The 54,571-nt window shown below is 38.7% G+C and overlaps 3 protein-coding genes, 11 non-coding genes and 1 pseudogene across 14 annotated transcripts; 13 read left to right on the top strand and 2 right to left on the bottom strand.

Annotated features, from left to right (window-relative positions):
- Nucleotides 1–1,061: 1,061 nt before the first annotated feature.
- On the top strand, nt 1,062–2,885 carry LOC121766720. Its single transcript, XM_042162980.1, has 2 exons — nt 1,062–1,955; nt 2,212–2,885. The coding sequence occupies exons 1-2, from the start codon at nt 1,062–1,064 to the stop codon at nt 2,749–2,751; spliced, it is 1,434 nt and encodes a 477-aa protein (XP_042018914.1). The 3' UTR covers nt 2,752–2,885.
- A 16,961-nt stretch (nt 2,886–19,846) lies between these two features.
- On the top strand, nt 19,847–24,533 carry LOC121767240 (ribose-phosphate pyrophosphokinase 1-like). Its single transcript, XM_042163466.1, has 8 exons — nt 19,847–20,007; nt 20,305–20,475; nt 20,933–21,181; nt 21,331–21,474; nt 21,568–21,735; nt 21,889–21,958; nt 22,868–22,949; nt 23,965–24,533. The coding sequence occupies exons 1-8, from the start codon at nt 19,906–19,908 to the stop codon at nt 24,143–24,145; spliced, it is 1,167 nt and encodes a 388-aa protein (XP_042019400.1). The 5' UTR covers nt 19,847–19,905; the 3' UTR covers nt 24,146–24,533.
- Nucleotides 24,534–27,673: 3,140 nt separating this feature from the next.
- Nucleotides 27,674–27,758, top strand: LOC121769588. Its single transcript, XR_006043617.1, has one exon. It is a non-coding gene; the product is annotated as a small nucleolar RNA snoR14 (small nucleolar RNA).
- A 55-nt stretch (nt 27,759–27,813) lies between these two features.
- On the top strand, nt 27,814–27,904 carry LOC121769576. Its single transcript, XR_006043606.1, has one exon. It is a non-coding gene; the product is annotated as a small nucleolar RNA Z101 (small nucleolar RNA).
- Nucleotides 27,905–28,042: 138 nt separating this feature from the next.
- Nucleotides 28,043–28,123, top strand: LOC121769580. Its single transcript, XR_006043610.1, has one exon. It is a non-coding gene; the product is annotated as a small nucleolar RNA U61 (small nucleolar RNA).
- Nucleotides 28,124–28,173: 50 nt separating this feature from the next.
- Nucleotides 28,174–28,255, top strand: LOC121769591. Its single transcript, XR_006043620.1, has one exon. It is a non-coding gene; the product is annotated as a small nucleolar RNA snoR14 (small nucleolar RNA).
- A 50-nt stretch (nt 28,256–28,305) lies between these two features.
- Nucleotides 28,306–28,395, top strand: LOC121769574. Its single transcript, XR_006043604.1, has one exon. It is a non-coding gene; the product is annotated as a small nucleolar RNA Z101 (small nucleolar RNA).
- Nucleotides 28,396–28,485: 90 nt separating this feature from the next.
- LOC121769597 lies at nt 28,486–28,640 on the top strand. Its single transcript, XR_006043626.1, has one exon. It is a non-coding gene; the product is annotated as a small nucleolar RNA snoR135 (small nucleolar RNA).
- A 389-nt stretch (nt 28,641–29,029) lies between these two features.
- LOC121769590 lies at nt 29,030–29,108 on the top strand. The gene has a single exon (XR_006043619.1). It is a non-coding gene; the product is annotated as a small nucleolar RNA snoR14 (small nucleolar RNA).
- A 49-nt stretch (nt 29,109–29,157) lies between these two features.
- On the top strand, nt 29,158–29,247 carry LOC121769575. Its single transcript, XR_006043605.1, has one exon. It is a non-coding gene; the product is annotated as a small nucleolar RNA Z101 (small nucleolar RNA).
- A 106-nt stretch (nt 29,248–29,353) lies between these two features.
- On the top strand, nt 29,354–29,504 carry LOC121769598. Its single transcript, XR_006043627.1, has one exon. It is a non-coding gene; the product is annotated as a small nucleolar RNA snoR135 (small nucleolar RNA).
- Nucleotides 29,505–29,883: 379 nt separating this feature from the next.
- On the top strand, nt 29,884–29,966 carry LOC121769581. The gene has a single exon (XR_006043611.1). It is a non-coding gene; the product is annotated as a small nucleolar RNA U61 (small nucleolar RNA).
- Nucleotides 29,967–30,032: 66 nt separating this feature from the next.
- Nucleotides 30,033–30,112, top strand: LOC121769589. Its single transcript, XR_006043618.1, has one exon. It is a non-coding gene; the product is annotated as a small nucleolar RNA snoR14 (small nucleolar RNA).
- A 1,127-nt stretch (nt 30,113–31,239) lies between these two features.
- LOC121767149 lies at nt 31,240–35,112 on the bottom strand (annotated as a pseudogene).
- Nucleotides 35,113–38,564: 3,452 nt separating this feature from the next.
- LOC121769396 (AP-2 complex subunit mu) lies at nt 38,565–46,161 on the bottom strand. The gene is made up of 13 exons (XM_042166194.1): nt 45,921–46,161; nt 44,123–44,300; nt 43,687–43,777; nt 43,113–43,207; nt 42,875–42,964; nt 42,748–42,796; nt 42,474–42,612; nt 41,181–41,297; nt 40,538–40,628; nt 40,301–40,443; nt 39,891–40,005; nt 39,022–39,066; nt 38,565–38,945 (listed from the first exon to the last, which is right to left on the bottom strand). Exons 1-13 carry the CDS (start codon nt 46,001–46,003, stop codon nt 38,865–38,867), a joined length of 1,317 nt encoding a protein of 438 aa, XP_042022128.1. The 5' UTR covers nt 46,004–46,161; the 3' UTR covers nt 38,565–38,864.
- Nucleotides 46,162–54,571: the final 8,410 nt, after the last annotated feature.

Below are 54,571 nucleotides of genomic sequence, written 5' to 3'. Positions count from 1 at the left end.
ACGCCGCTCTCTCAATCCAGAGACCCTAGGAAGAATTCTCCAATTAATCGGCGCTCTTCCACCAGTTCTCTCCGCCACCAGTTCTCGATTCCAGCGTCGCCGCCGGTTCTCGATTCCACCAGTTTTCTCTGTCGATTGCAGCAATTAACAGCCTCTATCTCATTGTTTCTCATTGCGTCTTGTGAAGGGTGGTGATGTCTGCTATTCATAGCACCTCCTCCGACGCTCTTGATTCCTGCTCCGGCGCGACAGATTGGGTAATTCTTTTGATTTGGTTTTGCTACTGAGTGTAATTGTTGTGTATTTTGCACATTGTTTAGTTTGGTATATATTGATTCCGAGTTTGATTACTATATTGATTTGAGTTTGGCTTTGTTTGGGTTCGTTTTGAATAGATTCGAATTGCTTGTTACAAGTTGGATAAATACTTGTGTGTGACCATATATCTGCTTGCCACTACAATTGCTTCTATTTTAGTATATTTGCTTATTACTCCCTCCGTCCCACATTTAGAGTAACAATTAGTTATGGCACGAGTTTTAAGAAATTAGTAGAGTGTGTATTTAATGAAGTGAGAAGGTAGAGTGTGTAATAAATGAAGTGAGTAGGTGGAAAGTGAGATAGGTTGACTTTTTTTAGTTAAAAATTGTTTCTTCTTTCACTTTATTTAATTTTGGTTGTTTAAATAAGTTAGACTTATTATTTTTAATTTTACACCTTGGTTACTCTATTTCCTTTACATAAAATTAAGATAGGACAAAATTAAATTTTAAACTAAAATTTGAACAAGGAGCAATCACCTAATTTTCAGCTATCACATCAACACAAATTTGAAGAGGGAATTCATTCCATTTTCATTTACTCAAACCTCCAAATTAAGGAGGGAAAAATAATTTACAATCCCATGGAGGGAAAAATCCAAAATCAAAATAAAGGTAATCTACCTCTATAAATACATTCACTCCACATTTACACCAACAATTGCCAATTCCACCTACCTACACACCAACCAAAAGGTATTTATATGTAAATTCCCCTCAGAGCAATTTCATCATAGGGGAATGGAAATGGATCAAGATATGGAGCAACAGATGGAGCAACAGATGGAGCAGGAGAATATTCAGGATGCAGAACTGGAGCCAGGGCCGAGACAAGGCCTGAAGTTGAGCAGCCAAATGAAGAACCATATTGTACAGTTCCTACAACAGCAATGCCAAGCTGGAGCACTGCCACATGGTTCATTTCAAGAGGCAGCCAATAGATTCAAAGTGCACAGAATTACAGTGAGCCGATTATGGGGGATAGCCAAGCAGCAAATGTCAGATGGGCAGCCTGTTATCATGAGGGGCAGAGCATCAGGATATAAAAAGAAAACAGGTACAGTACATTTTGATGATGAAAAGTTCAAACAATTGTCTTTTCTTGAGAGATCTTGCTATAGAAAGCTTGCATGTAAAATGGGTGTTAGCAAGACAACAGTTGGTAGATGGGCAAAGAGTCACCTGATAAGGCCACATACAAATGCCATAAAACCAGCACTCACTGAAGCAAACAAAATCAGTAGAATGAGATGGTGTCTTACTCATATTCAGCCAGCTTTGGATGAAGGAAAGCTTCTTTATCATGCTATGCACAATACAGTTCATATTGATGAGAAATGGTTTTACATGACAAAAGCTTCAGACAGATACTACCTGTTGCCGGATGAGGATGAGCCTTACAGGTCTTGCAAGTCAAAAAGATTTATCACAAAGGTGATGTTCATGTGTGATGTAAGTAGGCCACAGTTTGGCACAGATGGTCAGACCATCTTTGATGGTAAAATAGGCATATTCCCATTCACAGAACAAGTTCCAGCCAAAAGGAAGTCCAAGAATAGGCCAAGAGGGACATTAGAGACTAAACCTATACCATCAGTTAACAAGGAAGCAATGAGAGAATGTCTCTTGAATCAGGTATGGATATTTTTATCCCCTCACCTGCCTATTAGACATTGATAATGTCATCATTTAGCATTTTTTACATTGATTCATTCATCAAAGGCTGCAATTTTGCAAATCAGATCCAACAAACCAATAAAAGGCTGCATTGTTGCAAATCAGAGCCTCCAAACCTTCAAAGGGGTGGCTAGGTTCACAAAAACACAACCTATCAGACATTGATACTGTCATCATTTAGGATTTTTTACATTGATTCATTCATAATGCACAGATTATTCCAGCAATCAAGGCAAAGTGGCCAGCCAATGCAAGCAAGGATATCTATATCCAACAAGATAATGCCAAACCTCACCTAAGATCTTTTGACTCACAATTTGATGAGCTTGCAAGTTCAGATGGATTTAAGTTCCATCTAATCAGCCAACCAGCTAACTCCCCAGACACCAATGTATTGGACCTAGGCTTTTTTAGGGCCATTCAATCACTACAAGATGATAAAGTAGCAACCAACATAGATGAATTACTGGGTAATGTCTGGAGTTCTTTTGAGGAACTCACACCACAAACTCTGAACAATGTTTTTTTAACATTGCAAAGCTGCCTCAGTAAGATCCTTGAAGTGCATGGAGGCAACAACTACAAAATACCCCACTTGAACAAGGAAAGGCTGAGAAGAACAGTGGGGCTTCCTACATCCCTAGAAGTTGGGGAGAATTTGGTCAAAGAGAGCTTGGAGTATCTGCTACTACCTCAGAATGATGTGGGTGCCTCATATGACATAGGGCATTTAATGAATGTTTTACAGCTCTAAATAATCTACTTGGATGTTAGGGTTTACAGTATAAGCATCAAAGTAGTTTGGTGTTTAGGATGTAAACTTGTTTTTTTGGTTATAGCCTACATTTTGGGTTAGGTTTAATAGGCTGATTTCTGTGGAATGGTAACTAAGCCTGCTTGTAAATCTATAGACTACATTTTGTATGTATTCAAAGGCTGTAATTTTGCAAATCAGAGCCTCCAAACCATCAAAGGGTGGCTAGGTTCACAAAAAAACAACAAATACAGAGACATCATAGCTGAGCATGCATAACTCTCAGAAAAATATCATCACAGAGGAGCAACATTGCAAATCAGACCCAACAAACCAATCAAAGGCTGCAATTTTGCAAATCAGAGCCTCCAAACCTTCAAAGGGGTGGCTAGGTTCACAAAAAAACAACAAATACAGAGACATCATAGCTGAGCATGCATAACTCTCAGAAAAATATCATCTCAGAGGAGCAAATCAGACCCAACAAACCAATCAAAGGCTGCAATTTTGCAAATCAGAGCCTCCAAACCTTCAAAGGGGTGGCTAGGTTCACAAAAACACAACCAATCCAGTCAATAAACAGATAATCAGATGTTATTCATCACAAAAACTTCATCATATGACATCAAACAAGATCAATTCATGCCAAAACAGCCTCCAAACCAAGCAAAGGGGTGGCTCAGAATTGAGAAAATACCCACAGTTTAGATGAGATCTTTCATGCCAGGCAACAAAATAAGCAGCATAGCTTTCTCATTCTCGGTGTACTCCACCTTTGATGAAGAAGCTGGTTGAGGTCCAGATTCGTCACAGGAGAGGGACGGTTCAGACCCGTCGAAGCCCTCAGCCGGCGGTTGGCGTTCAGACCCGTCAAAGCCGTCAGACGGTGGCTGGATTTCAGATCCGTCGAAGAAACAAGCCGGTGGGGGAAGCTCAGATTCATGGACGACCTCAGACCCATCAACGCCCGCAAACCATCTCCGATGTCCAGATCGGTGGTAACAATCGACCACACGGTCGATTTCCCACCGTTCAATCACTTTCGGTGGTGTATCAGGGACTATTAGGGTTTCACACTCCGACAATGGATCCCAACCTTCCGCCATGAGAAGCGAATAGAGAGAGACGGGAATGGTGGAGTGATAATAGTAGGAGCCGATTAGGGGTCCAACAATTTAGATCGGCGATTGGAGTAGGAGGCGATTAGGGTTCGGGAATGGGGGAGACGGGAAATGGTGGAGAGCGAGAGTAGATGAAAGTCAAATGAGGGGGGTTGGGGGGTTGGGGGTGGGGTGGGGGGGTTATGTTTTTTGTTTTTTATTTTGGGTTTATTTTTGTGTTTATAATGGCATTTGAGTGTAATTTTGTTGAATAATAGGGTAAATTTCTATGTCAAAATGGAAAATTCTAAATGTAACTCTAAAACTGGGACGGACTTTTTTGGCAAAATGTCACTCTAAAACTGGGACGGAGGGAGTACATTGCAATAGTTTTGGTCGTTGAATACGGGACTTGCGGATTAGAATGGTTAAAAAAACTACGTCGAATTGCTTGATACAAGTTTGAAAAATGCTTGTTTATTACAATATATATTTGCTTGCTACTTCAATTGCTTATGTTGAACTGTATATCAGCTTACTACATATCTACTTGTTGCTTAACATACTTGATGAATGGGCGAATTTCTGATGTTAGTAAATGCTGGTAGAGAAAAACAGATCACGACACAGAGATTTACGTGGTTCGATTTACTGAAGTAAATCTACGTCCACGGGAAGAAGGGAGGGCAAGATTGTATTGCTTGATCTGGGATTACAGCTTACAACACAGACTTGCTATATGATGTTTTATCTCTAGAGAGCTTAACCTTTTTCTATCTGATCTAAGTTCTATTTATACATTGAACTAAGATCGTGGCTTGCATCACCACTAATGATGGTTGTGGATGTCGTGGAGGTCATGGAGGTCCTGCATGTAGCGTAGGTCATGGCCTACGATCGTGGCCTGAGTTGACACCACGTGGTAGTGGGTGTGTTGGAAGTTGTGGAAATCCTGTATGGGTCCACTAACTCCTTGTTCGGTCGAATACTGAGACCGAACTGCTTTGGTTGCCGATCTGAGAGTAGAGCTTGATGCCGACCTAAGAGCAGAGCTTGATTGGTTGGCTTTTACCGAGCTGTAGGCTGAGGCCGAACTCTTACTGAGACCGAACTGCTTTGGTTGCCGATCTGAGAGTAGAGCTTGATGCCGACCTGAGAGCAGAGTTTGATTGGTTGGCTTTTACCGAGCTGTAGGCTGGGGCCGAACTCTTTGGTAATGCCGAACTCATACTCTTCCTTGGGCTTTGGGCTGATGGGCCGTCACTGCTGTTGGGCTTGTTTAGTCCGTACCCCATCAATACTCAAGAATGAGCATTCAGTCCAATAGTTTTGGTCGTTGAACATAGGATTCACTAATTAGAATGGTTAGAAAAAGGATTTCAGATTGCTTGCCACTAGTATGAAAAATGCTTATGTAATTCCATATATATGCTTGCTGGTCCAATTGCTTGTGTTATTATCTTATATCTGCTTACTACGTATATGCGTGTTGCTTGTCGAATGAGCAGACATACTAATAGTTTCGATCATTCAATACAGGACTTGCGCTTATTAAGATGGTTAGAAAAAGGAAGGCAAACGAAGATCCTGCAGAAAAAGGACTATAGAAATCGAGTTATGTTTATCATTAGCACATTGAGATTTAGACATTAATCACACATAAGGGATCAATAATTAATATAAGCAAGTGCGGACGCACACACAAGCAAATCATCAAATGTAACCAAGCGAAATTGTAGTTTCAAAATCTGTTGCGGATATTACCCGAAATCACTCACAAGTCGAAGTTCACTATAGAAATCAAGCAAAATGCGATGCAAAATTATTGTTGAATATTACACCACAACAAGCACAAATCAATATCTAATAATATCAAGCACTAAAGTATATAAAGTCATGCAATATAGCATATATTATTTTTTTGGAAAAATAATGACGAATAACGAATCATTAACACTGACATGCAATTTCATACTCATAAGCAAGCAATATAATATATCTAATCAAAACATACACAATCTATAATACAAACAATCAATCACCAAGCAATATAATATATTTAATCAAGCAATCTGACATATGAAATCGGTAATACAAACAATCAATCACTAAATTAAAGTAAGTCACTGAATATAAAGTCCACCAATAAGATACTTGATGTATAAATTTCGAGTTCAATTATCAAGTGTAAGATCAGACAAGTTTAATAAAAAAGCTCTAATATTACAGCAATACTGCAAGAATACATCGTCGAATGTAATACTTCGAGTGTCGATCCACAGGGAATGAATTGATTATTTAATTCTAAGACGTAGAAAACACATACTAAAAAGTGATTTGTTTTGAAGCGCGGGAGAAATAAACATCTACTATAATCACCTCCTTAACCCACTATCAAATTATCCTCTAAACAATTCTAATTCAATAGTATACCAACAATCAATCAATCATAAACTATGTTAAAGAGACAATAGCAAAGGAAATAACAACACTGCATTATTAGCCAAAAACATAGTGTATAAACATTAATCACATTGATGGTATCAAATCACATGAATTCAATGGTGTAGAAACATCCATACAAAGCCTAGATTATAACTTGGAGCAACATAGATAGCTTAGCCTAAACACATGGTTATATTTGCAATTAAAACCATAGGAAGCATGCTCTCGTTGAGTGGAATTGGGATTTGAAGACGGATCGTCAGAATGTTGGCCGGAACTCTTCCTTTTTTTTCTTCTTCCTTTCTTTCTCCCTCTTCTCCCTCCTTTCCTTCTCTTTTCTGCCAAAACTGCCGAGAAACTGCTGAAATGCAGTTGAAATTGATCCATCCGGCCGGGTGGAATTTGCAACTGAAAATATCACCCGGTCGGGTGAATGCCTCTGGACTCTTTATGCTTTAAAGTTTTCACTCGGCCGGGTGATTTATTGGTACAAAAATCACCCGGTCGGGTGATTTGCTCTGGACTCCGCCTTCATTAAAAAAGTCACCCGGCCGGGTGGAATTAGTATGCCACAAAACACACCCGACCGGGTGCCTCATTTTGAGAGGTTTCTGGGCAGTCCGGGGAATTTAGCACAACTTTTTCACCATCCGAGCTTCATTCCTACATCATAAAACATACTTTTGCCAGCATCAATCTATATAAATCATGTAAAGTTAGGGGAATAAAAATGTACAATTTGATTCCCATCAATAATACTACAAAAATGTTAAATAAAATAAATAATATCATGCATATAAATAAATAAATTAAGGAAAACGATATATAATAATTAAGGAAATCATATAATTGGCATTAATTCAGAAATAAATACATTGTGTACAAAACAAATCGCACATGCCATAATAATAGGATGAATAATAACTTACCTTATCTACCACGCTTTTAATTGCTTGAAATTAGGGAAGAATAAAAACCGTTTAGTGGCATACCTTTATTACCCTCCACGCCTAATCCCATATTTTTTTATATATTTATGATGCCATGTGGCAGTTTGTATACCATAGGATGTCTATATCTAACGGTCATAATTAGTGGTATGTTATCATTTGAATTTGATTTGTTATCTTAACACATCCCTAAGGTTTATTCTTATGGAGATCCAAAACGAATCTTCAACCTCCCATTCCTTTCCCACTTCTCCACCTCCACCACCCACCCCTCCGACCTCTCCCTTTCTCTCTCCACCAACTTCCCCTCTTTCCCCTCTCTCAAACTCTCTCACGCCACCGCCGGCGCCCCACCTCTCACTCTCACCCTCAAATCCGGCACGGGCCTCTTCGGCTCCCCCAAAAACTCCCCTTTCGTCATCTCCGCTCACTTCTCCTTCGACCCTTCCAACCCCGCCCACCCTAACCCTACATTATCTCTCTTCCTCAAACCCAGCTCGGGTCTCTCTCTCCGGAAATCCAGCGTCTCCCACCCTAAACCCTGAACCCTCGCCGCCGAATCGATCAATCCGGACGCGGTATGCGATTCCAGCTCCTTCGCGTTCGTGCCGCTGGAGACGCCCGCGGCAGTGAAGGAGCTCCCGCCGCAGAAAATTTCTAGGGCTTCGATTTTGAAGGGGACGCAGCTGGCGGCGGAGACGCAGATGCCGCTGGCGAAGAGGCTGGCGCTGAGCTTCAGATGGCGGGTGAATTTGGCGGAGGATCAATTGCCGATTTTGAGAATCAACAAGATCGGAATTCAAAGAATTGATGATGCGGTTAGGGCTGATGAGAAGAGTGAGCCGAAATCGGGCGAATTGGAGGTGATGAAGAGCATGTTATTCTGGATGAAGAGGGAGGTGGATGATTTAACAAGAGCTAATCAACAAATGAAGAGTGAGTTTGAGGAATTGAGGCGGCGGAGCAGGGGCGGCGTTGGTGGTGGAGATGTTATCAGAGAGGGCGTGAGAAAAAAGGCAGTGGCTCCGATGAAGCAGTGGAAAGTGGAAGAGAGAGGCAACGGCAGTGAGAAACGGGAAGAAAAGAAGAATGGGAATGTGGGCATGGATGTGGAGAGTGAGTTGCAGAGAGCTATAAGAGCATCCTATATAAAACAAATAATTAACAATCACCCAAATACGCAATTTAATTTACGAGACATATATGAGAAAATTCAATAATATTATTAAAATTTAAAAAGTACATTACTTAAAAAAAATTACATAATTAACAAAAAAATTATTGTCGTGCCGCAAAGTAGGCATTCCTCTCATCTGATGCGCATCGGATCGTCTTCACAAAGACGGGCCACCTAGGGTATATCCCATCCGCCAAGTAGTAGCCCATATCATGCCGTTCATGAAACGCTCGTACTCCTCAACATCCCCACCACTACTACCACCGGCGTTACTCATTTCTAGGTGTTGATCTTGTACAGAAATTAAGATAGAGAGAGTACTCGTTAAAACAAGTGGTGCGAATGAAAATGACATGCAAAGCGCGTAAATATAGTGTTTCAAAAAAAAATCGCGCTAGGCGGTGCGCTAGGCGATCCGGACGCTGCAATAGCGCAGAGCGGATCGCCCAGCGCACTGCCTAGCGCCACGGAACCGCCGAGCGCTAGGCGTTTTTTAAATCCGGAAATGGCTAGGCGGTTGGCGCTCTGCTAGGCGGTGCGCTAGGCGCTATTGTGGATGCTCTAATGGCTGCTTCTGCTGCTTCTACGTGAGGTTTTATCTTTTCAGAACTTTTGAGTTTGTATATAAGATGTAGAATGTGCTTTTGTTTCTCTTGGATTGAATTGGATTGTAATGAGACGATCGAGCTTTATGAGCAAATTTACAAATGATAATGTGCTCTTGGAGAGCTTAGTTTGGATCCTAATTTCATCTTTTGTGTCATTGATTTTCAATTAATATTACAAAGAATTAGGCCATCCACAACGCTGTTCCTATACCGTTCCTAAACCGTTCCTTAAACCACTATTTGAGGGCCCCACTGTACTTATTTACTCCATTCCTTAACTAAGGAACGGAACCTGCAACCCTCCGTTTCTTATCCGTTCCTTAACCGTTCCTTAAATTATTATTCATTCAATTTCATTTTTTATTTTTATTTCCAACCCAATTCAATTTAAATAAACACACTTTAATAAAAAACAAACACACTTTATTAAAAAACACACAACATTAAAAAAATTACAACTTAAACTTAAAAAAAATAAAAAACACACAATAATAAACACACAATTAAACGTGGGAAAATAAAAAACTACTCCGCCGGCTAATCATCCTCCGGAGGCGGTCGAGGTTGAGGGGGAGTCGGAAGGCCAAGTTGTGCTGCCATATGCACAATTCCGTTCCACCAGGCCGCGAATTGGGCGTACGAGAAGCGGGAAGTGTCCGCCATTGTGGCGGTCATGTACGCCACCATAAGTGTGTCCGAGCCTCCCCGCGAGCCCGATCCCGAGGCCGACTGGCTTGATTCGCCTCGGCCCTTCCTCGCTCTAGCCGTCTTCGCCGCCTTCGTCCCTTGCGGCCGACGGCGCCCACGGCTGGATCCCCCGTATTCGTCGGGCGTTGGATCCCCCGTACCCCCAAACACCTGCGGTTCACCCTCGCTGGCCTCACCGGTGTCACGTGACGAGTAGTTGTCGGTCGTCGTGTGCTTCGTGCGCTTTGAGGTTGAGCCCGAGCTCGAGCGGACACCGCCGGCCCACCTTTCCTCGTCCTTGACAAGCTGCCAAATATCAACATATTTGAATTGTAGCCCGATGTCCTGGTAGAAGACGCGCAAAGCCGCCCTTAGAATGTCGGCGCCCGAAGCTCCGCTTTGGTAGTTCGCCTCTTCGGCGGAGTAGATGCCGCAAATTTTTTTGACCCGTACGTCGACTCGGCCAAAGTGAGCACGGAACATTGTATATTTGCGCTTCCGGGCCCCTTTCGGCTTAATCTGGTGGTAGACATCGCGGACCTTTTCCCAGAAGCACTTGGCGGCTTGTTGATTCCCGACGATGGGATCGTACGAGACGGTGAGCCAGGCGGTGTACACCGCCTTTGTTTCTTCGTTGCTGTACGGATGCCGGCCCAGATCCTCCGGTTCCTCCTCCTCCGCCTCCTCGGCCGCCTCAGACGCAGCCCTGGCGCTTTCACCGCCTCGGCCTCCTCCCTGGGTGGGTTCAACGGGGATATTCTCCCGAATCTGGGACAAACCCTGAGAAAGCCGCGAGCGGGGTGGTCGTGCATAGGCATCCACATCGAAAGTGGGTGGTTGGTACCCACCCGGCGTCGCCGACCCCTGGGTACCCGGCGTCGACGACCCGGAACCACCAAGTGTGTTGTACATGGTCTGCCAATCGCCCAACGCGTTGAGATCCCACCCACCGGAGCCGTCACCGCTGTAGTTGCCGTCGCCGGACATTTTGTGTGGAGATTGAATATGAAAATTGGAGAGGAAATGATGTTGGTTGTGTGTGAAATGAGAATGAAGTAGGAGTATTTATAGAATAAGAAAATAAAAATAAAAAAAAAGTTAAAAAACGGTAATATTACCGTTATAAAAAAAATTTTAAATTTTTTTTTTAAAAAAATAATTATTGCGTCAGCAGGTGACGTGTCCCACTCGCGGGCCGGCGAGTGGGACTCACGCACGCCTCGGGGAGCGCCACGTCGCCGAAGGGCGTGGCGGCACAGACCGTGCCGCGTTTCGTTCCGTCGGCACCCGGCACGGAATGGGAACGGAACCGGGACGAAACCATGCGCCGCAACGCGTTCCGCGGCGGAACGGCACGCGGAATACCGGCCGCCCGCGTTGCGGGTGCTCTTAGTACTATGATTCATTGCAATTAAGCAATCTTTTGTAGGACTACAACAATTTTTTTACAAATTGGGTGAGGGATGTTTGTTTTCACTTTTCACGGTTCTTGCTTGAATGAACCTGTTCAAGTTCGTTCTTTATTCAAGATATGTTTCATCATTTTCTTCTCAATAATATCTCCAGGCTATGACGATGCTAGAAAATTGGTGTTATAAAGTTCCTGAAATTAATGTTTAAACATTACATACCAATTTCATAGTAAAAGTTAAGAAAGTAACATTGGGGAAAAAATTTAATCCTACAAATTTATAGTAATAAAATGTGAATGAAATGAATTAGTGAGATACTTGATGGTATTTATCAGCAAATAGAAAAGGTGCGTTAGTGAAACTTACTATACAAAGATATAGAATTTGTTGGGCATAATACAACCTAAAATAATAAAATATAAATAAAGAAGAATTACATGAAAACAAATTGATCAAGTTAAACTAAAAAGAAACAAACTGGTTGCCGAATCGATGAGTCTTCTTTCCACAAGACGAGCTACGCTCTGATTGTGCTCTCGGTTATTTGGTGTGTCATCCCTAAAGATAAATTGGTTACGCCTTGTTCGTTGCAGCATTGCAAACGGAACTAACTATGATGAACTGAATGAAGGTCAAGCCAGAGCTTCGACAGAAAGATAATACAGAGAGTGAACTTATGATTTGTGAATGGTTGTTGTGGCGTGTTGTTAAGGAATGCATGAAATGTCTACTTATTTATAGGTCAAGCTCACTATCCTGGGAACTGGTGCAGTCAACAGAGTTCAAACCTCTCATTATGGTTGGAGTGTAACTCCTGGGGGTTATTAGCCGTTATAGGAGCTGGAGAATATGAATCAATAAATTTAAGACAAAAAGATTATATATTTAGGAATAATTTGATGGGATAGACAACTCATCCATCTTAGAGTTATATAAGAGCATCCACAATAGTGTACTAACGCCCGCCCTAGCAACCGGCTAGCGGCTCGGGCGTGACGTTAGTCCACTATTGCGTTAGGCTAACGCGACGGACGAGAGGTCGGGTGTGGACTAGCATGGTTAGCCGATCGTTAGTCCACTATTGTGTGGACGAGCGATCGGCTAGCTGATTTTTTTATTTTTTATTTTTTCTAAAATATCCTATTTCCATTTTATTTTTTTCTTTATTTTTTTTCTTCTATTCATTTCTTTGTTGTTTTTTTTTCTCGGGAGGATTAGGGCATTGGTTAGGCTATTGCTAGCCTATTGCTAGGTTGTTGTTTGGTTGGCCTATTACTAAATTATGGGAAGAACATGATGATATGGCAGGAGAAATTTTTGGCTAGGCTATTGCTATCCTGTTTTATAGGGTACATAGTACTACTCACTGTGTATACAAATACTAGATATAGTCTAATTAATGATAAAATACACTCATTTTGATTGGATAAAATGAAATCTAACTCACCAAATTGCTACGTAAATGAAGTAAAATGTCAAATTCATGCTCTTAAGTTTTAGCCAACGAAATGAACTTCTCAAATATTAGGGCATCATTAACCTCGTCCCGGATTCAGGCCTCAAGTCCCCTCCACGTCATCATTCCCCTAAATTTGAGTCCCGGGCCACAACTGCTCTAACCCTGCAGGCTCCAACTCGGGCCGCAACTAATAAATGACACTGTTGGTAGATTGTGATAGCTTCGGTTTTGAGCTCGGCTGTTGAGTTCGGTTTTTGAGCTCGGTGATGGTGTTCGGTGTCAGAGCTCGGTGTTACGAGCTTAATCGAGTTCGGTGTTAGAGTTCGGTAGTTCGGCACCAAGTTCGGTAGCTCGGCAGCTCCGTGGTCTGGAGAGAACGATCAAAACATGAAGAAGAGTTCGGCTGTTATAACAACTCGTTTCAACAGCCGTTGGATGTACTTAGTTAGTCATGTTTAATCCTGACCGTTAGATGGAAAATAGCCGTTAGTTAGTTTTGACCTTTTAATAGTTTGTAATTCTGCTTTATTCAGTAATTTTTCATCTTCCGTTTCTGGTGAATAAAAATTCTTTTTCGATTTCCAAGTCTTGATTTTTTCCTCTCCCAACATTCGATAATCTGTAGCTAGGATTAACAATTGGCGCCGTCTGTGGGAAAGAGGTGAAAGGAGGTTGGTTTGCGGACGATTCAAACGATCTCGATGGCGACAAGGCTTGAGGCTGAGAAATTCACAGGCAAGAATGATTACGGTCTGTGGAAGATGAAAATGAAAGCGATTCTGATCGATCGTGGTTTGGCGGCGGTTTTGGCTCCGGTAGATAAGGAGAATGCGCCAGTTCTTGATGAGAAAGCACAGGCGAAGTTCGATGAAATGATACAGCGAGCTCACAGTGCGGTTATTCTTTGTCTCAGTGATAAAGTTCTGAGGGAGGTTCAAGAAGCGACCACGGCGGTTGAGGTGCTAGCGAAGTTAGATGAGGTCTATTTGGCAAAATCCCTGGCCAATAGGCTCTATATGAAGAAGAGACTGTATTCGTACAATTTTGTAGCCGAAAAATCGATCGTCGAACAATTGGAAGATTTTAATAAGATCATTGATGATCTTGGGTCCGTGGATGTGAAGATCACGGATGAAGACAAGGCTATACTGGTCTTGAATGCGTTGCCAAGTTCGTATGATCAGCTAAGCGATGCAATAATCTACGGCAGAGATAAGCCAATCACATATGCCGAGGTTCATGCTGCGTTGATGGCGAAAGAGATGCTGCGATTGACAGGTGGGAAGGCATTGGAGACACAGGCTGAGAGTCTCAATGTCAAGAAATTCAAGAATAAGAGTTTCAAGAAAAACCAATATAATGAGTTTAAGCCTTCAAGCTCGGAGGGGAGAGAAACTCGGTCCTGCCACTGGTGCAAGAAACCAGGGCACCTCAAAAAGGACTGCTTCGTGTGGAAGAAAAAGCAAGCGGCTGAGGGAGGAAAAGCTGTCAACACAGCAGAATATTGCGAAGAGGATGAAGTTTCTGTTGCTTTGAATGTGATGGAGGAAAAGGGAAAGGAATCTTGGATAATGGATTCAGGGTGTAGCTTCCACATGAGCCCGAATCTGGACTGGTTCGAAGACATTAAAGAGTCAACAGGAACTGTCATTCTAGGCAACAACCAAGTGTGCTTGATAAAAGGCATAGGTACCATCAAGTTGAAGATGGAGAATGGGTGTATGGTGACTCTGAGTGATGTTAGGTATATTCCTGATGTTAAAAGGAATCTAATATCCTTAGGCTCTCTTGAAAGAAAGGGATGCAGATTTGTCTCTGAAGGTGGGCAGATGGTTGTTAGTAAGGCAGGAAGATCTATCTTGAAGGCAACTAGAAAAGGCAGTCTATATTACATGATGGCTGCTGTTCAGAGAAGAGACTCAGGGCATGCACACAATGTGGTTGGTGATTCTTTGAGTCTGTGGCATACCAGATTGGGGCACCCAGCAATTGGTAGTATAAAGGAACTGGTCAAGAAGGGTGTATTGCAATGCTCAGATCAGACTGATACAACTCAATGTGAGGAGTGTGTGTTAGGGAAAGCCAAGAAGTTGCCATATCCCAACAGCACACATTCTTCAACAATGCCTCTAGATTATGCCCATAGTGATCTTTGGGGGCCTGCACAGGAGAATTCAATTGGAGGCGGCAGATACTACATGAGCATCATAGATGATTTCAGTAGAAAGGTCTGGATTTACATATTGAAGCAGAAGTCAGAGGCTTTCAGCTGTTTCAAAACATGGTGCAGTGAGGTTGAGGCAGAGAAAAGGCTGAGTTTGAAATGCTTGAGGACAGATAACGGGTTGGAGTTTCTGTCCAAAGAGTTTGATGAGTTTTGCAAATCAAAAGGCATCAAAAGACACAAAACAGTTCCATTAAATCCGCAACAAAATGGAGTGGCCGAGAGGGTAAACCGCACTATCCTTGAGAGAGTTAGATGCATGATCTTGGCTGCTGGGATGAAGAAGCGGTTCTGGGCAGAGGCTGCATCCACAGCTGTTAAACTGATCAATAAATGTCCTTCTTCCAGCATTGGAGGGGACACACCAGATTTCAGATGGTATGGGAAGCATAGTGGCTATGATGGCTTGAGGACTTTCGGTTGTAAAGCTTTTGCTCATGTGAAGCAAGGTAAATTGGAAGCAAGGGCCCTAAAATGTGTTATGATTGGATACCAATCGGGTGTGAAGGGCTATCGGTTGTGGTGTGTGGAGCCAGGAAATGAAAGAGTTGTGATAAGTAGGGATGTAACTTTCTGGGAAGGTGAGCTGCCTTTTAAGAAAAATTCAGAGACTGCAGTAGATAGTTCTGGATTTGAGGTGGAGATTGGGGGAGTTCAACAGGAGCAGCAGGATGAAGATGAAAGAGAATCTGAGTTTCCTGATGCCTCTGATCTTGGACAACCAACTCAGACGGCAGCAACACCAAATGAGCCAGGAAGCTATAAGCTGGTTAGAGACCGAGGTAAAAGGATCAGAAAGCCACCAGAGAGATACTCTGATGCTGAGTTCCTGTTTTATGCATTACTAGTAGCTGAGGAAATAGAGTTCTCAGAGCCAAGCACTTATGAAGAGGCTATGGACAGTAAAGATGCAGAAAAATGGATGCAAGCCATGATTGAGGAGATTGATTCACTGCTTAGAAATGGGACTTGGGTGCTGGTGGAAAGGCCCAATGGTAGAAGGGTAGTGAGTTGCAAATGGATTTTCAAACAGAAGCTGGAAGGAGCTGATGGTAAAAGTGTCAGATTTAAAGCAAGGTTGGTTGCTAGGGGTTTCACACAAGAACATGGTATTGACTATGATGAAGTGTTTTCACCTGTTGTGAAACACACTAGTATCAGAATCTTGTTGGCTATTGTTGCAAGAAGAGATTGGGAGCTTGAACAACTTGATGTCAAGACAGCCTTCTTGCATGGAGACTTGAAAGAAACCATCTATATGGCACAACCAAAAGGCTTTGAGAGGCCAGGTGATGAGGGAAAGGTGTGCTTGTTGAAAAGGAGCATATATGGTCTGAAACAAGCAAGTAGGCAGTGGCATAAGAAGTTTGATGATCACATGGTTAAGAGTGGTTTTCTGAAATCAAGCTATGATGAGTGTGTCTACATTAAGAGTGTAGGTGGAGCTGCTGTGGCATACTTACTCTTATATGTGGATGATATGCTCTTGGCTGGAGCAAGTTTGAAAGAAATTCAGAAAGTTAAGGCTGATCTCAGTAATGCTTTTGAGATGAAGGATTTAGGCTCTGCAAAACGAATTCTGGGTATGTCTATTTTCAGAGATAGAAAGAAGAGAGAGATTGTGTTGTCTCAAACTGATTATGTGCAGAGAATACTCAAGAGGTTCCAGATGAGTAACATCAAGGAAGTCTCAGTTCCTATGAGCCAACAATATAAATTGTCTGCAGACCAGAAGCCAAAATGTAAGGCTGAGGAAGATGAGATGAGACAGATCCCTTATGCTAGCATCATTGGTAGCATCATGTATGCTATGATTAGCACAAGGCCGGATGTGGCACAAGCTATTTCAGTAACAAGTAGATATATGTCCAACCATGGTAAGGAGCATTGGGCTGCACTGAAGTGGTTGATGAGATACTTGAAAGGAGCATCGGATGTTGGTATTCTGTTCAAGGGAGGAGAAGACCATGAAGGGGATGCTTTGGTTGGCTGGTGTGACTCTGATTTTGCTGGTAACTTAGACACCAGGAGATCTCAGTCTGGGTTCCTATTTACTTTGTATGGATCCGTCATCAGCTGGAAAAGCAGCTTGCAGGGAGTGGTTGCATTATCAACCACAGAGGCTGAGTTCATGGCTATGACATCTGCTGTGAAAGAAAGCAAGTGGCTAAAGGGGATTTTGGAGGATTTTGGTGTAAAGCAATGTAGTGTGAGCATTGGTTGTGACAACAACAGTGCATTGAGCTTGGCTAAGCATCAAGTATATCACGAGAGGAGTAAGCACATAGACGTGAGGTTGCACTTCATTAGGGAGGAGATTGAAAGAGGCAATGTGAAAGTCTTCAAAGTTCACACTTCAGAAAACCCGGCAGATATGTTGACTAAGCCATTACCTAAGGAAAAGTTTCTGCTATGTTTGAAACTGGTGGGACTGGAGAGGAGGAGTTCTGGTTGGTGACTCCGCTATCACAGGTGGAGTTTGTTGGTAGATTGTGATAGCTTCGGTTTTGAGCTCGGCTGTTGAGTTCGGTTTTTGAGCTCGGTGATGGTGTTCGGTGTCAGAGCTCGGTGTTACGAGCTTAATCGAGTTCGGTGTTAGAGTTCGGTAGTTCGGCACCAAGTTCGGTAGCTCGGCAGCTCCGTGGTCTGGAGAGAACGATCAAAACATGAAGAAGAGTTCGGCTGTTATAACAACTCGTTTCAACAGCCGTTGGATGTACTTAGTTAGTCATGTTTAATCCTGACCGTTAGATGGAAAATAGCCGTTAGTTAGTTTTGACCTTTTAATAGTTTGTAATTCTGCTTTATTCAGTAATTTTTCATCTTCCGTTTCTGGTGAATAAAATTCTTTTTCGATTTCCAAGTCTTGATTTTTTCCTCTCCCAACATTCGATAATCTGTAGCTAGGATTAACAGACACTATTCACAACTCCAACTTATTTTACTCGTAAAATAGAATACGTTGAGCAATTATAACACGAGAAATTCATTTTTAATACAAAATAATAAATTATAAACTTAAAAATAAAAAAAATTAGAATATTAAAAAAAAGTGCAAAAAAAAAAAGTAATTTTTTTAAAAAAAAGTGCAAAAAAAAAAGTAATTTTTTTTAAAAAAAAGTGCAAAAAAAATTTGCCCATCTCCATCTTCTTCCTCTTCCTCCTTCTTCATCCTCTCCCCATCCCTCTTCTTCCTCTTCCAAATGCATAAAAATTCAGAAATTGGTGAACAGTAGTTGCCCGAACCCCCTACAACCGGAAGCTCCATCGCCCGCCAGGCCGGACCCCGGGACCATCCCCAGGTCGCAACTGCGGCCCCGGGACCGTCCTGGGCCGGAACTTCCTCCCGTCCAATGCGCGTCTTGGGCCGGGACTTGAGATTTGCGGCCCGGCCTGTTGCGTTAATGATGCTCTTATAGCCCGGTTGAAAATATACTAATAGTTTCAATAGTAGGAGTCTTATTGAAAATATACTAATAGAATTTTAAGAAATGTGATTGAAAAAGTTAATAAATTATTAATCACATTTTTATATATTAATAAATTTTATAATAAAATATAAATAAATTAAATTAATTTAGTGTAAATATACTCACCATTTTCACCATTTATTATAAAAGGTAATATTGAAGTCCATTTCTTAAAAGAAGTGTAACTCAATTAGCGGTTGAAATCTAGTCTAAATGGTAAAATCGATAAGAGAGATATTTACGTTTAAATTAATAACTATATAAAAAATGGAGTATAATTATTGTTACAAATAAAGTGATGTTTTTTCAAGAACATGTATCAAACCAAAGTAAACTAGCAATGCACCTAAATAAAATTCCAAAAAAAATACGATATTCCATTTGTCCTCAAATAATATGCACTTTTTGGTTTGACACGAGTTTTAATACTATAAAATTAGTAAAGTAAAAAATAGATAGAGAAAAAAATAATTAAAGTATTGTTAGTGGTAAATGTATCTCACCTCATTGTAGAGAAAAGACGTTCTAAAATTAGAAAATGTATATTCTTGTAGGACAGACTAAAAGAAGAGAGTGCATATTTTTGTGGGAAAAAGAAAGTACTACAATTCTATGCGCAATACAACAGTGGAGAATAAAATACTCTATGAACAAAGCGAAATGTTAAAACATGATAATTTGTTTTGGATATATGAAACTAGTACTCCTAATTAGAGTGAAAAAGAGAAAATAAAGAGATAGAGGAAAGGGAGTGTGTTAGAGCATCCACAATAGCGCCTAGCGCACCGCCTAGCCGAGCGCCGGCGCTAGGCGGTGCACTAGGCGATCTATTGCAGCCGCCTAGCGGATTTCGCGAAAAAAAATCGCCTAGCGCTCAGCGGTTCCGCGGCGCTAGGCGGTGCGCTAGGCGATCCGCTAGGCGCTATTGCAGCGTCCGGATCGCCTAGCGCACCCGCTTAGCGCGAATTTTTAATTTTTTTTGTTTGTTTCCGAAACACTATATATACGCGACTTGCCTGTCATTTTCATTCGCACCACTTGTATTAACGAGTACTCTCTCTATCTAAATTTCTGTACAAGATCAACAACAGTAAATGGATCTCAACAACGAGCCTACTTCAGGGAGTAGCGGATCTCAAACTCCCCCGATCCCCGTGGGAGGTGGATGGAGTCAGATGCCCCGACGAGGAGTGAATTATTGTACTTTTTTAAAAATTATTGTAATTTTTTTTAATTATTGTACTTTTTTTAAAATTATTGTACTTTTTAAAATTTTAATAGTATTATTAATGTTTCCCGTATATGTCTTGTAAATTAAATTTCGTATATTGTGTGATTGTTAATTATTTCATTTTGTATATATTTGTTAATAGTGATGTGGATATTGTGTGGCTAGGCTATGGCTAGGCTATTGCTGGGCTATTTGCTTTGTTTTGATGATGTGGCAGGAGGATTTTTAGTGCTGATGATGTGGCAGTGGCTAGGCTATAGCTGGGCTATTGCTGGGCTATTTCTACTGTGGATGGCCTATGAAGCTATAGTGAGTGGTCAGGAAATCCGCAAAAATAAATAAAGAGACGACATTCAAACCCCCCAAATCCCAATACACACACACCTCTTTCATGGCGTCTCTGCTCTTGCCACCCCCAACCTCTTCTTCCGCTGTTTCTTCTCTTTTCTCGCGCTCCTCCTTCCCTACTCCCACCGCACGCTTCACTCCCGCCGTAACTCTCTCTATCGCACTCTTTGTTTCATGTTAACTGATTGTTTCAGCTCCTTCAGATTGAACTGAAAAGGCATCCTTTTTTTATTTTCTTCTTTTACTATTTGGAGATTGACGTGAATTTGATACTTTGCGCGCCTTTTGCTTTTACTGCGAATTGTTACTTTTTCTGTGTTTTTCAGTTTTGTTTTTTGTGTTGATAGAGATTGACGTGAATTTGAGATTTTGCCTGCCGCTTTTGATTTTACTGTAAATTGTTGTGTTTTTTGTCTGATTATGTTTCCGTTTGTGTTGATAGAGATGTGAGTTGACAGGGCCGGTGAACGGTAAGCCTTATGTTCCTGTTCTCAACGATCAGATATTGCCCAAGTACCTGCAATCGAGACGATTGGAGACTGCGTTGAACACAAATACTACTAATAACAGGATCAAGATATTCTCCGGTACTGGCAATTTCGCCCTATCTCAGGTGAATTCTCACGAGTCTTGGAATGGTACTCTTGTTTTCATGTGTTTTTCTAAATAAGGGAATTTGTCGCTTGTTTTAAATATGGAACATAATACATTCTTCTGTTACCGTGGTTTGAGTGCCAACTTACTTGTAGAAACACTTGCCTCTAAAGTTTCATATAAACTTGTCTGCAGTGTCAATAAGTCCTGCATGAGTTGATGATAAGCATGACTTGAATGTAGGGACTTGACATGTAGGAAATTGAAATCCAATGACTGAGCATCACATGGACGGCCTTTTATATAAATTGCAGCTTTATCATTCTATTTTTGCCCCTGTTAGGTAGTGTCACACATCATTTGGTAGAGCGTGATTAATTTATGATGCGACTGTTGTAGTTTCTCTTTTGTTATGCTCTGCGTTCCTCTACTCATTATTCTACTTCACTAAATTTGATGAATTGGTTCTCACTTAGGAAATTGCTAGCTATATGGGCCTCAACCTTGGAAATATCCACATTAAGCGATTTGCAGATGGAGAGATTTATGTTCAGTTGCAAGAGAGTGTCCGTGGCTGTGATGTGTACCTGGTCCAGCCAACCTGTCCTCCAGCTAATGAAAATCTTATGGAGCTTCTGATAATGATAGATGCTTGCCGAAGAGCTTCAGCCAAAAATATCACTGCAGTCATCCCATACTTTGGATATGCTCGAGCGGATAGAAAGGTGGATTTTCAGTGATATATCACACATTTGTTAAGTTATTTACACAATGATGATTAAATACTTACAAGTGAGAAGTTCACTGAATAAATTCTAGAGGAAATGTTACTAGAATGTGGCAGTGCTAATTTACAATCTTCTGTTGTCAATAGACCCAAGGACGTGAATCTATTGCTGCCAAATTAGTAGCCAATCTTATCACAGAAGCGGGTGCAGATCGTGTTCTTGCCTGTGATATCCACTCTGGGCAGTCCATGGGTTACTTTGATATTCCTGTGGACCACGTATACTGCCAGGTATTTTATTAAAGATTTCACCTTTGTTACTTGTTTTCATTCGTACTCACATTGTTTTGTTTTTTGGCTGTGTTTTTACTTTTTATGCAAAAGCCTGTCATCCTTGATTATCTTGCCAGCAAGAAGATATCCTCTGGTGACTTGGTAGTAGTCTCACCTGATGTTGGAGGAGTTGCACGAGCAAGAGCTTTTGCCAAGAAATTATCTGATGCACCTTTGGCCATTGTGGACAAAAGGCGTCAGGGGCATAATGTTGCTGAGGTATTAAGCTTTTCTACTTTAGCTGTCTTTTAACAAGATAAAAAAACACAGAGGGTTTTATTTGGCTATTTGACAAAAAGTTTTCTTTCGACTATTCATTTCCTTTTTGTAATTTGTCTTTTGTTTCTTGGTTACATTACATTTTATTTACAGGTAATGAATCTGATAGGTGATGTTAAAGGAAAAGTTGCAGTGATGGTAGATGACATGATAGATACAGCAGGTAATAGAATATTATAATTACTTTATATATATATATCCTCTAAAATATTTCATAATATAGAGGCTTAATGTAATCAAGTTTATAATTAGTTAAACCATTAAGCACCTGCTAATACATGGCAATAGTAAGGATCAGATGTTTAGTTTTTCTCTGAGATACTAATATGAGTGTTTATGAATGTTACCATGCTGATTTGTTTTATACTGGAATGCTACTCTTAAACTGTTTATCCTTGATTATTCAGTAGCTCAGCCTTTTTGTTTATGCTGTCTATGTCTTTTTGAGGTAGTGAATTTGTTGTCTATGTCAAGGTAGTGCTTTTTTTCCTTGAATTTAAGATAAAATGAAGCTCATCCTTTTGCACTATATGGAGTACTATTTTATGTACCATGGCATATGTGATCTATGAAATCAAAACAAATCTGAACTGAAATTGTAACCAGTCCTTTGACTAGTAGAAATTCGAACTTAATCTGAAGTTAGATTCTTTTGGCATAATTTCTGTATATTTTATAACTATGAAATGATCTACTCATTACTTAACCATTGAGACATGCTGATAGAGAAAATGTGATGGTTGCAAAAATGAACAGAGAGAACGAAACAAGAACAAAGATAATTCTCGAAGAGGCCCTATGGTACTACCGTCCTAAACTATGATCCAAGATACTTTGTTCCTTCATTGAGGAGCTATTTATAATAACAAGTTAGCTATTGACAAACTTCTACTTTGAATAGAACTCCTGATTAAACAAAGGCTCCTAAACCAACTCCAACTCTAACTCTAAAGATAACACCTAAAGTCCTTAAACACAGGAAACAACTATAAATCTACAGGGAAGGGGCGATCTATATCTCTTGGATACAAAACTAATTTTTAATTTTTCTGTATGTTCTGTGGCTCTTAAGGAACTATTGCCAAAGGTGCAGAGTTGCTGCATGAGGTAGGTGCTCGGGAAGTCTATGCATGCAGCACTCATGCTGTTTTCAGGTATCAACAATTGTTATCTGTGGCTCTTTTCACCATTTTATGGAATATCGTGGATCCTTTGATGACACTAAATAAACTTTCTTGTGCTGCTCTATCATGTTATTTAGCACTCTTAAAATAGAGCAACTTGTGTCAATAATACTAATAATGGTGATTCTCAATCATCTTAGTTTTGAGTTGCTGCATAGAGTTGCTTACTCAATCATCTTAGTTGTTGGCTTTGAATCCCACTTTTCAAGCTCAAAATATTTCTAAAATGTTTCTTCCATCATTTCATTGGGAAGAAAAGTACATGAAGGGATAATTTCTCGCACTTGAACAGACTAGACAGTTTCAGAAAATTATGAAGTTTCTTTTCCTCATCTTAGTACCCCTTCTGAGCTGAAATCTTTCTGAATCAAAAACACCAAAATAAATTTTAATTGTATGAACTCTGTCTGGAGTTCATACACTGGCTACTGGGAAAAATTGCCGCTTTTTGCCTTGCAATTTGTACTCTAAACCTCTAATTCGTGACATATTTAGTATACCCTGCCAATCTACTTAAACCACACCTTGTTCAGGAACTTTTAATTCTTTTTAACTTGGAAGTGAGAAATAATGCTTCACAATACTTCATTTTTTCCTATATTGCCTTACAACATTACTTGTGGTAGTCCACCCTTGACAATTTGGTGTCTTTTATAAGTTTTGTCTTATTGTGAAAATCCTATACTTGGTTTGTAAGAGAAAAATATAAAGATTCATAATGTGAGTCTGACGCTCTGTCCTAAATAAGATTAATTTCTTAAAAACATCCATCTTGATTCTGGAATTCAGAGTGTCTTCCAAGGACTAAGTTTGTTACAGTAACTTATAAGGGAATGCTGTCTGTCTCTATGATGATATGCAGGTTTTCAGAATTTTATTTCAGGAAGGAGGCATTTTCAATTAATGCTTAATTTGCTGGCTTCTTTCCATGTACAGATATGATTCGACTTCTAACCATATATCTATTGATGTTGCTCTGTTACAGCGCCCCTGCAATCGAGAGGTTGTCGAGTGGTCTGTTCCAAGAGGTTATTATCACAAATACCCTTCCAGTGTCGGAGAAAAACTATTTCCCTCAGTTGACAGTTCTTTCAGTTGCTAACCTCTTGGGTGAAACAATATGGCGAGTTCATGACGATTGTTCCGTGAGTAGCATTTTCCAGTGATAAAACATCTGGTTTACTTGCTGATTGATGGTGACGAAACCTTTCCGTTGAAGAAAGATATTATACCAGTTCACCTCCCGCTACTTGTGCCTGCAATGCCATCTTCTGCGTCACCTAACCCCCGCAAGACATTTGTAGAAGTTGAAGCAATAATGCCAGTCTTTGAAATGATCTTTTCGCGAATCTCAGGTCTTTGCATTTCTTTATTTAATTTTCTGGTCCAAAATCAGCAAGGAGTTGTTAGTATAGTAGCAGGCAGGTTAATTTCTTTTCCTATTTTGAGCTGTGTACAGGTTTAGGAACATCATTATTTGATTCTCATCTAATCATTGATGATTCTGTAATTATGAATAATTTATTTCTCATGAAGTTGCTCTTTCAATGTAAACAACTGCAATAGCATACCTAACAACAGATAAAATAAGCAATCAAATTAAGATGACCTGGGAATAGAATAGCCGTTAATAACAATGAGAATGTATTTTCCATCGCTATAACTCATGGTCGAAATACAAGCAGGTGCAACAATTGCAGGACTCAGCCAGTTGAGGGGGGTAGCTTTGCGTTTGAATGATATGATATTCGAGTCCGTTTCTCTTTTGAATATGCTTCGCACTCTCATATAATTGGTCACCCATTAACCACTGATTGTTTGCTAGGTTGTTAATGGTCTTGAAATTTAGTATATGGTTCAACCTTGTGTGCCACAACGCATTATTTTCATCACTTCTGGTGAAATTTATATTAGCATGTGTTGCTCCTTCTTCTTCGTTGCTCCTAGTCTTAGTTTAAATTTTGTACTACTATTTAATTCGTTGCTTTACTTCTCGTCTATATTTTAGATTTTATATATACTCCTATTAAGACCAGACCTATTTCATGATGCATATGAGATAGTATACAACTTTACATCTTTCTAATTAATGTCTCCTTCACTCAGAAATTAGATGGAAGCATAGATGATGAACTTATGAGTTTTATTGCAAGGGATAAATTTATAAATGTGTGAGAGGTTCTTTTGAGTTAAATTACTAAATTACTAATGATACTAAGTTGTGTTGTTTGCTCAGCTAATTATAAAGTTGTTGCATTTGAGAGACAAAGAATGAGATAAATAAAATGACTTATTCATAGCTTCAAGGACTAAAAAGGGTAAATCTCATTCTTTTCATCCAATTTTAAAATTCACACAATATAATAATTAAATTAATGATTTGTATAATTAGGTTAGACTCGTCATGTATAATTGGCTCCACTTTCATCCTAAAATTGCCGTGATTATTTAATCCTCCTATTTATAATAGAAAATTCCCGATATAAGTGATATAACAATAATTATTGTTGATTTTATTTATTTTTATAATATTTAACACAATTACATAATTCATATTCTAGTAGTATTTTTCAATTGATAATAGTCGTGTGTTGTTATTAGAGCATCCACAACGGTGGCGTCCGTCGCCACGGCCGTCCGCGCCGCTGGCATGGACGCTACTCGCCGCCGCTGCGCTCGCGCCGTTGGCACGGCGCTGCTCGATGCATCGAGTAGCGCCGTGCCAGCGAGCAGCTGACGTGGCGCGCCGGGATTCGTCAACGGCATAGCCGTTGTGTTTAAATTTTTTTTAATTAAAAAATCGGTTTTTAATTTAAAAAACCAATAAAAAAAATTCACTTCCCCAAAAAAATATATCCGTTTATAACCGTTTTTTCCAATTTTTCATTTTTTTACCCAAAAAATACACACTTTAATCTATAAATACCCCCAATTTCACTCCAAAAAATTCACATCAAACTACACAATTCTCATCTTCATTCTCTCATATCCATTTTCATCTTCAATCTCTCATATCCATTTTCATCTTCATTCTCTCATACCCTACAACATCACTATGTCCGGCCAAGACGATAACCCTACGGGCTCCCACTGTTGGAACCCCGAATGGTTCGGTTCACAACCGTTTCCTAGTCCGGAAACTGACTATTCGGCCCCTCCTCTCACCCAAGATTCGGGCGTTTCGGGTGGCTACCGGCCATACTCGGTCGACGAGCAAGGTACCTCCGATGGGCGATACGGGTGGACACCGGAGCCTATGCCTCCCGTCCCTTCCCAAACTCCGACTCCTCCATCTCGTGCCGGTGTCCGCACACCGTACTCACCGGCGGAGATGGATAGATTGTTCAAGGCGTACTTGGAAATCTCCGAAGATGCGGTGGTTGGCACGAACCAATCCGGCGATCACTTTTGGTGGCACGTCTCTCGGCGGTACAATGCAAACCGGCCGCCGGGAACGATCGAGTGCAACGAGAGTATGGTGCGCAACTGCATCGGCCGAGCCAACGACGAAATTGGCAAGTTCAATAGCTATTTCCTCCAGGAGTCGCGGAATGCCGGGAGCGGCCGGAGCGAGGTCGACATCATCACTGCGGCGTTGAGCACCTACTAATCCATGAACGGTAAGTCGTTCAAGTACCTAAATGTTTGGCAGGAAACGAGGACGCACCCGAAGTATCTAGGAGGCGTAACATCCTCCTCTAGCGGCTCCTCCAAACGGTCACGGTCGGCATCCCTATCCGACGCCGGCGAAGAAGTGGCTAGCCAACTCGCCGAAGCTAACTTGGGTAGCCCTGACGCCGGACCAAGCGGTTCCCGACGCCGACCGCAAGGAAGGAAGAAGGCGGCGGCCGAACGCCGTCGCGCCGCGACTCCATCTGCCCCCGCCCCCGAACCCGCACCCTATGTTCCACCTCCACCCCCGAACAACTCGTTGTGGGCCCTTTTGGCCCAACTTAATATGGCCGATAGGTCAACTATGACCCCCACGCAACTTCAAACGCACGAGGACATGATGTTGGGTCTCAAAAAATAATTGGGGTTGGTGCCGCCGGATGCGTAGTCCTCCTCGGGTAATATTAGCCAATAATCATGTAATTTTTAATTTTTAGGAGTTTAATTATGTAATTTTTAATTTTTAGTTTTTTAATTATGTAATTTTTAATTTTTATGATTTTAATTATGTAATTTTTAATTTTTAAGATTTTAATTATGTCTTTTTTTATTTTATTTGTAATTTGTAATATTTATTGTGGTTTTTAATGAATTTTAGTATTATGGAAATGTTTTTGTGTAATTGAATTTTAAATTAATTGTAATCGTCTTTGCGGAAGAGCACAGCTGTGGGTGTTGCTCTCTTGCCAGAGAGCAGACAGAAAAAGTGGGGTCGGGCCCACAACGTGCCGCTGGCAAGAGCACGGTTGTGGATGCTCTTCAAGGAGCTCGCAGCGCCTCCACCAAAAACACTATAAATTTTACCTTCCCCCATTCCTTCTCCACTCCACTTGAATTCTGCTCAACAACTTCTCTCCTTCTACGTTCTGTTCCTTTGTATATGTTTGTAGTGCTAGTGTTTCATGTTTTTCCATTCCATCTGTTTGGTTGAGCAACGGCGATGAATCTGTCCCAAAGATGTTTAATTTAATTTTTTTTAAAAATGTTATTTTGTTTGCGCTCAAATATTCGAGTTAATTTTGGCGAGATGACGATGAAATTCATGTCTGTCAATCCACTGATTTACTGTGATGTTAAATCTGAATACCTACTACAGGTTCTGATCGCTTCTGAAATTCAAATTCATCTGTTTCATTTCAAATTTAGTTATTTTGGAAATTTTTGGTAGCAGAGGATGAATTTAAGGTTAAATGGGTATTTTGCGACTGATATTTAGTTGATGCTAAACTCTTCTATGAGAATTGATGCCCCTCAAAAATTTGATATCTCTATTGGATTACATCATTAGATTTATATGAATGAGTGTTTCTGTTTAGTTATTCTTTAAAAGCAGTTTTCAATTTCTTTAATAGGAGTATTACATTTTTTTGGTATTGTGCATTTGAATTAAGCAGCGGTGATGAACATTCAACTGTGACCGAAGACGCTTGTCGTCAGTGACGGTACACAACCCTCTAAGAAGTTCTGAGCTCCATTTTGCTATTTCTTTTTACCTTTTATTAGAAATCTTATTCTCATTTTGGCGAAGTGACGAATGAAATTCATGCTCAAATCACTGATTTATTATGTGATGTTAAAATTGAATCTCGACAGGTTCTGATCGCTTGTTAAATTTCATTTATTTGTTGGAAATTTTAAATTGTGAGATTTGGTTGTGCGGCAGATGATGAATCTAATGTGAAATGGGTAATTTGCGACTGATTTGTTGTGATGCTAAACTCACCTTGGAGAACTGATGCCAATAAATTATTTATTTATTTATTTGGTTGTTTTAATCTCGGTTGAATATCTGCTTTTGGATTTTTGTTGAATAGAAAGATTAAACATGGAATCTAAAGCAGAGATTGTGTGTATCAACGTTGTGCGAATTTGATTCAAAATGCATTCTGATTGAAAGTATTCTCTGCAAAATTGAAATCACAAGGCGAAGATGGGCAGTTGTCTTTCAAATTTTCAGTTGATTTGTCAACAATCATCTTCCCCACACTTCCATAAAATTTAACTCATATTCCCTTTTCTTTCTCACTAGTTGCATATGTTACCAATTCAATACTTTCTTGTCTTAATTTATTTTACACCTATGTTGCCATTGCTACTGCTGCTCTGGTAGGATTCCTTTCCCTTGTAATATTGTTAGCAAAATCATGTTTTTATGCAATTTACATTCCTAATTTTGTAAGCTATGTGAATTTCATATTTCTGTATATTTTATGTTCTGGTTGAGCTATTGTTGGTTTTATGCATTTAAATTAAGCAGCTATGATGAATATTCAACTGTGACCGGAGACTTGTTGTCAGTGACGGTACACAACCCTCTAAGAAGTTCTGAGTACTTTATTTTGTTTGAAATCTTATGCTCATTTTTCCTATTGATTTTGGCGAAGTGACGATGAAATTCATGCTCAAATCACTGATTTGTTGTGATGTTAAAATTGAATCTCGACAGGTTCTGATCGCTTGTTAAACTTGAAATATTGCTTGAAATTTTAAATTTAGTGATTTGGTTGTGCGGCAGATGATGAATCTAATGTGTAATGGGTAATTTGCGACTGATTTGTTGGGATGCTAAACTCACCTTGGAGAACTGATGCTCACAAAATTCAAATTTATTCACAAGAATTCCTTTTTCTTTTTTCAGCTCCATTCCGTTCATTTTCTCATGTTCTTTGTTCTCTAGCAATCGATTTCAAAAAATGGATTTTAAAGCGGAGATTGTATCAACAGTGTGCGAATTTGATTCAAAATGCTCTCTGATTGAAAGTATTCTCTGCAAAATCAAAATCACTAGGTGAAGATGGGCAGTTGTGTTTCAATTTTTCAGTTGATCTGTCAACAATCATCTTCCCCACACTTTTCATAGTACTAATATTTAATATTCCCTTCTCTTTCCAACATTGTTTACATATGTCACTAATTCATTACTCTCTTCTCTTACATAATTGATATACACTTATGTGTCCATTGCCGCTGACCAGGAAGGATTCCTCCGTTGCAGGATGAAGCCTTTTTTCCCATGTAAAAATGTTAGCAAAATCATGTTTTTATGTATTTATATATGTCAATTTCATATCTCCAGTAAGTATTTTATTTTCGGCTTGGGATATAATCAGCTACACATCATCCTATCTGTATGAAAGTGTGTTTCTGTTTGATTTATTATACAAGTACAGTAGTATTTTTTATATCTAATCTAATATAGAGAAGAAATGTATGAAAAGATGTTTGAATTAGGCAGCAGCGATGATATCCAATTTGTGACCGAAGATGCTTGTCGTCTGTGATGGTGTACACAACCCTCTAAGAAGTTCTGAGCTCCATTTTGCCAACTTTACGGTCTTTACCTTATTTTGTTAGAAATTTTATGCTCAAATTTTGATTTTAGCGAGGTGATGATGAAATTCATGCTCAAATCACTGATTTAGTGTGATGTGAAAATTGAAATCTCGACAGGTTCTGATCGCTTGGTTAAATTGTTGGAAATTTTTAAATTTTGTGGCAGAGGACGGATCTAATTTGCGACTGATTTGTTACGATGCACAACTCACCTTGGAGAACTGATGCCCACAAAATTGGAATTTATTCACTAATTTACACTCCCTTTCATTTTCTGCTGTTAATTGTTCTTGATTATCAATCTCTTCTTTTGGATTCTTGATGAACGGAAAAGTGCAAAAATGGAATCTTAAGCAGAGATTGTGTGTATGGTCTTGTGTGAATTTGATTCAAATTGCATCCTGATCGAAATTTAACATTCGCTTTTCTTAAGCATTGATTTCAGTTGATTTGTCAACAATCATCTTCCCTACACTTATTTAAATTTAACATTCACTTTTCTTTCTCTTCATTTATTTTGTAACTTTGATACAGTTACATTATCACTGCTTTAGGGTTGATTTCACGAAAGCAAAATCAAGTTTTATTGTTTTATTTTCCTTCAAATTTTAATCTGTTTGTCTCGTAGTCAAAGTATTCCTATCCTATCGGTTTGTGAGAATACTATACTGAATCCATTTAAAACGATTAGATCAATTTGTCATAAAATGTCGCAAATGTTTTGCCTAATCAAGTTCTGTACAGTAAGATAATTATTTTTTATTATGAGTGATGCTAAATGGCCATAATGTGGTCGGCCATAAAGAGTTAATTTAGTCTATTTACATGTATAAAAAAATTAGAATTACTGATATAAACTTATATGTGTGTGAATGGACTTGTGAGTTGATATTTATCTTTGAATTCCATTACGTAAAACACATTAATATCACGAATTACTGTATACGTTGAGCAACAATCAAAAAATGACAGTAGTAATAAGTTGAGCAAAAATTACGAAAGAGCAACACTAACATGTTGAGCTTCATATAATGAAGATGATATAAAAGTAAAATCAAATAGTATTAAACCAAAAATTTGAAAAAAATTAATTATTTTTATTATTTAATTAATTTATGGCTGACCATAATGTGGCCGCATAGCTTTATTCTTTTATTATTGCTCGTAAACTGAGTTTGGGAAGGATGTTCGAAACGAAACGAAACGAAATTATCACTATCTCTAACGATCTATTTGTAAAATAAAATCGCAAAACTGTACAAGAATATTGGTATTTGATATGTTGTCTTTTACTGTATTACAAAATATTGATGCTCAAGAAGAGGCAAACCAGACACTGAAACTCATCACAAAAACTATGAACTCTATGTATGAATCTCAAGGCTATAAACATTCTCGAGGTTGGTTGAGGAACAACACAGGATGTACCGCGGCACTTGAATAGTTGATTGCCTTTTTGAGCTTCCGTTGATCAAATATCTCAACTTCAACTACAAACGAAGAGCTCACAGCTCGATGATCCGAAAGCCTCATCTCCGATCGATTGTAACATAGCTGCTTAATGCCTTTACCAAACCAAAGGATACGGTCACACCTGCATCATATATATAAATGAAGTCTCTTGTTAACATATTTATTACTATGATTTATGGGTTAAAAAATGTTTGGTTTGATGAAAGCATGACTTACCATGCCGGGGATCTCTTCTTTTCTCCTTTAGGGTTTTGACCAACATATCTGTCAGAGTTGATCTCATACTTGTAAGTTGGGGCAAAGTTGATCATCCCCTCTTTCCATCCATCAAACACATGTCCATTTCTGAGTTCATTGCTCAACTGCAAACATATTACAATTATGGTTAATTTACATTTATTGTTTGATTTTTTAACCACTTGAAACATCAAGCTCTAATAATAGTGAGATAGTGGAACCATATTAAATGACTCATACCTGATCGTGGTTGAGAAGCACAGCCCACTGCTTCTTCTCGACCAACTTTCTCACTTCTGAATCCGACATATTGATCCGATAATTCAAATCTCCAAACCAGAATATCTTGCTGTTCATATAGAAATTGGGTATTTAGTCACTAATTCATATAAACATGTGCACAAAAAATAGAAGAAATGATCATTTAGTGTATGAAAAGTCGAGATTTTTTTCTATCTTAACAACATATAGCGCTCTTACTCGTGAGATGGGATTGTCTGTGGCTGATCAATGTCAAAGAGCGTTGAGAAATGAGTCCGCCTTATGATTTCAAGAACATCAGAGTTACGCCTATGCTCGGCCCCATACTTCTCACCAGAGGTTAGATGAGAGCAGACAAAGCATAGACGACTATGGAAGAGTGACATACTTATGGAAACAGAACCCTGTGAGAGGCGAAGAGAAAAACATTAAAGTCAGAACTCTCCATATACCAATAATTGAGGTGTAATCTTCAAAATTTAGGCCATGGAGTTGTTCAACAATAAGATGAAGGTGCATCAATCATCATGCTAGTTTTGCGATAATAAACTAAAAAAACCAGAGGAATGAGCAAACCTTGTTTCCCATGTAGCCCATAAGCCCAACTCCGACTGGGGAGACCTTCAAGTGGTTATGTGTCGCCTTAGCCTTCTCCTCACCCACACTGACACATATATTCCGACCATCTGTTTACTCACAATCCTTACATACGTTGACTGCGATTTTTTTGGAGTGCTTGACATTGCATCTTCATTTCTGAAATCTGACATTTCCATAAAACAATCTTCTTCTTCTCCAGGAATTTCATCCAACTCTTCCGATAGATAATCCACAACTTCATCGAGCTCCTCTTGTGGATCCATGTGAACTGTCCGTAGATTTCCGAAGCTTTGGTGCATTCTTTTCAACTGTGGGAAATTTTGAGGGCTGGAGTTGAGACCATTACTCGTCCATCCTATTCTTGCTGAACTGCTCAGCACTCTTCGTAAGGACCTTGCCGATAAAGCTTGATGAGATGTAGCATCAAGTGATTGCTCTGGCCAGTCCAATCTGCTGTTCCAGATAATATCAGAGACTCTCTTTGCCTGGATGTCCTTCCCGTCGACCTTCGAGTCACCGTCCATAGTGGTGCCTCCAGAATTATCGGGGAATAAGTCAAGTGCAGGAATAACTGCCTCATCAGCCAATGTATCCGAAGCACAGGAAGTCCTGAAAACAGGAGAGGGCGGTGCGCTGTAGCTTTTAAGTTTGGTTTCCGGTTCTGCTGACTTATTCAATGTTCTGCGGATGATAGCCTCCCATTTTGAGATCGGCATTCTACTTTCCGAAACAAGCACATTGCCCGCACTCAAGGGAACCACTTCCTGGAAGCTGTGATGCTTCATAATTAGGAATTATCATAACAAAATCTTATCCTATAGTATTTAGATATTGACACATGTAAACACAAAATTTTGATCCATAAAAGGAAACAAGGATTATTGAGTGATTTAAAGATAACTAAACAAACACTCCCTCATGAAAAAGAAGAAAAGCTTCATAAATTCAGTTATGTATGCGTAAACCCAATTTCTCTAAGCTAAAACATCAAGCTGCATCTCAAGTATTTTGGTCAAATCACAGAGTGAAATTGGTGTGAGATTAATAGAGATACTTAGAGAAGATCTTCTTCAGATGAGAGAATTTCGCAGTTGAATTGCATGCATGCCTGGAAATGGAGAGCAATAACAAACATGGACGGTTTTACTTTGGGAACAAATTTAAGTTTGATGCACTAGCTAACTAGTTGAATTGTATTGTTTGAATATTTTTTGTCATGATATTTCAATCTTTGCACCAAGTTTTCTTCCTGAAACAGAGTATGGTTCGCAATTGATGCACTAAGTTAACTAGTTTCTTTAGCAGCTTATACGAACACGATTCACGATGAGCTATCAATATTCCAAATTTTGCTGCTAAGCTTACCCGAAAATGTACATATCAGCTGGGTCTTGCATACAGAGCCATTCATCTATATCAAGGTCATCATCTGGAAACCTTCCAGCAACATTCCAAGTACCTATATTTACTCTGCACACACGAAATCATACTCTTACCATAGAGAGCGAACAAATATAACAAATCCCAAGAACAACCGAGAAGTAGATGGAAAAGTGAAATAGCCACATGCAAAGCTAGAAATTTATGATTTCTCACTGAGCCAAACCTCACATCTTTTGTGTTTATGTACTGAAGTCGCAGAGTTTCTGATTTTCTTCTCCTGTGTTTCGTCGAAAATGCTGTTGAAGGTTTACCTGGATCGTTAGAATCATTTAGCATCAAGAGAAGGCAGGATATTCTTTGAGATAACCACATTCCATAAATTGAAAAGCTTTGCTTCAGAAACAATAGTATTTGATCAAGCAAATGCTATACACTCGAAAAAGATAACTTTCCCTGCATTTTCAAGATCCAACCCAATGAATTACTAATAAACTACCTCCTGTAGTTTTGGTTGCGCAAGCAGATTGAAATCCCTTCGTCCTATCGAAATGATCATCGAGCATAATACTATCATCTTTACAAGAGCAAACTGCCCAAAAACAGAATTCATGTGAGAAACCAAAAACAAAGCTCACAAATTGAGGAAGCAAGAACCATGATTTATGAGCCATACCATCATCTTCACTGCGTTCACTCTCTGTGTCCACTTCATCTTCACTGAAATCATAAACCTTCGGCTTGATATTCAGCCATTTTTTCATCATAATAGATGGCCAAAACGGCTGAGGCAAAAAAAAAAAACAAGTACATCATCAAACGACCGCATTCTCTTAAACATTTCTACAAACACATTGAATGCGTAACTCCAAGTAATCATCTCTTACCTCAGACCGCTTTCCTCTTTTAGTCTTCATGATCCTGCTAAAAATTGAACAACCACAGAGACTGCAACAAATCCAACCACTTCTCAGATATATATATGTGCGCTCACATTTATTAGGCGAAATTGAGGAAAGATTCGATTTTTACAGCTTTGTACCAAACGAGTGATGACAGATGAGAAAGGGAAAACAATAAAGTAATGGTTAAGCTGAAGAGGAACCACTTCCACAAATTGCACCAAAATATCTGGTGTCCATTTCAAGTTGAATATCAAAAGGCATTATTTCGATTGAAAAAACTCAAGAAACACCGATCCCCATTAGAAAAGAATCAGTAATGGAATGTCGTTGTCAGTTTGAAATCTGACTACTGTATTACTAAATTAAAAGCATTGACATCTACAGTGATAATCCCCATTTGTTTATGAGTAATAAGTCCACCCGATTACAGCGCCCATGCAAGATTTGTCTGTTTCTTGCGTCATCATTTATGATTATATATTAGTTTATGTGGTAAAATTCATGATAACATTGTTGATGTCTTTTTATATAGTAGCATATCATAGATGAAGTCTGAATAATTTTATTTTAATTTCATCATAGTTTACTATGATGTTTTAGTTAAATGCTATTCGGATTCTATTGTTTTGTGGCAATTTTGAGCTAACTATTCGAGACCTGAAAAAAAAAAATTTCAAGTCCATTCACTATCCGACACACAAATAGAGATGTTTACGAACCTGATTTCGAGCTAGAACCACCGATTCACATTTGTAGAGTCGAAACTGGTGTATTGGGTTAACAAAGCTTTGGTATTTGAACTATCGATTTTGATTTTAAACCGTGAATTGGTTGAACTGACTGGTATGATCCGATTTCAAAACATTTAGTTTATGGTCTTCTATGAACAATTAATTACGTTTAAAGGGGATGTTCACCTCTAAATATAAACCATTTATCAAATTTAATAATTTATAATATCACATGAATTCAAAAGGTGTTACTATGATAATAAATTAATTTTCAAATTTTAATTTACGCGTGATTCACAAATTGAGAAAAAAAAAAACTTTGTATTTATAAGTCAAAAAATAACAAACCATAAGGAAAGAAAAAAACAGGGAAGTAAATCATAAGTACTCCTATTAAACTGTAGTACTACTACAATGTAACTTAGTTTTTTTTGTAAAATTCCTAATTATAGTAGTACAACGATAATATGAAGACCAATAACAATTTAATAGAGTTGTAGGTGACGATATTTGTGTCTGACTTTTCTTTGGTGTGTACGTACCCAATGAGCTACAGTTTTGATAATTAATTTTTAATTAAGCATTAAAGGTTATAATTACTGGCCATTCAACTGCATCATAAATTCATTCAACAATATTTGAGGACGAAATGCCTCTTGTACACAAGTTGATTTGACCACATTATTTATAGTTTGTCGTTTATTGCACAATATATCACCAAAACTTGCAATCAAAACACAGTTTGTTTCTTTATAAAAATGTAGCATACTTTAAACTCTAATGTACAAGTAAAATATTTTGGTTAAATCACTATTAAGATATTAGAAAACTAATGTTGTCGATGAGAGGCTTCATCTTCATTTCAGCACTATTAATTTAATTTGACTCTTAAGTATGTTAATCAAAATCTTATTTTCAAGCAACGAACAAATTTTTTCACTAACCAAAATAGATCCCTATATAAATAATAGTTGTTGAATTTAGACAAATGAGAAACTGTAGATGAGAAAATTCATACAGCTGGAGGGATAGAGATCTCAAAGCATAGAATAGTATACTATTTTGATTTTATTGAATACTCCTATATTTATTTGTGTGAACTAGAATAGCTGGTGCCCCACACCCCACACGCCCATTTTATATAGTACTATTCCTATGATTAATATTACCAAAAGCTAGTCTAATAAAATACTATTTGGTTTAGGGAGGAACATATAATTACGTGCATTGTTATAGGTAGGTCGGTAGATAATTCAGTCTAGTTGAAAAAAAATACAAGATTGGAATACAAGTTGGATCGACATTTCACGTTCTTTATTTCAAATCATGTTTTGGAGTCTTGTCCCATTAATTAATTAACTTAGTTAACTATAACTACGAAAATTATAAGATTTAGTCTTTTCGGCCCGGGGACCGTGTTGTCGGAGTTGAATGAACAATTAGTTAAAAACTCTCTATGATAATTAAAACAAAAAAATAAAGAACGAGCATCATGAACTATAAAGTGAAAGCGTACCTTAATCCATATTAAATATTTAAATGGCGAAATTGCTTTATAGTAATGATTATGAAGAGAATACAAAGATATCGAATATGTCTAGGGACCGTAACCTAACTTATATTTATATAAAATATAAGACACTTTATTTTCTGCTATGTCCCTCAACAAAATGATATCTACACTTATTTTTGTTACAAGTTAAATACACTTTAGCCAAAACTTCAACTTTAATTAGATCCAACCTCGTAAAAAGCTTAGTCTATATCCGACTCATGACTGACTCGACCCAGATAATACTCATCATTACTCAATTTTTGAACTAACTAATTGTACTACTATTTTTGTTTTAGGATATTTAATAAAAATTCAAAAATACATGTGATATTGAAAAACTTCATGAAAAATACTACCCTCTCCCTTCATCCATGAATAAATGTTTAGTTCAGCACAAATTTTAAAAATATAAATAACAGTGGAGAGGAAAAATTAATGAAGTGAAGCATTTAGGTGAAAAAGATGGATGTCAATGAGTGAAGGCAATAGATTAAGCATTTAGATGCAGCAAGAAATAAATAACCCTTTCACTGTAGCAGTCGAATAAAATCTAAATAAACTAATTTATTATTATTATTATCATCACCAATATTGAATATTATTGTTACTATTATTTTCAAAATTGAATTGACGTCAAAATGATCATATTTTTGGAAATTAAGTAACCATATAGCTGCACATTAATGCATCCCATGATATTTCAGTCACATGAATGAGTCATAATTAAGTAGAATAATGGATGATGGATACATAAACATTGCGTGTGGTTGACATCAAAACAAACACTAGTGTATTTATAAGTAGTATGAAAAAACATTGTGGCGGGTGAGGTGGAATATCTGCAGATAATTAAGAGGTAAGATATGGTGAAGTGGAAGTAGTGCATACCATATATTTAAATCATTGAAGCCATGTGGAGTAAGATGATACTACCTACTAATGTGAGCACTATACATAGGATAGGAGTGAGATGTATCATCTCTAAGTGGTGGACCTCCAAATTCATATGATGTTACATTTCGTCAAATACTAGTATTATACTACTTACAATTCTTTTATTGAAAGTTTAGAGTTTTTGTCGGCCTTCATTGTTGAACGCAACAATAAAACTTGCTTCACTTACTCGCTTTCCAACATATATTCTGAACCCATTGTTAGAATCGGTAATTAACTGATTACTACTATAGTTTATGTGCGACAATCCAAAATAAAATACATTCTAATAACTTAGAAGGAAGGGAGTATATTGTTTTGATGCCAAAATTTATAAGTGTGTTTCACGTAATTTACAAAATAAATCAATAAATATATTTACATTGGATCCGGGGTGCTACATGTCCAATATGGAGAACCCCCTTCTATATTATATCAATCTTTCACTGCTATTAATAAGAAAATCATTATCAAAAAAAAAAACCATTATCGATCATCACACGAATGCAATCGCAACTAATTATATTAGTAAAAAATGAAAATCCACAATACAGAAAGCACAATGAAAACCAGAGATAATAAAAACAGAGCTCCTACAGTTTCAATCATCACACGAATGCAATCGCAACTAATTATGTGGCCTACACTATACAAGAAAGTTGTGCAAACAAAATTCAATTGAACAAGTGTGTGTCTGTATCTGTACAGTCAGCCGCTGTATACAAACATAGACTCAACTCGAACTACCTTTGTATTTTCTTGTTTCACTGAATAACCCCTTAGCAAATACATATTGGACCATGGTTTAGCACCTAACTTCATATGAACCAGCTTTTGTAATGTAACGAACCCATTCCACGGTGTTGTAGCCACTCTTCTCCCATACCTGCAGACAAGTGTGTAGTAAAGTTATAGCAGTCCTAAATTTGATTAGTTCATATCCTATGGAGACTGGCAACTACCTTCAGGAAACGAACACGCAATCCAGATGCTGTGAACATAGGAACCTGCCACGTATATGGTTGATTTGTAAGACATGTGAAAACTACTAAAAATCTACATTATATAAAAATCATCTAGGTGGAATAGAAACGGAAAGCCTCCATGATTTAAGAACAGGGCTCGTGAGCAATAAAGTGTCTTCCTTCCCTTTTCTTGTACAGGCCGGCTAAAACTCATAACTGTACTTAAGCATGATTGTGAACTCTCACTATCTTCATAAACCACCAAACCAACTATGAAGATTTGAGCAAATAACACTCTAGTTTAAAGTTGACAATAGGATCCCCTCCCTACTTGCAGAAATGAATGGGACTAGGTTCTCTATTTCCGGGCCGGGCGGGAGGTGAAGGCCATAAGAAAAGATTGCTCTCCCGGTAAGGAAGTGGGGAAGAAGTGCCCAACGAGAGGTTCGGTCCTATTTCAGTGCCCTTTTAGGTACCAAACGGGCACCATTTTGAGATATTGATAAGGTGAACCCTTTTGGTATGAATAGTTTATCGGTCTGGGCATGGATGTTCTTATTTGGACATCTTGTTTGGGCTACTGGATTTATGTTCTTAATCCCTAGTGGTTTTCTAGTCTAAGTGAGTATTACCTTAGGTCTAATAGGAAAACGGGCAGATGCAAGATAGTGTCTCTTGGGGATCAGTCATTGATTTAGGTTTCATCATAAACCTAATTGGTTACTTAACCTACTTCTAATTATTTATCAAAAGTATAACAGTTAAATGAGTTCTGTTTTCAACTGCATGATATCATGCAAACTTCTTTTGATCTGATCATTGATAAGCATGCATAGCTAAGAATTAAGCTACTAGGAGATGTGCACCTGAAATTCCATCTGAATGGGAGGCCGTGTCCAGGACTTCTTTTCAGTTATTGTGGATATCAGCTCTACTTCAGCACTCAATGTTGGCTCAGTTTGCCCTGGAAATTTTCTTATCCTGAAAAGAGCACAGTTCATCCATGATCAAGCTTAACAAATAGTAGTAACATGAAAAAAAGCATATTACAAAACTTTCTATGCTGTCAGAATGAATAATGTTACTCCTGATGGAGTACTATATAAGAATAAACTCAGCAGACAGCTTTCACTAAGGGGAGAACGTATGATGGGATGGAATGGAATGAGGAGGGGGGGTGGGGGATTGATGATGGGTTGGGGGGAGAAACGTGATTCCTAAGCAAATATAAAACTCTGGTGCTCTCAAGATGACACAAAGACAAGAAACAACTTACTTCCAGACCAAACAATCAATAGAAGGACTGTACTTTGCCTTCCCTGATGTCACCTGAAAACTTGTTTTTGCTGTTTGTTTGGGAACTGGAATCTTAATAACCACTCCAAGAGCAAACATTTTGGCCCCAAAGACACTCTTCACCTAAAATAAAAAAATAAATAAACATAGGTGTTTTCAAAATTGTGGTTAATATTAACAGTGATTTGAAATCAATTTTGTATCACGATTCACCAACCTTTACATTAACTTCCATACGTGTTCGACCCAGTTCCTTGATAGTTGGCAAAACCCGAAATGGAAGATTAACTCCCTCAGTAATACGATACCTGTGGCAAAGGCATTTATACATATAAGAAAGCTAGAAAAATCAAGGGAAACTCCACTTGTTAAAGGCTGGATTAAAATATTGAACCATGAAAACAAAAATAAATATTAATTGGTGGTAACTTGAATAAACTGTTCTAGAGGGAATCAGCCCTACATCTCCCATTGAATATCATTCTCAAAGCTAAACAAAATAAAGTTTAAGTCAACCATAGCCAACAAGGAAGAGATTCTGAACACTCAAGACGAATTTTAGAAATTGATGCTTCTAGATGATTTTTGGAGATACACGGGGAATTTTATTAGTCAGGATTTTTCCTACTTAGGGCCAGTATCACCAATAAGAAAGGAATGATGTAGATCTAAGCTTACCCAAATGATCTATCTGATCTACATAAGATATTTCATAAAGCTGATTGTGCACAAGTGGTTAGATATAAAGACGTGCATACAATAATATCAACTGTACCATGAATAAAACTCATGCTTTATCTTGAACTAATATGAACTCCAGATATCTTTGAAGGAAATTTAAAATTTAAAGATAGGCATACTTCATTAATTCGAATTCACCATCAGGAGGAACAAAACTAACAGTCTTCTCAGAATTGAATCTTGTAAGGTTCACACATTGATGGAAAGTGACATCATCAAGCTCAATAGTTTTTCCACTGCAGACCGAAATTTAAAAAAATGAGGTTACCAAGAGAAACATACTATCACTGCACAGGATAATAATGATAAAGTAGATAATTAGTTGTAACATTCAAATAATGTAGTAAGTAGTAACAGCACTCATGAATATGACACTTATAACATACTTACTGGATAGTTTTTCCACTGCAGACCGAAATTTAAAAAAATGAGGTTACCAAGAGAAACATACTATCACTGCACAGGATAATAATGATAAAGTAGATAAAATTAACAGTAAAGAGCCGTAAGAAAATTGCAGCACCTAGTAATATGTTTAAAATGTAGAAGCTGAATAATTTGAGAAAGCAAGAATAAGATAACTGCGACAATGTAATAATTAGTTGTAACATTCAAATAATGTAGTAAGTAGTAACAGCACTCATGAATATGACACTTATAACATACTTACTGGATCAGTTATTGGCTAGAATGCAAGCCCACAAACCACCCATGTAATCTTTATACAGTATCACAATATAGGATATCTCACCCCAAGAAGCTATGCTTCTCAATTAATTTAAGCTGGAATAACCTTCGTTTAAAGGAATGAGGTCAAATACTTTTGTCAGAGCCCTCTATTATTGAGTATGATTCGGTACTGTTTCAAATTTGGTTTCATGCTTTGAAACAAGAAATGTTTGGTTGTCACAAATTCAATGTATTGACTGCACTTCCTGCGTGCAGCATGCTTTTTATTACTTCGTCACATGAATCAGAAACTGAGTCATTCTGCAACTCTAACATGAACTAAGTTCATTATGCTGAACTGTATTGTGAATTTTAAATCACACCACTTTTGGAACATCTAATACCAGAATTACCTAAGTTTGAACTCTGAAAGGAGTAGACATTCAGGAACTGATAGAGATCGTCCCCACATTCCCTTCATTATCTTTAGTTACTTACTCCTTATTGGTTATTTGTTTGAGTAGGGACTAGGGAGTTTAGCATTAGTAGTTGATTAGATATAGTTTTTATCTCTTAGAGACTTAGAGTTAGAGTTGGTTTACGAGTCCGTGTTCACATATAAGTAAATTAAAATAAAAGATACATCCACATGCTTCAATTAACATGTCACTCTACAATTTGCATTTGTCTGCTTCCAGCTTAACAGTTGTAATGTGGTGGAAGTAACAGATAATGTGACCTACCTCTTAGCAGGACGGGATTTGAGCTGTGATTCTTTCTCAAGTCCAATTTTATCATTTAATCCCAACTTCAAATCAGGCATCCCGGAAAGGAAGCATTTCATAAGAATCTTCCCTGTTACATCACAGCGTAGAACACTGCCTACAAAGGCCATATGGCAAATGGGTATAATAAAAAAGATGCATCAAAGAAATAAGTACACCACTATGCAAATGGTTGCAAGCAAACGAGAATAAAAATGCATAAGGCAACTATTAGCAATAAACAGACAATTACCTTTTGAAGACATGAGAAGATTGACACTTTCCACAATATCAAGAAACACCTGCAAAGAAAGTTTATTTGAGCCACATGAATAGCAAAAGCAAAAACTGCAACAGTAATCTCAATCTGAACACCCCACCTCATTTTTCTTATATACAAGGCCCTCCCTGCGCCACCCAACAGCACCAGTAACTTGTAAAGTTGCATTTGGAACTGGTTTATCAGCAGTCTGCTAGGTATGCACACAAGGTAAAGGTCAGGATCACACACTCATAATAATATTAAACAAACATTATCCGTCAGATAACTCTTCAATGCTACAACTTAGAAAACTCAAACACATCCCTAAAATAATCGTGATTCTTGAATAACCTGACCTTGGAAGAAAAAGGAGAGCGCACGCCTTCCTGAGTTATATAAAGCTTCAAGATTTCGGGAGAAAGGTTTTGAGGATACCCAAAATCCATAATTTCTGCAATTGAAATGCAAAATATCAGAATATTATCCATCCATATAGCCAGTTTGGACCCACAAAGATGTTATATACTCTTCATCACTGTTTTATTCACTAAGAAGTTATGGAAGGATAGAGCATGTTTGTCCAACAATTTCCAAGAAACAACTGAAGACATGTATTGCTCATTTTGTACCGTAACTTAGGCTAATAAAGAGAATTCAGTGATTTGATTAGCATCAACATTTTTATGCAAAACGATCATAAATAAAGAGAACAATTCACATAGAGGCTCTCTAGGAATTAAAATTTCTCATGGAAAAATAAACAATGGGCTAACATAAGCCACATCAAAGAGTTCCATAAAAAAAAGAACCGTCGCAGATTCTCCTACGCCAAACATATCCTTAATTATAATTTCAGTAAAGGAATTAGTTTTATAGTAAGAAATGTCTTCTTCAGAAGAGGGTAAATAAGAAAATATTCAGTAGACATACCATCTAACAATTCATATATAAGAACGAAGTTGTTGCGAATGGCATCCTCATCAAAAGATCCCCCAAAATATGATTTAAATAAAGTGACAGCCTGCACAGGAAGAAGATAACATCGTCAAGCAAACTAAAAGAAAATTATGCAAAAGAATATAAGCTCCCCTAACCGCTTGTTTGTTTAAAACCCCGAATGGTTTTTTGAGGCTTCAACGATCATAATGACTTCAAAGTACAATTGTACAAATATCTATTGTAAAGGACTAATAGACAAGGGAGATGGCCAACTCAAAAACTGAGACAGTTGGAACTATTGACCATATGTATTAAATAAATTCTCCAACTACAAGATGTTCCAAGCACACAAAGATCGCCAGAGAAGGATCCCAAGCTAGATAGTATATGATGCAAAAATAAAAACATGGTCTTAACCATAAGATACCTCAACGACAAACTTGAATGCACACGCAACATTTGCGTTGCTGCTTACGACAATCACAATATAGACATTGCTAATTCTCATGTAAAAGAATGAGCATCCCCCAATCTGCCGAACAGGACAAGTGCCAAGTTCCTTTGTTTGCATGATATGCACTCGAAAAGCATCCACCATGTTGCCTCTGATAAGTTCAAGCAGAAAAATTGTTATTCATATTCAGTTTAAGTTAATAGTGTATATATGTATACATTTTGAGGTAAATGCAATTATAACATCTCAGATCAATTAACAGACACCAGAAAACAAATGAGACAGTTTTAACATTTAAGAAATGAAAGCTGTGATTTTCCAAATAAACAGCACAATTAAGTTTCATATAAGATTCACAGCTCTATGTTTGAGTAGGAACCCAGAACCAAAATCACAATACTGATATCACAGCAGAAATCAAGGAAGGTGATGAAAGAGAATTACTTGCCAGTGGCAAATCAATACAAATTTGTATTGAGAAACCGTCTTTAATTTAAACTTCATTAACTGCAGAGGTGGATAATATATTACGTCAGGTACGCATGAAATCCCGATAATTTCAAGTGGTCGTGGTTAGTTGGCTGGTCTTTCTTACTTAATTTTTCTATGGGTAGCTTCGGGATAAAAAAAGCACAAATTTTTAATAAAAAAACCAATTAATTGTAAACATATCTGTTAATTCAACAAAAGATAATGTAAGTATTGAGCTGGAGCTGGACAGAGTGGATTGTACATGAGTAAGGGTTATACACAACTTTGGTATTACAGACATCCTTCTTTTTTTGGTTGATATTTGTTTACTTCGACTGCATTCTAAAATTCTGTTTTCTAATCATGTCCAGGACTCTTCTATTGTCTGTGTAAGTAGCCTTTGGTTGTACAAGTTCGTGCTACCTTGATCACTACCTAAGAATCTCTATAGTGTATACACCTGTTAACAAACCATACCAGATTATACACCATTTGGAAATTGTTATTTCTGCAGAAGCAATTCAACAAGTGCTATTTAGACTTTAAAAATCAAACAAATGTCAGGAACTCAAGATTTGAATAGCCTCAGTCTTCTTGACCACTTCAAACACAGAAAAGACAGGTCTTTAAAGCTCACTGTCAGAGGCAAATACTTAATCTTCCATTGACAGGCACAACATCATAAATATAGCACGATGCAAAACCATCATTAGCAGAATGGATCCATAGGTTATTTCATATTAGCTCTTTCAACAGAATTGAAGGCGGATTCAGATGCTGATGGCTACCTTAAGGGCAGAATAATGTTATCGTTTCTACATCGTAAAGAGTTCAAAAAAGCAATAAAAATTTTAATCGTTTGTGACCTATAAAAAGGGATATATACAACTGTTGGTTTTATAATTCGCAACAGAGCATTCATCTTCACACAGGACTATCACCTACTAATTTCAAATGCATCTCCAATAATCCAAGAGCTGAAAAAACCCTTAAAGCACCAAGTTCCATATGTTTTTACCATTTCTACCTCAGAATCAGATTCAAATCCCATTTCTTCAACACGCAACATTAACCACACAATGAGGCGCAACAAAGCTCAGTTACTGCTTTTCACCATACCCTTCCCCATCTCACCTCACACTTTCAACTTTACCTCCCGCTAGCAAAGAAAGGCAAGAAAGCCCGCAAATTCAACAATATATTTCTAGTCAAATCTCGAGATAATAGCATAGCAACAGAACCAATCTCAATTAGAAATATATAGGGAGAGAAAGTGAGGAAATTGAAGGGGAGGACTGACCCGACGTCGTCACGGTAGAGTCGATTGATGAGAACATCGCCGCGAAGATTAAGGAAGTAAATCGCGGAAGCCGCCAGCGGCATGGCTGAGATCTCGCCGGAGCTCCGATCGACTGAGATGAGAAACGAGATCTGCTAATTTTTGGTTGATTCAAAAGGGTTCTTCAGTCAGCGAACTGTTTTTCGTATAATATTTTTTTATTTTCGTTTTTATATTTTGGACCTCTCAAGTTGAATTTACGGCTAGCTTTGCTTTGGCTGCCAATTTGATAAAACCCAAGTCCTTTTGTAGTGTACTCCTTCCTCCTCGGCTCGCTAGCCTTGGCTAGTTGTCATGTTAGGGTGTCCACGATAAGGCGGACGCCCCAATAGCCCCGCCCCAGTTTTTGTTCAAAGCTCAAAATTTTGTTTCCGCCCACTATGGTGGACACTTCCAATAGCCATAAATTTTATAATCAATTTTCATTTTAAAATGTTTTTAATTTTAATCAGGTATAATTAAAATCATCGCAGTGTAAATAATAAGAAAACGAGGTAATTGGGACCAAATATTCGTTGTATTACAAACGGGTAAAATTATACAACGAATAATTAAACTATAATACAACTAAAAAACTCTGCCACCGTCTACTCGGTGTCGGAATCGGCTTACTCGTAAATTAAAAACAAAAAACAAAAATCGTTGAAATACACAGCAGCCGCGTCGCTCGCTATGGGAGGCGCGGCTATAGCCGCGGCGGTCAGGGGAGCAGCCGCGTCCTCGCCCCCCCCCCCCCCCCCGGCGCCTATCCGTCGTCCGCCGCACCCCGCCCCAAAATCGTCGTCCGCCCCGTGGGCGGACACCTCCGCCACTATGGAGCGCCCCAAGCTAGCCGCACCTAACAATTGTGGTTACTCTTATTCCTCGTGTATTGTTTGTACTTTTATTCCATTTATTGATTAATAGAAGAAATTATGTCAAATGAGACGTAAATAAAACTTCACATAATTAGGTGCTTTTAAAGAGAAATGTAGTTAGTTTAGTGACTTTTAAAAAAAATGTTAAAAATTGGGGTTGATATATTTTAGCTTCTATTTCAAATAACGATGTTTTTATGAGTTGGAAATTATAATTTCCATTTCATATGATAAAAATAAGCTGGAATTCCCAGAACTACAACTAAGTTTTCTAATTTCCCTTGCTAAATTTGAAACACTTTTTCTAAAGCTAAAATTATACTTGGAGGCCAAAGTTTGGTACTCCTATCTTTACATAGGTGATGCCACTCTTGCAAGACGGCGGCTTGAAGAGCTCGATGTTCGACCTCTTCTGCGCTCAACTTAAATAAGGTGGTCTCCTTTCCATCCTCATATACTCGCTCTTGTTGTTGCTCATGATCACTCATTTTACGCGGCCGTGCTGCCTTCAACAGCGCTATATGTTCCATCGACATTTTCAGCCTCTCTGCTGCAGCCTCCTTCACTTCTTCCTCAGGCATGTACTCAATGCTACCATCAGTCAGGTCGTCCATCCACTCCTGCACGTCCGACCCCATCTCCTTTGCTATGTTTGCATCCGAAGCTCTAACCACAAACTTACACACCATCGTCGTCGTTTCATCACCAAGGTCCACATTTCTGGTCACTTCACTTGAACCAAATATCATCATCCCCACAAACCCTCCTATCCATGTTTTAGCAGCATAGCACATCTGTTGTTTAACAAATCAACATCTCATTCACTATAAATAAGATCCATCTATCTATCTATCTATCTATATAGTTTTGAGTACCTGGAATCCAGCAACTGTCTGGATGATATGCGAGCAAACTTTATGGAAAGGCTTAGACAACATAGATTTCAAGCCACTGAGGAAAGGAGACTCCCCATACTGTTGTGCAGCAGTCGCCTTGAAACCACTTCCTTCGTACGTATACGTGCCGGTGCACTCCACTATAGCAGGCAAACTGGGCCATAATCTGAAAAACTCAACTGGTAATATCTTATGTGGCAAAAGAAGTTCAGTCAGAGGAATTTTATATGGCTGGCATCTTAATATCACAGGCTCTCCAATTGCTGGCCATAGACTTCTCCTGTATAGCGCCATTTCTGGATCTTCTTCAGCGTAACCTCCTCCATACTCTGCTTGAGCATGCCTACCTTGAAAAGGGTAGTACATGACTATAACCCAGAATAAAGTGGGAAACACCCACTGTCACACTGCAGTGCACCGGTTCCTGGATATAAATTCTTATATTATTAACTTTTTACAGCAAATGTCAAGTTTTAGTTCCACAGGATATCACCATATAAGGGCTAATTACATTTTTCATACAAAATGTTTTACTTTTGTTTCAATTTAGTACAAAAAGTATTAAGTTTACATATTTCATACAAAAAGTTACATTAGTGTTTTAAATTAATACATTCCGTTAAATATTTTAAATACCGTTAGTTAATTTATAATTTATCCAACTTATCATTATAATAAAAGAATAATTAGATATTTAATACAATTATCACTCTAAAAAAACAGTCAATATCAATTCTTCCTGATGACTAATCTAAGCTTCAAACAGTCAATAAGTCAATATTTAATTTTTAAAAAAAGATTCAATATCTTTTTAGTTGTATTCTCCATTGTTACATGAGAAAGCTTCGACAATAAAATACAATTCGCTAATTTGATGGTGAAGAGTGGTGATTTTTTTTATGTGTTTTTCATTTTTGTGAGTAATAAAAATAACTGTGTTTGAAATAATTAATGCTCATGCGTCTCTAACTTGTAGGCAGGCAGAGTCCAGAGAGTTCGCCCGGTCGGGCGATTCCATCTTCTAATTTCGCCCGATCGGGCGTTTTCGGTGAATTTTCAATCGAAAAATTGTTTTGAATTTTCAATTTGAACTTTAATTATATTTACAAAATATAATTAATACTCTATTTAGTTATTCATTAGTAGTATATCTTTTCTTTCTTTTTTTAAAGCTTTCATTTGTGTATGTAATCTACTAATCTTCAATTAAGATTTTTCAATAACCTTAAAAATGTTGGGTCAAATATCCTACCGTATATTATAATAATACACCAACATTAAAATAAATAACATGAATTTGAGCACCAAACCATAACATACATATCCAAATATCATATCATATGCAACAATCACACAATCAGTTCCATCAAATAGTGCTTTCCTACAAAATTCGAGCAATTCTACCCTCATTCTTCCTGGAGGACAATTCTACCCTCAGTCTTCACTGCCTGACTTCCTGGAATGGAGAAACTAATGAAATTATTAACCAATTGAAGATTTAGAGCTATGATAACTTAAATAAACAAAGTACCTGAAAAATTGCTACTTATACGACGACGGAGTGTATTTAGACGGTTCAATCCCCTTGTTCTTCCTCGTAGATAGTCTCTTGTACACTTTGCTCACGAGCTTCCCAACCCCGCCGCGTGATGAACCCTCCGCAGCTGGTCGAGGTTGGACATGGATGCTCTGAATAACGTCTTCTTCCTCATGTGCCTCGACAATGTTGTCATCATCTTCTTCTCCTTCATCATCGTCCTCTTCTTCAGCTTGTACAGGAGGCATGATCTGATAATTCTGGAAGAATGAATCGACCGACGCTCGGGCACCACTCCATTGCGGCACGTCTTGGCTTTGTGAATATGGGCGACGATTCCAATCGGGCTCAGGCTGGCTTGAAGAATACAGTGGACGGTCCCGCTGTGACTGAGACTCATGCGCCGGGTGTGAATACCACTGGGGTGGGTCATGCTCTTGATACTGCGGCTCTGGTGCTACATAATCGGGATGCGGCTGGGACATCCTAAACTGCTTTGTGTAGCCATGTCCCCCAGTCCGAACACCAGGCGCTCCATGACGCCGTGGAACTACTTCTTCTTGATACGGCTAGACTTGCCCACGGTTCGAAAACCGGCGGTTCCGGTTCGGAACCGCCGGTTCCGGTTTTGGCGGAAGCGGAACCGGAACCGGACCGTGAGGCTATTTCACGGTTCCGGTTCCGGTTCGAAAACCGGGCGGTTCCGGTTCAGGTTCGGAACCGCCGGTTTTCCGGCGGTTTTGGCGGTTCCGGTTTTTGAACCGGCGGTTTCGCCGGTTCAATTATTATTATTTTTTTTTAAAATTTGAAATTTGGCTTTATACAACAAATCGGAACAAGACAATGCATAATTCAAGCACAAATAAGACGAATAAGGAGAAAATGAAATAAATTTTATTGATTTTGAGTTGTAACGGACAACGATACATTACAATTTACAATACATAAGTATACAATACAACAACATACAACAATGTAATATAATTTACAAGTGTCGTCGGCTCGTCGCCTCGTCGGACTCGGAAGGTAAATTAAAAAAAAAATGAAATGGGGGGGAAAAAGGAAAAATTGAAAAGGGCTTGAGATCAACTTAAACTTTCAAAGTTAAACTTTTCAAATTTAAGTTGAGTTGCCTACGTATCCACAATTTTATTGAGGAATCAAAGCCCACGTAGTTCTCTTACCTTGGGATCAACCCTTTTTTCTTGCAAAATGTTGCCCATTTTCTAAGCAAACACATATCAGCACGCTATATACACATTGCTGCATTTCTAATAGGGGCAATTTGATCTTCCAAAGCAATCAATGCATCTCGAACACACATAGTCAGAATATTATTCAAGCATCTAGCATGGAAAAAATTAGTACTAATAGATAGTTTGTTCTGATTTTTTCCATGCTAGATGCTTGAATAATGTTCTGACTATGTGTGTTCGAGATGCATTGATTGCTTTGGAAGATCAAATTGCCCCTATTAGAAATGCAGCAATGTGTATATAGCGTGCTGATATGTGTTTGCTTAGAAAATGGGCAACATTTTGCAAGAAAAAAAGGTTGATTCCGAGAAAAAATTTCATAGATCATTCAGGATGCGGCTAAGTTGTACTTGAAGATCATTAAAATATATTCCGCATTTGATATTTATCAAATGGGGAATATATTTTAATGATCTTCAAGTACAACTTAGCCGCATCCTGAATGATCTATGAAATAGGGGGAAAAAAAATTTTTTGAAAAGGGCTTGAGCTCAACTTAAACTTTCGAAGTTAAACTTTTCAAATTTAAGTTGAGGTGCCTACGTATCCACAATTTTATTGAGGAATCAAAGCCCACGTAGTTCTCTTACCTTGCTTACCTTTTTGGTCGGCAGTGCTCGCCGTTCACCGCCCCCGTCGACTCATTGCTAATGTTGAGTGCTATCGCTTCTGACCTCGTCATCGCCATCGGAAGAAAATTCTTCACCATCACTCTCTACACGGAAGTCGAAATCCGGCTCTTGTGCTCTCATGTCCGCCTTTGCCCAATCGTCAAGTAACATAGTGGCTTCCATGTTCTTGGCAGAGAGATTGCTCCTTTTGTCGTCTAGGACACAACCGCCGACACTAAAAGCTTGTTCAACGGCGACGGTGGAAGCGGGAACGGCGAATATCTCCTTAGCCATGATGGAGAGTATCGGAAACTCTTTGTCATGTGTTCCCCACCAATTAAGGACGTCAATTTGTTGAGTAGGAGGACCTGCATCTTGAAAAATAGAGCGCGATTCCAAATATATATCTAATTCACTAGTCGCTCTAGTCCTATTGGTTGTAGTACCGTATAGATCTTGCAATTGTGATACTACGTCGGGATCGATCATGACATTGGAAAAATCCCCTCCACCAAAATCAAATGTAGAAGGACTAGGAGGAGCACGTACCTGGTGAGCGGTGTTATACCGCATTTCATATTCCGCGTAGAGAGAACGAAGTGCACTATCTAACCTATGTTTGATTTCATCAACATCCGGAATACTTAGTTCGAAGCATTCTCCTCTTGTCAAGCCCATTTCGCGGAGTTGAGAAAAATCCAAAGCGTGCAAACAACCATAGTACATGTCTAAAATTTTATAAACACCATGCAACTTCCACTTTGGATCCAAGCATTTTGCAATCAAAAACACATTTGGAATACGTGAAAAATATTTTAACCATTTTTCAACCATGTAAAACAAAATAGCCTTCAACTCAACGAATTGAGTATTTTTCACACAAGTTTTAAAACCAATTGCCACATACATGCAATGCTCCAAAACGCGCACAGAAGTAGGATAATAAACACCGGATAACTCAACAGTTGCATTTTTGAAAGCGCGGAATAATCGAAATAAATCCATGTTGTGGTCCCAACAAGCGGGTATCAAAATCAAATCAGAAGGAACATGAGGACAACTTCTAAAAAAATCACATAAATACTCAATGTGGTTCAAAGTCGACTCCAACATATCATATGTCGAGTTCCACCGAGTTGAAACATCCAAACGAAAGTTGGTGTACCTGCATTGCTTACCATGACAATATCTCTTCCAAGCTCTACCAATAGGAGCTTTGTTGTGAATCAACTTCACAGCAGTTCTAATAGGATCAACATACTTTTGCCACAAATCGATGGCATCTTGAACACACAAATTCAAAATATGGGCAATACATCGCACATGGAAATATTTACCATCAATAACAGGAGAACATGCACTGATTAAATCATCTATGCTAGCAGTGTTAGCGCTAGCATTGTCAAAACCAATAGAAAAAATTTTATTGATCAATTGAAATTCATTCAAAACTTGAATGATCAATTGAGCAATTGCTTGTGCAGTGTGTGGTGCGGGAAATTCCCGAAATGCAATCAAACGTTTGTTTAAAGTCCAACTGTGATCAACGAAATGCACCGTGATGCCCATATACGAATTTTTACAAAAACAATCAGTCCACACATCAGAACAAATAGAAACTTTATGCCCTAAGTTAATAATAAACGTACCTAATTGCGCCTTCTTTTCCATGCATTGTCGAACAACGGCTCGCGTCATTGAAGTTCGACTCAATTTTCTTGCAGCGGCATTATATACTTGCCGCATACTCGACTCAAAAGCATCGTTATCAAAAGCATTGAATGGAAAATGTTTCATAACGGCAAATCTAGACATCACATTAAGAGCATTTTTGTGATCATATTTCAAAAGAGTATTGCTACACATACCTGATGTTTGGGATGAACCCGTCGTCCCACTTCCGACTCCATGTTGAAAGTTGAGTTGAGTTTGGGTTGGAGCGATACCAAACTCGACCGGATGCGCTTTCTCCAGGTGACGGGTAAATGTACCGTACCCTCCACCCTTTCGGAATGTGTATACGTTTTCGCAATAGTTGCAATACACATTATAAGTGTTTGGATCGTTACTATCTTGTACCCTCTTGAAATGTTTCACGAAGATGTTTGAGGTTAAAGACCTTTCAGCTGGTCTAGGAGGTTGAGGAGGTTGTCCACGTCCACGACTACGACCACGCCGACTCCTTGGTGGTGGTGGGGGTGGCATTTCTTGAACCTCTTCTACCTCCTCCCCCTCCTCCTCGTCGTCATCATCATCATCGTCTTCATCAACATTCACAGGGGTTGGACTTGGACTTTGTTGGGAATAGGCACCGCGACCGGGAGCACCACTACCGGTACCAACATAAGCATCGCCTTGGTATTGAGAGCGAGAGAGAGCAATAGCATGTGCCACATCTTGCTCTTCTCGAGCCTACAAAATAATATTTGTATTGTAAATACAAAATAAAATTATGAACAATAATGAAATGTAATTCAAAATTAATGAAATTAGTAGATAATAAATATTAACCTGCCACTCATCCATGTTCATTTGAGAAATTTCATCAATAACGGATCTCCGAGATGGCCTCTTGGCCTTTCCCTTTCCCTTATCAACACGACCTTCTCGGGATGAAGACATATTGGAATGGTATGTAGAAATGTAGAAATATGGAATAATATATTTTTTTTTTGTTTTAGTAATTGAGAAAGAAAGACAACTTATAGAACTACGGGAACAAGTATACCTGTATAAGTGTATAACAATGCGTAATAAGAGTAGCACTTGCGTAATTAAATGGAAGCACAATAGCACAAATGAGAAATTGGAGACAAAGAGAGAGAATTGGGAGATTGAAGAGAGAAACTCTTATTAACACAAGAGTGGGGTGAATGTAAATGAGGATAGAGGGGGGTATTTATAGAAAAAAATGAGGGGGAAAATGGAAGAATTCGAATTTGAAATTTAAAAAAAAAAAAATTTGAAATTTCACAAAACCGGCGGTTTTGGCGGAAAAACCGCCGGAACCGCCGGAACCGCCGGTTTCCGGGCCAAAACCGCCAGTTTCCGAAATAAAACCGCCGGTTCGGTCAACGAACCGTCTGCAAAAGCTGCTCCATTGTCGCATCGTGCTCCGCGCCGCCTCGAAAGCCACTAAACCGGCGGTTAACCGCCGGTTTTTTCCGGTTAACCGCCGGTTAACCGCCGAAAAAACCGGCGGTTCCGACCGGTTTGGAAGATCAGCACCGGCCCCCATCCCTCTGCCTCGATTTAAGCGCCGGAACCGGCGGTTCCACGGTTAACCGCCGGTTCCGAACCGTCCCGAACCGCCGGTTCGGTGACGGTTCCGGTTCGAAATATCTTGAACCTGAACCGGACCGCGAACCGAATTGCGACGGTTCCGGTTCGGGAATATTGCGCCGGTTCCGATTCCGGAACCGGAACCGCCGGTTCCGGTTCGGCGGTTAACCGCC

Source organism: Salvia splendens, chromosome 15 (assembly GCF_004379255.2).
Source record: "Salvia splendens isolate huo1 chromosome 15, SspV2, whole genome shotgun sequence".
Lineage (NCBI taxonomy): Eukaryota > Viridiplantae > Streptophyta > Magnoliopsida > Lamiales > Lamiaceae > Salvia > Salvia splendens.
Note: the sequence above shows the minus strand (reverse complement) of the source record. Positions and strands in the feature narration are given on the sequence as shown.

What these genes read in the sequence shown, in the direction of transcription:
- LOC121766720 (XM_042162980.1), top strand. Translation starts at nt 1,062, where the DNA reads ATGGAAATGGATCAAGATATGGAGCAACAGATGGAGCAACAGATGGAG. An exon ending in GAGAATGTCTCTTGAATCAG is followed by an intron (nt 1,956 to 2,211) that starts GTATGGATATTT and finishes CATAATGCACAG; the next exon opens with ATTATTCCAGCAATCAAGGC.
- LOC121767240 (XM_042163466.1), top strand. Translation starts at nt 19,906, where the DNA reads ATGGCGTCTCTGCTCTTGCCACCCCCAACCTCTTCTTCCGCTGTTTCT. An exon ending in CCGCACGCTTCACTCCCGCC is followed by an intron (nt 20,008 to 20,304) that starts GTAACTCTCTCT and finishes TTGTGTTGATAG; the next exon opens with AGATGTGAGTTGACAGGGCC. An exon ending in TGGACCACGTATACTGCCAG is followed by an intron (nt 21,475 to 21,567) that starts GTATTTTATTAA and finishes TTTATGCAAAAG; the next exon opens with CCTGTCATCCTTGATTATCT.
- LOC121769396 (XM_042166194.1), bottom strand. Translation starts at nt 46,003, where the DNA reads ATGCCGCTGGCGGCTTCCGCGATTTACTTCCTTAATCTTCGCGGCGAT. An exon ending in CTCTACCGTGACGACGTCGG is followed by an intron (nt 44,301 to 45,920) that starts GTCAGTCCTCCC and finishes TGAACTTATCAG; the next exon opens with AGGCAACATGGTGGATGCTT. An exon ending in TGCGTGTTCGTTTCCTGAAG is followed by an intron (nt 38,946 to 39,021) that starts GTAGTTGCCAGT and finishes ACTTGTCTGCAG; the next exon opens with GTATGGGAGAAGAGTGGCTA.